The sequence below is a fragment of the Sorex fumeus genome, unplaced genomic scaffold, assembly GCF_029834395.1.
Source record: "Sorex fumeus unplaced genomic scaffold, SorFum_2.1 ptg000128l, whole genome shotgun sequence".
NCBI lineage: Eukaryota > Metazoa > Chordata > Mammalia > Eulipotyphla > Soricidae > Sorex > Sorex fumeus.
Genome location: NW_026606185.1, coordinates 19962798 through 20034886, shown reverse-complemented (window position 1 = coordinate 20034886; position 72089 = coordinate 19962798).

Genomic DNA, 72089 nt, shown 5'->3' with positions numbered 1-72089 from the left:
GTGCATGGGGATGTGATCACTAATTTTCCCCAGGAGTAGAATGCTGTTTTGAGAATCAAGTATACTCAAAAAGAAAATATGAATAGGAATGTGTTATGCTCAAACTGGAAAAAAAATTTTTAATTATAAGCAAAATTTAAGTTTTTTTTAAAAAGAAAAAGTTGAAGAGTAATTTCTCTATAGTTTCCAAATCATGCAACAAATTTAATCAAAAACTTTCATATTACATTTTAAGAAACATTAAGATCCTGAGGAGAAGCAAGAGAGAGAATTGCAGCTAGGTTGCATGCTTTGCATGGGGCTGGCTCTGGTTTGATCATTGCCAAGGAGTCCCAGAGGCTCCCAAACTGTGATGGCCTGAGAAATACCCTGTGATACAATGGCCAGTCCTTGGGGTGCTCACATTGAACCTTGAGCCTAGATGGCTGAGAATCATCCTGAAGAGGCCTTCAGGGCCCCTGAGCACCACTTAGGAGGCTTCTCTACCCCCACAAAAAGTAAAAGCCAAAAACATCAATTAATTAATTAATTTGATGCCATCAAGTTTCGCATAGAGACAAAAATGGTGAGGAATAAAACATAGAACTGAGTTGTCAGACTTCTGAGTCCTTCATTTCAGACCTGACTGAAGAGATAAAATTTTATAACTTTTACTATTTGAGAACAAAACTATGCTTGGGGTGTTCTCAGTATATGTATTGCAAACCATAATGCCCCAAAGTCTTCCAGAGAAGCAGGGGATGGGGTAGAGTGGGAGTGATGGGAGGGATACTTGGGACATTGGTGGTAGAAAATGTACACTGGTGGAGGGATGGGTGTTTGATCATTGTATGACTCAAACTCAATAGTGAAATCTTTTTAACTGTATCTCATGGTGAATAAATAAATTAAAATTGATTAATCATAAATATCTGACTTTCCAGAATGGGATTAAAAAAAGAATCTTTGGTTTTAAAAAATATTTTAATGTTAAAATAACAGTCCACTCTTTCCATTTCTATCATACTGCCACAAAATATTTAGTTATGTTTTAGGTAATGCTCTAAATAATGATTTCCATTTAGTCTATATAATGGTATTTTATTGGCACCATTTAGTCTATACAGCTGTACTTTATCGGTGATTCACTGTTAATTTCAGATAATGTAATTTCTATTAGAGAATAACACTTTGTGGAAAAGGTCTTTTTAAATAAAGTGGGATCAGTGTCGCAATATTGTATTCAACTTCAGAATAAATAACAAAACAAACATGAAAATTAGTACATACAAAAGAAATGAACCAATGTGTGTAAGGTAATATTCTTTATATGGTATCTTGCACAAAGTAAGTAATCACACCCATTAGGGGAATAACAATAAATGGTTAATTACTAATTAGAAATCAGAAAATGTATGATAATCATTAAACCAAGTACAGGGTTACAAGAGTAGATGTAGGGGTGGAAGGAATATGTGAAAGCCTATGAAATAAACCAAACATTCACAAATCTAATTTCAAGAAAGTCCAACTCAAGTAAATATTATTAGAAATAAAATTAACCAAAGTGATATAAAACATAGTTAGAATTAGCCCCATGTAAAAACAAAGTGTAAATTCTAAAACAATTAAGAAACTTCACAGAAAATTGGAGATTAAATGTTTTCAGAGCTCCAGTCATTTATGAGGAGGAGGAGAGAAAAACGATTTCTAAAGAAATGTGAGTAGTTTTACAAAGCCAAAGATTCTCTGTTATTTTCAGGCAAGATGGTAGAACTTCCCTCATTAGGAAAAGTGTTAGATCTTAATTCACAGGTATAGAGGGGTCTAGAAATTCTAGGTATTTGAGTGCATCAACAAAAATATCTAAATCTTTACTATAATCTATTCCTGCAAAATCAGTATTGGCTTAACAGACTGGCTAAGGTCAAATTTAAAACTTTTCCTAGACTTCTGTAACTCTTATAATTAAAATACATGCATATACACATGCAAATGAAGATATATATAGTGTGCATATAATAAACAAAATATAATCAATGTTACTATATTTAATAAAAGAAATAAGTTTAAAATTTAAATGAGCCTGGAACAATAAAGTATATGACCATTTTTATTCTTGTTTACATAGAGTACTTCCAGGATCAGTACATGAATAAATGAATAAGTAACTGTTTCTTCTTTGAATCTGAAGAAAAGCTAGCCAAACATCAATCCTGCTCTATGTCAACAATTTTTTTAATCTATCAGAGTTGATCTTGCATATTCTAATGTCTGAAGTGCTAGAATATTTTTCTTTATAGTCTTTCAATATATAATCTTCTCAGCTACATAATTATGTTATTAGGAAAATTATTAATAGTTAACGTGGATATTTCAAATTATTGTGTGAACAGTAATTTCCACATAATTATTTAAAATACAAATGAAAATATATTTTTTCCAATAGGTACTTCTGTTCCTATGTTTTCTACATTTTTAAGGCAGGCTCTGCCAATAGTCAGTCCTTGCTCTTCACTCTCCTTCTTTAACCTTCAGATTAGAAGTATGTTCTTTTTGTAAGAATCATTTGATGTTCAGAAAACTCAAAAAGCCTATGAAGTGTCTTTGAAAACCTCTTGAGGTCTTTTATATCACTTTAAGACAGTTCTTCCTATCAATAAGAATTTGAAATCTCTCTCCTGCAAATAATCTTTTTCCGTAGCTCACAAATCCAACCTGCAAGATTAAAATATGGTTGGGAATTTAAAAAATTCAGAGTAAAATGTCCCCAACAGAAAGCAGTGTGCTAAACTACAGAGATTCAAGCTTCTAAGTATCTTTTCTTTTTCTTTTCTTTTCTATTCTTTCTTTTCTTTCTTTTCTTTTCTTCTCTTTTCTTCTCTTTTCTTTTCTTTGATGGCTGACAGCCACATGCAAGGCAAGAGTCTTATTTCCTGTACTATCTCTGGCTCCCTCTATGCTATTTTAGTCATATATAAGTGTCTTTTCTTGCCTGAATGGATCATGACCTTGAGCAACTTACTTAACTCTTTGACAACTTCATTGTACAAAGCAAAGAAAAAACAATTATTTAGATCTGCCAACTTTGCAGAAAAAAAAGATTGCTAGAAACATGTCTGCTGAAAATTAATGCAAACTCCCAAAATTTGACTGCATGACCTCAAATGCAGTATGATTTATTGGCCCATCTATATTCCCCACAGGAACATATTCTATTTAAAAAACTACTAAACTAAGATTTGATGGGGCTGGAGTGATAGCACAGCAGGTAGGGAGTTTGCCTGGCACGTCGCTGACCCAGGTTCAATTCCCAGTATCCCATATGGTCCCCCAAGCACCGCCAGGAGTGATTCCTGAGTGCAGAGCCAGGAGTAACCCCTAAGCATAACTGGGTGTGACCCCAAAAGCAAAGAAAAAATAATAAAATAAAAAAAATAAAAACTACTAATGGGGCTGGAGCCAAGTAAGCACACCACCATTTATTTATGGGCCATCTCACTGGAGGTGTAGCTTTTATCTCAACTGGAGTCATTCAGACTTACCTGGAAATGGTAACTTATTTTTTCATAACTAATTTCATACCCAAAAACATCAGTTCCTGTCTACTCAGGAATATTTTTAAAAGGAGAAAATGACCAAATAAGGGGAAATCCTTAGGCAGTTTCTTACTAACAAAGGAAAAGATGAGTCATATTTCTGCTTCTAGGACCCAGGATCTTCCTCACTCTATTTCACTAAAAATCCTTCTAATCAAGGAAACAACTAAAAATTATTCTCTCTATATAAGTGATATCTCCAAGATTTATCCACTTCATAGCAAAGTTCTTCATCTGGAGTCTTGCCCAGTGGGTAAGTCTGTTTAGATACAAAAAGACATAGTGAAATAGAATCAGTCACACCAAAAGGCAGAACAACTACCGATCAAAGGTGAGAGATAGTGAAGTTGCAGGGCCAATATCTTTTTTAAGTAGGCTCCAGAGAGACAACAAAAAACACAGTAATGTGAGGGTGACTATTTAAACAGAGTAATATAAAAGATGACCAAAAAACTTTATTTTCATGAAGTTGTAATAATGGAGAACTGATTGCTAAGAATGTAGAAACAATTGTTAATAAAGAATGTAAAAGTAAGGGGGGCTGGAGCAATAGCACAGTGGATAGGGCATTTGCCTTGCGCACGGCCGACCCGGGTTCAATTCCCAGCATCCCATATGGTCCCCTAAGCACCGCCAGGGGTGATTCCTGAGTGCAGAACCAGGAGTAACCCCTGTGCGTCACCAGGTGTGACCCAAAAAGCAAAAAAAAAAAAAATGTAAAAGTGATTCGTAAGAATGTTTTTATTACTCAAGACAGAAAGGCAGGTCCAGCCTTTTTGGAAAACAATATGGATGTTTCTCAAAACCCTAGAAACTGAGCTCTCATTTGACACAGCAATAACACTTCTGGGAATACATCCTGGAGATGCAAAAAAGTACAGTAGAAATGACACCTGCACGTGTGTGTTTATTGCAGCACTATTTACAATAGCCAGAATCTGGGGGAAAAAAAAACGAATGCCCGAGAACAGATGACTGGTTAAAAAAACTTTGGTATATCTACACAATGGAATATTACATAGCTGTTAGGAAAAAGATGAAACCGTGAAATTTGTATATAAGAGGATCAATATGGAGAGTATCATGCTAAGTGAAATGAGTCAGAAAGAGAGAGACAGACATAAGATGACTGGCTCATTTGTGGAATATGAAGTAACAAAATAAGAGAATAATACCTAAGGATAGTAGAGATAAGGGCCAGGAGGATCGCTTCATGGCTTGAAAGCCAATCTCATGTGCTGGGGGAAAAGGCAGGAGGGATGGAGAAGAGACCACTAAGTAAATGATGGTTGGAACTTATCACTCGAGATGGTAGATACATGCTTAAAAGTAGACTATGGACCAAACATGATGGCTGCTTAGTAACCTATATTGCAAACCATAACACCCAAAATGAGAGAGAAAGAGGGAATGTGTCTGCCACAGAGGCAGAGGGTGAAAGGGGTGGCAGTGGTAGAAGGGACACTGAAAACAATGGAGGTGGAGAATGGGCACTGGTGGAGGGATGGGTATTGGAACATTGTTTGATTGAAACATAATCACAAAAGCTTGTAAGTCTGTAACTGTATCTCTCGGTGATATACTAAAAATTTTTTTTAAAGACAGAAGAACATTCTTTCAAAAGAACATGTGCATGCCATTATTCATTGCAACACTAGCTAAGATTTTGAATCAACCTAGATGTCGAACAGATCATGAGGATGTGTTACATATACACAATGGAATATTACACAGCTGTAAAGAATGATAAAATCATGCAAATTTTGGCAAAATGGGTGAAACTGGAAGACATCATGTTAAATGAAATAAGTCATAAGAGGGATAAACACCATATGATATTACTAAGTGATATTTAGAATAACTGGACAGACAATGCAATGTTTTAAAGGTGGAGACTCAGATCAAACTTGGCCCCAAAGTATAGGATGGAGAAGGAAAGAAACAGTGGCCAAGAGGAAGAAGAAAGACAGTTAAATAGTGGGGCCAAGTTGGGAAATAAGGTACAAAGGTGGTGTTAAGGAATGATAAAACTAAATATCCAGACCACAGAGTCAACAACACTGAAATCAAGAGATCCAAACCTTTACAACCAAGCTTAGAAAAGAGCCTGTCAAGTGAGTAGGCTGGAGTGGGCGTATGGGAGGTAACCTGGGAACATTGGTAGAGGGAAGTTTTCACTAGTGATGATATCAATATTGCAATATTGTATGGTTAAAACTCAACTATGAATAACTTTGTAAATCATGGTGCTTTAATAAAAAAAATTAAAGAACATTTTAAAAAATTCCAAAAACCCAAAGTAGAAGTAAGCATCAGGAGCAACCAGCACTTCCTGTGGCTGAAACAGGCACTTCTCTCTGGGATGAAATCCAGTCCTTGGCAATGTCAAACCTAAGGTTCTCTCTACTCTATGAATGCTGCTATAGTGCCTCATCAGTGGAACGTGCTGAAAACCTGTCCTCTAGAAAGTCAAGGATACCTATCTGTTTGCCTCTGCCCTACTGGAATTAGGAACTAGAAGAAGCCTTACCTGTAAGAAACTCCTTCAATAAAATATCATGACTCTATAGGATTCCAGACCTAACGAAAACTGTGCCACTGCAAACACTGAGTACTAAAGAAAACATATCCTGAAGAAGGGCAGGGCTAGAGAAAATCAGGCTGTTTCAGACAGTGAACAGTGTTGAAAATAATCTGTAGGAGTCCAGAATTGGAGTTAATTGCACAGTTTGGGCAATGACTGAGGCCAGTAGACAATTAAGCGAAATGCCATAATGAAAAATGTCTACTTACCTATAGAGCGTTTGGAGGCCTTGGGTTCACAATGTCCATGTAAGGTTGCTACCAGGCCAGAGTCTGGACTGGAACTTTATAAAATTAGTGTGCTGTGAGCATACAGGCAGCGTAGTGTGCCACTGAACGCTCCCACCTCCAGCCAGCACACACATACATACCACTGACATATCCCAGAACTGGGAACTAGCCCAAGGCAACAACAGAAATAGAAAGTCGAGGCCTCTTACAATGTCTCTCTACCTCCCTCTACTGGCAAAACTCAGTACCGTGCTTGCTGCAAAGGATTACTGCTCCATAGCTCGATTATGCTGGAGAAGTTAATGAAGGGCGAATGTACGACTGATAACAACAACAACAAAAAAATGGTAACTGGCATAACACCTAGAAAAAACATCTTCAAATACATGAACTTAAGATAATAAAGAAGGTAGGACATTTGCCTTTCGCACAGCCGAACCAGATTTGATCCCTGCACTCCATGAGATCCTCCTAGCACACCAGAAGTAATCCTTAAGGGCAGAGCCAGAAGTAGGCCCTGAGCACTGCTGGCAGTGCCCCAAAGCAAACAAACAAAAAATGCAATGAAACGTACTCTAAAATAATAACGCCAATATAATTGCATAGTCTTGAGATAATTTGGAACACCCCAACTAACACATAACCTGGAGGATATAATAAATATCCTGGGGTTATAATAAGCTCTGCTTTATTAATTTCAAAATACCCATTACTCACCCAATTCACCAACTGCATTTAGCAAATAAAAATAGTAAAACTGAAGACTGGTAATTACAAAGACTAATGTATTTGGAACAGTAAAAGACTTGAAGTAGTAAAAATAATCCTAAAGGAGAAAACAAAAATGAAGGTATTATGCTCCTGGACTTTTGACAATATTATAAAGCAATAATGATTAAAACAACATCTGTCACTGTCACTGTCCTCCCATTGTTCATCGATTTGCTCGAGCGGGCCCAGTAACGTCTCCATTGTGACAATTGTTACTGTGTTTGGCATATCGAATACGTCACAGGTAGCTTGCCAGGCTTTGCCATGCAGGCAAGATGCTCTCGGTAGTTTGCCAGGTTCTCCGAGAGGGGTGGAGGAATCAAACTCGGGTCGGCCATATTGGATGCTTGCAAGGCAAACGCCCTACCCCCTGTGCTATTGCTCCAGACAGACACAGAGATTTATGAAAAAAGTTGAGATTCCAGAAATAATATCAGACCTATTTGAACTGAATTTTTACAATTGATAATCCATGACCTAACAATGAAGCACAGAAATTCTCTTCAATAAATGTTTTTTTTAAAAGTGTACATTTGTATGGAGAAAAAACCTAAACAACTACCTAATACACAAAAATTAATTTAAACTGGATTTAAGACTTAGATATTAGACCATAAAATACACTAAAGAAAATAGAGGTAATATGTGTCTTGAAATATATCAGGACACTTAACTCCAATGACAGGGAACAAAATCAAGAATAAGCAAATAAAGAGCATATCACTATCACAGCAAGAGAAACTTGCACCAAAATGAAAACAACCAGGAGCCAGGACTGGGGTACACTGGTAGAGCTTATGCTTCCAAGTGTTCAATCCATGGCATGGGGTGGGGGGCAGAAGGAATGGGGGAAAATATTCTCTGGAATGAATAAAACATATTTGCAGCTCATATGGCCAACAAAATCCTTATGTTCAAAACATCCAAAGCAAAAAAGCAACCTGTTGTAAAAATCTGAATAGTCACCTCCCCCAAAGACATACACATAGGTAATAGACAAATGAAAAGATGTTTATCATCTCTCTTAGGGAAATCACAATGGAAGTAACCTTGAGATATCACCCTAAGTCTATTAACATGGCTACCATCTCAAAGATTTTAAAAAATTATTACAAAGAATGTGAAGAGAGGGGAAACTTACACAGTGCTGATGAGAATAGAATTAGTGCAGGCAATATGAAAAGTAGTACGGGTTTTTTTTAAAATATTAAAAATATAAATTTGATATAGTTAGTCCACTTTTGGATATTTTCTCCAAAATACCAAGCACTAAATTGGCAAGATATATGAATTCCCATGTACACTGTAAGTCACTGTCACTGTCACTGTCACTGTCCTCCCGTTGTTCATCGTTTTGCTCGAGCGGGCCCAGTAACGTCTCCATTGTGACAATTGTTACTGTGTTTGGCATATCGAATACATCATGGGTAGCTTGCCAGGCTCTGCCGTGCGGGCAAGATACTCTTGGCAGCTTGCCGGGCTCTCCGAGAGGGGCAAAGGAACCAAACTCGGGTCGGCCATATTGGCCACTTGCAAGGCAAATGCCCTACCCGCTGTGCTATCGCTCCAGCTCATACTGTAAGTATTATGCCAAAAACTAGTACCTATCTATTGACTAATGTAAATTGAAAAGATTTAGTATATATAAACATACTGGAATAGCATTCAGCTATAAATAAAGATAAAATCCTGCTATGTAACAACCCGGATGAGCATATAGGGCATAATGCTTAATAAATATGCCAGAGATAGACAAATCCCATGTGATTCACTCAGGTGTGGTTTATAGAGAAAACAAAATATTCAAATAAAGCAATAATAGATTTCTGAACAATTAAGCAAAGTAAATGGTAAGGTGAAGAGAAAGAGGAATCTCAGGGAATGGCTGGGAAGCATAAATCAGAATCAAAGTGATACACAAGTGCATTATCAATGATACACAATCTAAAAAATGTTTCAATACAATTATACTTCAATTAAAAGCTCATTAATTTCTACTTTTAAAAACAAATATTTTATATATGTAACCATGAAATTTAAGGAAAATAAATGCGCTGCACCTGGTAGTGGCCAGGCACTATATTCACAGCACCTTGCTTGGGGTTTGTTCCCGGCTTCAATCAGAAAGCATGTCCTGTTGGGCTTGGAGTCTCCAACTGTTGTATGCAAAGCAGGCATACTAACTAGACTTTGGGGCTATCTCCCAGACTCCAGATTAAGAATTGTCTAGTTTTAAATCTATGGGACAGGGGCTGGAGCAATAGCACAGAGGGTAGAGCATTTGCCTTGCTTGCGGATGACCTAGGTTCAATTCCCAGCATCCAATATGGTCCCCCGAGCACTGCCAGGAGTAATTCCTGAGTGCAGAGCCAGGAGTAACCCCTGAGCATCGCGGGGTATGACCCCAAAAAAAAGCAAAGGAAAAAAATCTATGGGACAGTATTAAAAGGACAAGTATTTGCATCACCCAAGTTTTTTTGAAGGAGAGGAATGATAGAAAGGAGAAGAACTAATAGAAGAAATATTAGCTAATAAGTTCCCCATCTAAGGAGGGACACATACACTTTGGTGAAGGAAGCTCAAAGATCTGCAAACAACAGAAATTCGAACAGAAGAAAACTAAAACACATTGTAATTAAAGTGGTAAGAACCAAAGAGAGAGATCGGCTATTAAAAGCAGCAAGAAAAAACAAAGACAAAAAGAAACTTTTGTTTTACATTTTTAGGTTTTGCCTATTTCAAGGAAACTCTCAGATATAGCAACAGAATTTTTAAAGCCTTTTCCCCCCCCTAAATATCAGAAAACCACTCAGACTGCAATTTTTTCCTCCCTCTCTCTCCAAGGGTTTTTTTTTAATAACAGGGAAGACATGATAATGATCACAATGAGATACAAGTACAAAATAAAATTTAATGCAAAATATTTTATATTTTCAAGTCAGAGTTGAAAACTTAGTTAAGTAAATGGGAATAGGCAGTAGATTATATTGAATTAAATGATTTGAATTTATGTAGATTAAAAATATACTGTAATCAATCATCACAAATTGACCTTTATTATTTTCTGATAATTCCATGTTTCATTTATTTAAGTTTTGTCGGAAGAGTAATATAAAATAACTTTGTGATATGTCTGCCACAGGGTCTGGTTTGTGGGGTCGGGGTTGAGAGGGAACTTGGAGACATTGCTGGAGAAAGATAACACCGGTGGTGGGATTATTTTTGGAACACTGTATGCCTGAAGCAACTCTATTGTGTACAACTTTGTAAGTCACAATGTCATAATAAAACTTAAAAGAAAAAAAGGAATTTCCAAAACATGCACATCAGTTTTCACAAATGAAACTCTACAGGCCATAACGGAATTAGTATGATATATCTAATGTCTTGAATTAAAAGAATCTTCTACCAAAAAAACTCCTCTATTCTGCCAGATAGTCATTCAGATTTGAAAGAGTGAAAAAAAAACTTATTTATTTTCAGACTAACAATAGTTAACAGCATTCATTACTTCTAAACCAGCTACTCAAGAAATAATAAATTAGTTTTCTATAAAAGGCAAACAAAACCCACTCTGAAGCAGAAGATACATGAAAGTCATAAAAAAGGGAAGAGGTAATGAACAGTAAAGGGAACTCCTAGGATGAACTTGAGACTTACTTGCTTTAAACATAAAAGAGGAAACAAGCCTGGAACTTCAGCTATAAACTACATAGTAACCTCAAAAGAATACACAGAGGAAATAAAGAGGAAAATTTGAGCAGATCACTTTATAAAAAGGTTGATACCAAAGTGCAAGTGAAGAAAATAAGAGAAAGTCAAAAGTAAATGGTAAAAACACCCAAAATTCTCACAGAAAAATGCAATAAATTCCTTCAGATCAGTAATTTCTCTAAATGACAATGGACCAAACTTCCCAACCAAAAGGCATGAAGCTGTGGGTGAATCAGAACATAAAATCAAATCTTTTGCTGTTTTCTAGAGATACACTTGACTTTCACAATAGACATAGACTCCAAGTAAAAGTCTAGAAAACAATCACCAGGTAAGTGGTAGACTACAAAGATAGGGGCAACCATACAGGTTGTCATACAAAAATGCCATATATGTTGTCACACGAAATACCATTCAAACTAAGTAATAAGGGCACAGAGAGATTGTACAGGGATTAAGATATTTGTTTCATACACTTCCCACCCCAATTTGATCCCTGGCACTCTTGTGCAACACAAGGAATAATCCATGAGCAGAGGCAGGAATAAATCTTGAACACCACTTAGGCAACAATATATTAAGAAGACTAAACTCTAGCTAAGATATATGAATCAAATAGAGAGACAGCACTTTTCCTTTGAAAAAAAAAAACTAGTAATAAGGGGCCGGAGAGATAGTACTGTGGATAGTGTGCTTGCCTTGCATGTGACCGACCAGGGTTCAATCCCCGGCATCCTATATGTTCCCCCAAGTATCATCACAAGTGATTACTGAGTGCAGAGTGAGGAGTGACCCCTAAGCACAGGAAAGGGTGGTCCCCAAACAAAAACAAAAAAACTACTAATAGCTCTAATGACATATTGGCAGCAATACAGTAGTGTAGGGGAGTTTAAACCCACCTTCTTCATTAGACAGATTAAAGACAGATTATGTTCAATCATAATAATTATCCTAGAAAATGATGAATCATAATGAAAAATTAGAAGCCCTAGGATTAGTAGACAGGCTTCCCTACTCCCAAAAGTCAATATACATTATTTTCTGGTGCACATGGAATGTTTTCTAGGATAATTATTATGCTTGAACACAAGTGTTCATAAAATCCAAAAAATAGAAATAATATAAAGTCTCGCCTCAGATTACAGTGCTATGAAAGTAGAAGCTAACCATAATAAGAAAACTGAGAAAAATACAAATATTAGGAGACTAAAGGACATACTATTAAGCAAACATTGAGTCCAAAAAGTAATCCAAGAAGAAATAAAAAGATTCTGAGAACAAACAAGAAGGAAGACACAAGTTATCAAAACCTATGAAAAACAGCAAAAATAGGAAAGGTCACAATAGTATAGGCTTACATCAGGAAAAAGGCTAAAGCTCAAATAAATAGCCACACATCTCGAGAAACTAGAAAAAGAACAAGAAACAAATATAAATGAAAGGTAGAAAATACAATCAACTAGAGCAGAAACCAAATGATCTAGAAAATCAAAAATACAATATAAATGCTCAGCAAAACCAAGGAGCTGGTCTTTCTAAAGAACAAAAGTGACCAACCATTAGCTAGATTTGCAACAAATAAGGGAGAAAACTCTAATAAAATGAAAGGGGAGAAGTTACAATGGGCACCACAGAAGTACAAATTAAAATTATAAGAGATTAATATGAAGAACTTTATGCCACTATGCTAGAGAACATAGAATAATTGGGTGAATTTTTATGTTCAGACACCCTTTCAATATTGAAAAAGGGGGAACCTGAAAACCTGAAGAGACTACTAGTGAGGACACTGAAACAGTAGCACTGTAGCACTGTCTTCCAGTTCTTCATAGATATGCTCAATCAGGCACATCTCCATTGTGAGACTTGTTGTTACTGTTTTTGGCATATCGAATATGCCACGGGAAGCTTGCCAGGCTCTGCTGTGCAGGTGCGATACTCTCGGTAGCTTGCCAGTCTCTCCAAGAGGGACGGGGGAATCGAACCAGGATTGGCCGTGTGCAAGGCAAACACCCTACCCTCTGTGCTATCACTCCAGCCCACTGAAACAGTACTCAAATATTTCTTTAAGATAAAGGCTCAGATTCAGATGGTTTGCTAAAATTACCCAACCTTCCTTATATCAGTTCCAAAGACACAAGCTGTAGAGTTACATGATTTTTCTCATTCCATAGTCTTTCTGCTTCTAAAATTTATGAATACCCCACAGTTGTTTGCTTTAACATCTACTGCTAACAACTCTGGAAGTTACTACCTAAAATTGTGATCTTTATAATAGCTCTGGTTCATGTTTCTTTCTATCTTACCATTCATACTACTTTAAATATATTGGTGAAGAATTGTCATTCTTTGTAAATATTTTATATCTCTTTCAAAAAGTAAATTAACATATACTACTTGATGAAATTAAACTTCCCTAGACTTCCATAAAATGTTCTATACCCAATTTCTCTAAAATGACTTTTTTGAGCTATTTTATTGAGTAGCCTTTCTGCTCTCTGTAAGAAAGAAAATCTGTCTATAAGGTAATGCTTTTCCACTGCTTCTAGCATTTCCACTCTTTTCCATAATGCAAGAAATCGTTTTACTCCCCTACATGAGAATGGTCTCAATGAACTCTCTCATTTATCTTTTGGCACAACTGAGAATAGAAACTGAGAACACTTGGTTCAATACTCTCTGGATACTCCTTTTGAAAAAAATGTGCCCTCAGGATGTATATAATCTCTGCTTTTCCTGGCAGTAAGTTTATAGAGGTATAAATTCACTCTTCTGGTGAATGGATAATGTACCAAGCAGAGAAGCATTATAATAAAGTGTTAGGAAGTACATTTGGCTGCAGATCTAAGCTGCATTCTCCAATCCAACTTTTATAAAACTGGAATATTTTTTAAATTGAAATTTGGTCACCATCTGTTTTACTCACATATATTACTTTTGTATGATTTCAAATTCTGGAAAGGAAGAATAATATTACTCAGTCCTCTCCCTAAGCTCCACTCCTGTGCATGGCCTGGAACCACACTCAGAAATCACACCACAGCAGAAGTAAAAACCTTGGTGCCAAAGAGGTTGGAATAACTTAATTATATCTAGCCAGTGACAAAACAACTTATAAGGTCCATGATTCATAAGCCCAAACTTCATATTACTGGTAATAAGCCATGGTTATTTCTATTTGGGGAGACATTTTGGTCCCTTTGAGACTCTGGTAAAATTAAATCACCTTCTCTTCCAGAAAATATATAGAATTATGAATATTCACAGACATTTCAGAAGCACACAGATATCCTCAAACTTGAAAATAGCTTTTAAAGTTTTCATGAGTCTGGGATAAGAACTCAAACTTATTGTTATTATGTTTATTTCTTTTCAATTTGTACTTTCACTTAGACTCTTACTCTAATTTTATCTTCCTTCTTAAAAATCTAATCTTTTTACAATGTCCATGTTTTATGTAATTTTATTTAAGTTTTTAAATTATTAGTTAGCATGTTTCCCAGGTTCTCAATTTTAGTTTTAAATTATATTATCTCTAGAAATGACTAATATCCTTTCTAAGACAGCATGTCATAACTATTATAATATGAATAAAATGCTACTTCCAAACAAAAACTCCTGAAACTTGATTTTGACATAATTGTGCTAAATTGGATTTTGAAACTTGAAATTATATCTTTAAATCATGCAAATATGTGCTCAAATTTGAAAATGGGCTTGATTAGTCAGTTTGGATTGTTTAAGTTTGGTCAGTACCATTAAGATGCCTAGAATGATCAAAGCACCTTAGAGTGATAACACACAAAAAACTAATAATAAGTTATTTGCGTGGTTCTAATATTCAATGATTCCCAGGTCATGCCAATTTCTTGTATAGAATTAGACATACAGATCACAATTATTCATATTATACAGTTTGAACATAGCTTCAGTTATCCTATTCATGTAACAGGAGGTTAAATGCAAGCTTCACCAAAAGACGTTAAGGAACTACTGATTATGCTTTCCATAGGAAATACTAGAAGAAATGCAGATTTCTTCAAACAATGTTTAAAAACATTTTATAACTTTCATCACCCACTTACATTAATTGTACACAAAATTAGTTTTGAGTATGTAAGAATGATTTTGTGATGGGGGATGATCACTAAAAAGAGTTCTCTCATAAGAGAATGAAGAGAAGTGTTTAATTTTTACTTTAAGTCATGAGAAAGGGGGTTTTGTTTCTCCAACATTGGAGGATATAGTTAGTTGGTGTCTTTTCTTCTGGAATGTCCAACGTATAAAAAAGGAATTTTGATGGCAGTCAAAGGAAAATTATTGGATTTTGGATGCCCCACATTAAATGAATTTTTTATGCAACAAATAAATGTTTGGAGTCATCAAATATGAGCACTGAGTACTAGTTTTGTCTATGGGGGACTATCTGGCTCAGTTTTCAACTTCTGCCTGGTGCATAGAGTACTGATGCCAGATAGGAACCTTATTTGACCCCTTTTCCTATAGTCTATCTTGGCCTGACATTTGGTACAGCAGCACTGTCCTCCCATTGTTCATTGATTTGCTCAAGCGGGCACTAGTAACGTCTCCATTGTGAGACGTGTTGTTACTGTTTTTGGCATATTGAATACGCCACGGGGAGTTTGCCAGGCTCTGCTGTGCAGGTGGGATACTCGGTAGCTTGCCAGGCTATCCGAGAAGGATGGAGGAATTGAACCTGGGTTGGCCATGTGCAAGGCAAATGCCCTATCCACTAGGATCAGAAATAAGGAAAAAAAGTATCAATCAAGTCCCCTACAACCAGAGACTCCAGTATATAATATGTACAGGGGAGGAAAGTAAATCTAAACTTTCAATGATAAATACAGCTGTATATATTAGGCAATACTGGACATTTTAGTGATTAAAGTAAAGCTACTTATATTTATTTGCTGAGAAAAAAAAAACAGAAAAAAAAGAAAATGGGTTTACATTTAATCTTGAGCAGATGACGGAGGGAGAACAGGAATAGCACAAAATCAAAGATGTTTACATTAATCCTCTCAAGAAATGCTTATTTCACATTTAGTAAATATTATGAAACCAACAGACAAAAATATGATTTCTGAAAAAAGCATGAAGATCAAATTAAGATATTAATCTCATCTCATGTTTTTTTAGAAACATATAAACAGAAATAGAGATAAGCTGCTATCTGGAAAGGAGGATATAAAGGGGAATATCTTAATAGTGGAAGAAAGTCTGATGGGTTTATGTCACTGATATCAGACAGATGTAATTATCTTGTGTTTGTATGATTTCAAGCATGTCTGCATAATACAGCATGCATTAACTTGAAAGACAATAACTAGTACATGGTTATCACCAAGGAAAGCTTGCCAATGCACCAAACAAAACAGGCTGAGATACAAAGCCAAACCCCATGCTTAATTGCATTATAATAAAAGAAAAAAATTCTGAATCTGTAAATGATATCACAAGACAACCCTGAGGGCAGAATTTGGCAGGATAAGGTAAAGAAATACAGGAAGAAAAGGCACTTTGGTTTTTTGCATATGAAAATGTCAGTGGGGGCATGGTGCCGCCAGCAGGTCAATCTGTACCTGTGAGGTAAGTGCATCAGCAGTCTGATGGCATTGTTAGACTTTCAGATACCCCAAAATTGCTGCTGTGCCTTTGGCTAGACCCCAAAAATTTGGGGCAAAGTTTACCAAGAAAGTAACCGGCCAAAAGTTAGGTATGTGGGAGACACACCCACAAACCACCTCCAGCTCAGCTATATAATTTGAGGCATGGCCTCTCTGGTTCCTGATCAAACTGCTTAACTGCCATGATCCCAGGGACTCATAAATGAATCTCAGAACTCAAAGACTTTTGGCAGAAATGCGTCCTGTTCCTGCAGTAGGTTACAGGCACTAGGCCACTCCAGGTGGGAATAGATTTTGTACCCTGACCTGTTCCCCCTGGTGGCCTGGTGACTGCCATCCTCCAGAGGCCACTGGACAGTCAGGTTTGGGCCTGCAGTGATGAGACACGCGGGGCCTCATGGGATGGGGTGGAACTGGCCCTTTCCTCCCCATCCCAATGAGACCCCAAGTGGCCGCCTACAGGCAGCCTCTCTGGCTCCTGATCAAGCTGATTAATGGCCATGATCCCAGAGACTCAGAAACAAATCTCGAAACCCAGCGGCTTTTGGCAAAAATGCATCTGGACAGCATACAAGGTGGTCGCTGCCTCAGAGCTTATTGGAAAGCCAGGTATGAGCCGGTGGTGATGGGGCAACTGCAGTCCATGCGAAGGGGGGCGGTACCAGCTCGTCCTTCACACTTTACTGAGGTCACGAGTTGCCCCCAGGAGCAGCTCTCCAGCGTGGCCATAACACCAGACGCACAGAAACTAATCTCATAATTATCTGGCTCTTTGTAGAAATCCAAAATTGCGTGGCCGCTATTGTGGCCACATAGCATTACATGATTCTCATAACCAGCTAAAGAAAACAAAGTATTTAACAATGCCTTTTCAGCAATTCTGATTGTGGGGGGGTTCTAAACAATAATGGTGCATCTTTTGTTGAAATAATGAATGCAATCAATGTAGAGAAGAGTTGAGTAAAAATCATCTGCCTCCCAGGCATTGGGAAGGCTGGGAGAGGGGGTATATTGGGGTTCTTGGTGGTTAAAGATGAGTACTGGTGAAGGGAGAGGTGTTTGATCATTGTATGACCAAGACTGAAAGCTGTGTAACTTTTCCCACAGTGATTTAATAAATACATATAAGAAAAAAAAAAAAGAAAATGTCAGTGAGTCTTTGGTTTTTGTTGGGTTTCATTTTAGGTATTTTTGTTGTTGTTATTCTTGTTGTTGCTGCTTGAAAACCTATTTCCCAGTATACCCTATATTTTTCTGTTTAATGTGTTATAACAGTTCTCCGGGAAAGGAAAAGGACCCTGGTTTGTAGCTTTTTCTGATTTCCATGGTGTAAATGCTCCTACCATGGTTGATTTAAAACCACCAATATGAAGTAACTGAGTGCCAAATGGAAAAAGAGGCACAACATTTCAGTCCACATTTTTACCTTACATCCAATGGCAGTGAATTACCCCAAAGGCCTAAATAATACTAAGAGTGGTAAAACAATTAGAAAGTCATATACCTTTGTGTATGTAGTGCCTTTGTTTTTAATATTTATTTAATTATGCTTATATAGTCTTATTTGAACAATAGCTGGTTTTAACAACCAATAGAGTTTCTGAATTTTTCAAAATTCAGAAAGGTAGGGAAGGGCAGGGTAGGCAGGGCAAGAGAAGGCAAGGGAAGGGAAGGCAAGGGAAGGGAAGGGAAGGGAAGGGAAGGGAAGGGAAGGGAAGGGAAGGGAAGGGAAGGGAAGGGAAGGGAGAGGGGAGATAAGGGAGGGGAGAGGGGGAGGGAAGGGGAAGAGGGGAGGGAAGGGAAGGGGGAATTAATGGGAAGGGGGAAGTAATGGAAGGGAAGGGATGAGAAGGGAAGGGAAGGGATGGGAAGGGAAGGGAAGGGAAGGGAAGGGAAGGGAAGGGAAGGGAAGGGAAGGGAAGGGAAGGGAAGGGAAGGGAAAGGAAGGGAGAAGAGAGTGTGGGAAGGGAAGGAAATGGAAGGTAATGGAAGAGTAGAGGGGAAGGGAAGAGAGAGAAAGGGAAAGGACGTGGAAAGGATGGGAAGGGAAGAGAAATTAAAGATCCAAAGGTCTGCCAAAAATTCAGAACTGGATAATAGTCACTCTAAATTAGGTTAGAGGGAAACTGATCTTCTTAGAGGTTGGTTAGGAGAATGTGAAGTGGTGTGTCCTCAATGAAGGGAGTTGTTTAGCAACACATAACATTCATAATCAGTTATTCGTCCTTCACCCCATAAATTACATTTTTAGCCATCTTCCCTGAATAAATGGTATCGTAAGAAAGAAAATTATGAATGTATATTCACTGAATCATTAGCTAACATAGCAAAACATTGGAAACAACCTAATTTTTATCAGTAGGGAATTAGGTAGTCATAAATACAATAAAGTTCTAATTAAACTAAGTCAACTAACCTCCAAGTTAAAGTTTTTTTCAGGTGATATGCATAAAAGTATAAATAGTACAAGGCTTATATTACTATTTTTTTTTATTTCCTTATTACCATCCCTGGTCAGTGCAATATTTCTTCACACTGATGCATGGCTTCTGCTGCAGCTGCAGGTCAGGGTAAAGTCAGTCACAATGCACAGTCAGACCAGAGACCAAACAAATCCTAATCTCCCCACCACCACCCCCTACCCAATTTAGCTTATAGGAACAAGGCACTAAACTGAGACCCCACCCCACAGCTAGATTAAGAACGAGAAAGCCAGGCAGCTCTAAATCCCACTGCAAGATGTATATGAAGTTCCCATATTTGCTGACCTCAACTTCAGCTTCTTCCACTCTAAGCTTTCCTCTTAGATTGGAGAATTAAACAGCTTTTGTTAAGTCCCAACCTCACTGCTGATTCATTCTTCCAAGCTGAGGCTCAGTGGCCCAACCAGTCACATGAATTATCCTATTAACACTCTTTGTATAATAAAGAGGGAAAATAAGAATGTATGTATTTCTTCCAGAGAGGAACACGGAAAGAATAAATTAAAATTATATGCAGGGATCTTAGGTTATGCTATAATAGGATGAAAAGAATAAGAATAGAAATGGGGTCTGAATTAAACTTTTATTTTAATTTGAAGGGCAGATAATTTGGAGCTTTGGGGCACCATACCTGTTCTGGAGCTTTACCAAGTTATGTTGTCAAGTGACCATATGTGTGGTGTCCAGGATCAAATCAAGGGCAGCTATGTGCAAAGAAAGTACCTTAAATCCTGTACTCTCTTTCCTGCCCCTCAGTTAAATTTTAAAAGACTTTGAACTGTGAATGCAGTTTAATATTAAAATATCATTTCAAAGATACTCAAAATGCTAAAACTGAAACACCTGAACCTCATTGAGAATGTTGCAGCTGATTTTCAAACCCTGTACTCTGACTATACATAGTTTACCAGATTAACAAAGAATATAACCCACTTTGAGGTTAAATCTGTCTAAAGTACAACAGAAACAATAGTTCAAAAGATATATGTTCATTGAAGTATGATTTGCATAGCCGAGAGATGGAAATAGTCCAAGTACCCATTTGTAGATGAGTAGAGAGAGAACATATGATATAAATACACAATGGAATACTATGTAGTTATAGGAAAAGATAAAATCTCACTGTTTGTGGCAACTTGGACAGAACTGGATAGGGTCATTGTAAGTGAAATAATTCAGAAGGAAAAAGAAAAATAATGGAGGACACCGCTCATTTGAAATATATAAAAAAGCAAAGCAAACAGCTATGGTGGGAAGCATGGCCTCCTCACTTGTATCCAAGTGAGCAGGTAGCCACAGAGATCTTGAAACTCTTGGGCTCTGGCACCTACATGAGCACCTAGGCCAGGGGGACCCCTGAAGTTTTACAAGTGTGCCACAAATAGAACTCTAATCCTGCATCTGTACCAACATGGCCCCTTCCCCATAGGGCATGGTCTCCAAGGCAGTGGCTGCTCACATGGTTGCAATTATTTTCCCCTTTCATAGCACTTTGGACTCATATTTAAACCGGCATTACCTAATTCTTACGAGAACAATCTGGCTATACCAAATACATTATGCCAATAGTACACTAGCATATTCCAATCAAAATACTTCCCAAACTCACCAAAATAATGGTGAACGCAAGAATCTGAACAAGCCTGATATAAAAGAACACATACCCAAAAGCTACACTAGAGGCCTCACATAAGTCACAGAGGAGCAACAAAGAGGAAGTTAATATTTTTGAAGGAGAAAAAAGTGACCACCATCAACCGAGATCATCCAGAATCCTCCTTCACAGTGAGAAGGGGACACTGATAGTGAGCTGAAGGGATCCACCTTCATACTACAACAGGAACATGAAGAAACAGATCCCCACCATGAGGAATGGATGAAGAAAGGAGGCCAGAAGCCTAAACAGGGAATACCCACAAATAAAATCTCTCTGATAAAGAATTAAGAGATGAAATGTTGAGAATGTTCAATGAGCTCAAAGAAATGGTGGATCAGGCATCCTAACAAATTAAAGGAGAATATGAAAGAAGCAGTGCAAAATACAGCCAATAAAATACAGGAAAAAATTAAAGGAGAAATAAAAAGTTACAAACAGAAGTATAACTAGGTGCCCAGTCTTCTTCCTCCCTGAGTCATTATTCGAACCTGGGACTTGGCTTTGCCTGCGTACGCACCCCAGGTGTCCTCTAGGACCCTGGGACGCTCACCATTTCTAAGCCTCTCCCTATTCATCTCCAATGCTGTGCCCGATCTTCTTCCCCCAGATTGGACCCCACACACACACCAGGTACCCATAGGGAGCATGGCCTCTTCAGAAGTGGGCGTGACCTCTGTAGAAGTGGGCGTGGCCTAGTTTTGGGCCAGCAGATACTCACCCGGCTGCAGGTAATTTACTAATACCCAGCAATCTCCTGTAACATCTCAGTCTCCATACCTCCACACCAACATGAAGAAACATTGCAAATCCCCACCATGAGAGGAGGACGATGAAAAGAGTCCAGAAGCCTCATTAGGTGCTACTCACCTAAGGAATCTCTCTGAGAAAGAGTTCAGATATGAAGTAATGAAGATGTTCAGTGAACTCAATGAAACAGTGAAACAGATATCCAATAAATAAAAGGAGGACATAACAGGAACAATTGAGAAAATACGGGAAGAAATGAGAGCAGAAATTGGAAAGCTACCCACAGAAATGTCATGAATAAAACATTCTGTAGATGAAATAAAAAAAACTTAGTCTGTTCCCTCAATAGTAGAATGACCACAGCTGAAGACAGAATCAGTGAACTGGAATATCAGCTGCACCAAGCCAACAGGCTAAAACAAACAATGGCAGAGACCTCAAAACAGCTCTAGAGTGAATCAGAGTCCTAGGAGATGATTCCAAGAGGAACAACATTAGAATCATTGGAGTACCAGAAGGTCAGGGAAACAAACCCAATGAGAAAGCCACGGTTAAACAAATCATTGCTGAAAAGTTCTCAGAACTGGAAAAAGCAGCCATTCAGATTCAAGGAGCCCAAAGGGTGCCAGCTAAAAGAGATCCTAACAAAAACACTCCAAGACATATCATAGTTAGAATGATGGATGCCACGGATAGAGAACACAATACTGCAAGCAGCAAGTTCAAAGAAGGAAATCACATACAAAGGAGCACCCTTTAGATTCACAGCAGACCTATCAGAGGAAACCCTCCAAGCCTGAAAGCAATGGTGCAATATAGTGAAAAAAAACTCACTGAAATGAAGGCTTCACCAAGAATACTCTATCCAGCTAAACTCACACTCAAACTCAAAAGAATGATACACTATTTTGTGGATAAACAGCAGCTCAGGAACTTCACAGACTCAAAACCAAACCTAAAAGAAGGACTAAAGGGGCTACTATAAGACAAGACAAACCTTACAAGCACAACAAACCCTTACAGAAAGATGACACAAAACCCCATAACAATAATCTCACTCAACGTCAATGACCTAAATTCACCAATTAAGAGACACAGAGTGGCAAAATGGTTTCAGAGACAGAACCCAACATTCTGCTGCCTACAAGAAACTCATATCAACATTCAGAGCAAACACAGACTCAAAGTTAAAGGATGGAAAACAGCTAATGAGTTAACAGCTAAATCTTTTTTTAATTTTATTGAATCACCGTGAGATAGTTATAAGTTTTCATGTTTGGGTTACAATCACACAATGATCAAACACCCATCCCTCCATCAGTGCACATTCCCCACGCCAAATATCCCTGGTATAACCCCCATTTCCCACCCTCCCTCTGCCTCCATAGCAGATATGATTCCCCATAATCTCTTTCTACTTTTGGGCATTATGGTTTGCAATACAGACCCTGAGACGTTATCATGCTTTGTCCTTTACCTACTTTATGCACACATCTCCCATCCCAAAGATTCCTCCAGCCATCTTTTTCTTAGTGATTCCTTATCTAATTCAGCTGTCTTCTCCCCTTTGCTTGTGAGGAAGGCTTCCAGAGATGGAGCAATCTATCTATCCCATGTATACTGTCCTTAGGAGTCAGCCTCGTGTTATGTTGTTTTATACTCCACAAATGAGTGCAGTTCCTCTATGTCTGCCCCTCACTTTCTGACTCATTTCACTTAGAACAGCTAAATATTTAAAACAACTGCTAACAGATTTTAAGGAGGATATTGCTAGCAACACAATAGTAGCTGGAGACTTCAACATCACCTTATCACCTTTGGATAAATCAACAAGAGCAAAACTCAGCAAGGAAACATTGGATTTGAAGGAAAAAATAGAACTGAGAGGGCTTATAGACCTATACAGGGCTTCTAAAAAGAAAGAATACACATTCTTCTCCAGTGCACATGGAACATTTTCCAAAATAGACCATGTGCTAGGCCACAAAACATACCTCAATAGAATCAGGAAGATAGAAATAGTACCAACAATCATTTCAGACCACGATGCACTGAGAACAGAAGTGAATCACACACAGACATGGAGAAACAAATCAAACACCTTGAAATTAAACAAATCAGTGTTGAACAACAAGAGGGTCAGGAAGGAAGTCAAGGACAAAATAAAAAGATACCTGGAAAAAATGAGAATGAAGAAACGAGCTACCAGAAAGTATGGGATGCAGCTAAAGCCGTGTTAAGGGGAAAATTTATAGCTCTGCAAGTATTTCTCAGAAAGAAAGAAAGAAAGAAAGAAAGAAAGAAAGAAAGAAAGAAAGAAAGAGCGAGCCCACAAAAACAACCTGACTTCACATCTCAAGATCTTAGAAAAGGGCCAACAAAAAGATCCCAAACCAGGTAGAAGGAAAGATCATAAAACTTAGAGCGGAAATCAACGACATGGAAACCCAAAAAACAATCCAAAAGATCAATGAAACCAAGAGCTGGTTCTTCAAGAAAATAAATCCCTTAATCACTTAACTTCCCGTAAATCATCGATTTGCTCCAGCGGGCGCCAGTAACGTTGCCATTTGTCCCTGTCTCTTGCTAGTGTAGCCCAGTGGTGTCTCTTCACTCTAGAAACATGAAGAGCCTCAAACCGATCATTCAGGGTCTTGACAAAGAAGTCTGACCACTACCATCTTGTAGGTGGGCGTCCACGCGATCTTTTGACGTACCATGGAATCCAGTCGGTAACAGCTATAGTCCAGCGGTCGTCTTTAAATCTCATTACGTGACCAGCCCATCTGATTTTTGACACCTTGGCAAACGAGACAGCGTCCCTGATTCTTGATCGTGATGGATGTTGGAACTCCGGATTCTTTCTCCCATTTGAGTGAAACGTGATATTCCAAGCATAGCTCTTTCTATTCTTCTTTGGGAGACCTGAATAGCGTTCTCATCCTGTTTGTGTAGGGCCCAGGTCTCTGAGGCATATGTTAATGCAGGAAGAACAGTGGAATCAAAAAGATGTGCCCGGAGCCAGAGGTTCTTCGTCCTCTTAGCTATTTCTTCAACGCTCTTGAAGGCGTTCCAAGCCGCTCTCTTCCTCCTGCGCAGCTCGGGTGCCAGGTTATTTGTCATGTTGACCTCTCGACCTAGGTACACATAGCTGTTGCATTCAGAGATGGTCGTTCCGTTGAGAGCGAATGGGGCGTCAGGAATGAGGCTGTTTCTCATAAACATTGTCTTCTTAAGATTCAGCTGTAGTCCTACCTTTCCACACTCACAGTCAAAGTCGGCCAGCATTTGTGCCACTTGGCTGATGTTTGGTGTTATTAAAACAATGTCATCAGCAAAGCGGAGGTGGTGTAGTTGCCGACCATCTATCTTCACTCCCATTCCTTCCCATTCCAGTCGTTGCATGATGTTCTCGAGGGTGGCACTGAAGAGTTTCAGTGAAATGGTATCACCCTGCCGAACCCCTCTCTTGACATCAATGATTACTTCTTTGTAGAATGGTGAGATCCTGGTAGTGAATCCACAATACAGCTCACGGAGGATCTTGATGTATTGGGCTTGAATGCTCTGATTGGCTAGGGTTTCAATGACCGCTTCCATCTCAACAGAATCAAAGGCCTTCTTTAAATCAATGAACGTTAAACAGAGCAGCATCTTGAACTCCCGAGAAACCTCAATGAGCTTGGTTATCGTGTGGATATGGTCGATGGTGCTGAATCCTCTGCGGAACCTGGCTTGCTCACATGGTTGTCCTTCATCTAGTGTTCTACCAATCCTATTTAGGATAACTTGAGTGAACAACTTGTAGATGACAGACTATATGCAGATCAGGCGATAGTTGCCAATGTCAAGGATGTCTCCCTTCTTGAACAGTAGTATGGTCCTGCTGGTTTTCCATTGGAACGAAACCTTGCATTCAAACAGGTAGCATGTGAAGAGTCGAGCCAGTGTATTGATGAGTACTGACAGCAGGTTCTTCAGGTTTTCAGGTCTGACCTTGTCGGGGCTGGGTGCTGTTTGTTTCTTTACTGACGAAATGGCATGTCGGATTTCGGAAGGGGAAACGTTGGGAACGACATATCTATCCTGTGGAATTTGGTATGTCGGCAAGTGGACATGACTATTGAAGAGATTTGAGTAGAAGTCATGGATAATCTTCTCCATTGCCGTTCTGGAGGATGTGATAGATCCATCAGTACATTGGAGGGCAGTCATCTTGGTCTTGTAGTTGGCGAAGCACAGGCGGGCGTTACGAATACTTTTCCCGGCTTCTGCCGCATCTACCAGCACTTCTGCTCTTCTCTCTTTGAGGTCTTCCTTGATCGCATCTCTGCACTGCTTTGCGAGCTCGGACGTTAGCTTGTGGTTGCCTGAGGCATGCGCCAAATCACATTGGTGAATAAGCTCAAGAGTTTTCAAAGACAGGCGTTATTTTGTGGCTATCTCTCTCTTGGCGTTCCTGGCACAATCATGGAGGTGCTGAACCAGTCGATCGTATTCCTCGTCAATGTTGTCAACAATGGGATCTTCCCATGTTGCTGCAATAGTGCCAAAGAGCTCCCAGTTGGTGGTTGTTCTGGGAGTTCTCTTTTTAAACTTTGCAGCCCTTTCTCCCCGTTGTGTGAAGTAGAATTTTGCACATAGGAGACGGTGGTATGATCCCATTCGGAATTTTGGGACAACAGCGACATTGGTCAGGCAAAACTGTAGATTGAATATAATGTGGTCTATTTCGTGTGGAATCGTCCACCGGGAGACTCCCATGTCCAACGTTTAGATTCAGCCTTCTGGAACTGTGAGTTACCATGGATGGTCTTGGTCGACATGATGAACTCAGACAGTCTCTCACCCTGTTCGTTCCATTCTAGGCCATTGGTCCCGATGTGAAGTTCTTCAGCTGATCTTCTCGGTCCTATCTTGGCATTAAAATCACCCTCAGTGATCTTGTAGAAGGTGTGGTCTTCTTTATAGAACGTCTCCAGCTCCGTGTAGAACTTCTCAATTTCTCTTTCATCATAATGAGATGTTGGTGCATAGACAACGAAGATAGAAACTGCTGGCAGTGAGCCACATCTATTCAAATGTAAACGTCCGATTCGGGTTGTTAGGCATTCCAATGAATCAATGCTCATGGCCAAGTTTGTGTTGACAAGGACACCGACGCCTCCAACACCTCTTTTATCGCATGTTCCAGGAACAATTCTTCTCCAGTGTCGAAAATGGCACAGTGAAATTCATGCCTTCTTGTCTTGGTCAGACCAATGATGTCATATTTGATCTTTCGCGCTTGTATCATCAGGTCCTTGATGGATGCATCTGATGCTAGCATACGTGCATTGAAAGTACAGATGATCATTTTTGTCTTCCTTCGTTATGGGAGCCTAGTTTGGCCTTGAGATTTTATTGGCCTCTCCTTTCTCATCCTTCTCAGTGCTGCCATGTTGGTGAAGCCTTCAGGGTCAGGTGAATGAGACCCATTGTAATTACTGGTTTTGGCATATTGAATACACAACGGATAGCTTGCCAGGCTCTGCTGTGCGGGCGGAATACTCTCGGTAGCTTGCCAGTCTTACCGAGAGGGATAGAGGCTTTTGGGGTGACCTCTAATCGCCCACGTAGGTGTTGCCATATTTGAACCCTATCATATATGGTACGGCAATTCCGGAAGATGGGAATTTAGTGTCTTATGATGTGCCACACGGCCGCGAACCACGTGGGTCCAGAAAGCGTCCTGGAGTGTGGCAGCGGCTGGGTAGCGGAGGTAGAAAATAAATAAGAAAGATAAACCACTAGCAAGACTCACAAAGAAAGAGTGAGAACCCTAATAAACTGAATCAGAAATGCGAAGGGAGCTATCACAACAGAAACCAAAGAAATACAAAAGATCATCAGAGACTACTTTGAATGTATGTATGCCACAAAACAAGAGAACCTAGAAAAAATGCATAAATTCCTGAATTCCTAAAATCTTCTAAGGCTGAATCAAGAAGATCTAGACTACCTGAATAGTCCTATTAATATCAAGGAAATTGAAACTGTAATCAAAAGTCTTCCCAAGAATAAAAGCCCAGGTCCAGATGGATTCACTAGCGATTTTTTCCAAACATTTCAAGAGGACCTATTGCCAGTTCTTCTCAAGATTTTCCAGGAAATTGAAGAAACAGAAACTCTCCCAAACAGTTTCTATGAAGCCCATATCTCTCTAATACCAAAAGAAAACAAAGACACCGCAAGAAAAGAAAACTATAGGCCGATATCCCTGATGAACAGGGATGCGAAGATTCTCAACAAAATACTAGCAAATAGAATTCAACAACTCATCAAAAAGATCATACACCATGACCAAGTGGGATTCATCCCGGGGATGCAAGAATGGTTGAACATTCAGATTCAAACAACATAATCTATCATATCAACAAAAGAAAAGATAAAAACCATCTGATCATATCAGTAGACACAGAGAAAGCATATGACAAGATCCAGCACGCATTTATGATGAAAACCCTCACCAAAATGGGGATAGAAGGGACTTTCCTCAATATAGTTAAAGCCATCTACCACAGGCCTATGGCAAGCATTATCCTCAATATGGAAGAACTGAGAGCATTCCCTCTGAAATCAGGGACAAAACAAGTATGCCCACTATCTCCACTGCTGTTCAATATAGTACTGGAAGTACTTGCAATAGCGACTAAGCAAGAAAAAGATATTAAGGGCATTCAGGTAGAAAAGGAAAAAAATCAAGCACTCACTATTCGAAGATTATATGATACTAGACTTAGAGAATCCTAAAACCCCCACCAAGAAACTCCTAAAAATAATAGACTTTTATAGTAAAGTAGCAGGCTATAAAATCAATATCCAAAAGTTCATGGCCTTCCTGTATGCAAATAATGAGAAAGGAGAAAGTGACATGAAAAAAGCACGCATTCATAATTGTGCCCCAGAAAATCAAGTACCTAGGAATAAGCTTAACTAAGGAAGTAAAAGACCTGTACAAAGAAAACTACAAAATGCTACTTCAAGAAATAAGAGGACACAAGAAAATTGGAAAAATATCCCCTACTAATGGATGGGGAGAATTAACATTGTCAAAATGGTAATACTCCACAAAACATTGTACAAATTCAATGCAATCCCTATAACAATAACCATGACATTCTTCAAAGAAATGAAGCAAACACTCCTGAAATTTATATGGAACATTAAGCCCCCACAAATAGCTAAAGCAATTCTTGGGAAAAAGAAAATGGGAGGAATCAACCTCCCTAACTTCAAGCTCTACTACAAAGCAGTAATAATTAAAACAGCATGGTATTGGAACAAAGGCAGAGCTGCAGACCAATGGAACAGGGTTGAATATACTGACATCTCCCCTCAAACATATGATCATGTAATCTTTGACAAGGGAGCAAGAAATGTGAAGTGGAGCAAGGAAAGCCTCTTAAACAAATTGTGCTGCCAAAACTGTACAGCTACGTGCAAAAAAATGGGCTCAGATTTCTGCTTAACACCATGTACAGAAGTAAGATCAAAATGGATTAAATACTTGAACATCAGACTGAATCCATAATGTACATTGAAGACAAGATTGGAAAAACCCTCCACAACATTGAAACTTATGGTATCTTCAAAGATGACATGCCACTGGCCAAGCAAGTGAAAACAGAGATAGACAAATGGGACTATATTAAATAAGAAGCTTCTGCACCTCAAAAGAACCAATAACACAATATACAAAGACAGTCTACAGAACGGGAAAGGATATTCACCCAATACCTATCTAACAAGGGGTTGATAACAAGGATATACAAAATACTGGTTGAACTCCACAAGAAGAAAACATCTAACCCCATCAAAAAATGGTGCGACAAAATGAACAGAAAATTTTTCAAAGAAAAAATCCGAATGGCAAAAAGGCACATGAGAAAATGCTCTACATCACTAATCATCAGAGAGATGCAGATCAAAGCAACAATAAGATATCATCTCACACCACAGAGACTGGCCCACATCCAAAAGAACAAAAGCAACTGGTGTTGGCACAGATGTGGTGAGAAAGGGACCCTCCTTCACTGCTGCTGGGAATGCCGACTGGTTCAGCCCATTTGGAAAACAGTATGAACGATTCTCAAAAAATTAGAAATTGAGCTCCCATTTGACCCAGATATACCACTCCTGGGAATATATCCTGGAGAGGCAAAAAAAAAAAAACATAGTCGAAATGACATCTGCACTTCTATGTTCATTGCTGCACTGTTCACTATATCCAAAATCTGGAAAAAACCCGAGTGCCTGAGAACATATGACTGGTTAAAGAAACTTTGGTACATCTATACAATGGAGTACTGTGCAGCTGTTAGAAAAAGATGAAGTTGAAGTTTAGATACAAGTGGTACTACATGGAAAGTATCATGCTAAGTAAAATGAGTCAGAAAGAAAGGGACAGACATAGAAAGATGGCATTCATCTTCGGCATATAAAGTAACAAAATAGGAGACTAACATCCAAGAATAGTCAAGATAAGTACCAGGAGGTTCACTACATTGCTTGAAAGACAGCAGCACATGCTAGGAGAAAGGGCAGCTCATATAGAGACAGGAGCATCAAGTAAAGGGTACTGGGAGATGATGGCAGATGCATGCTTAAAGTAGACTATAGACAGAACATGATGGCCACTCAAAACTTCTATTTCAAACTACAATACCCTAAGGGAAAGAGTGAGCAAAAGGGAATGCTCTGCCACAGAGGCGGGGTAGGGTGGGGGGGTGTGGGGGTGGGAGGGCTACTAGGATCGTTGGTGGTGGAGAATGGGCACTGGTGGAGGGATGTCTACTCGATCATTGTATAACTGAAGCCCAAGCACGAAAGTTTGTAAGTCTACAACTGTACCTCATGGTGTTTCACTAATTATAAAAAAGAAGTGTCACTAATAAAGGATCATTAGATGACATTAAAAACTCAGTGGATGCCCTTAACAGTATTATGGCAACAGTGGAAGACAGAATCAGTGAGCTTCAGAAAGCATACAGACAACAACAAACATACATACAAACAACGGGAAAAAACTTCAAAATGGTTCAAGTAAGGCTCAAATAAGAGACTTAGGGGGTGAATTCAAAAGGAACAACAGAAGAATCATCAAGGTACCAGAAAGACAGGGAGGCAACTCCAATAAAGTAGTAACAGTTAAAGATATTGCTGAGAAATTGCCAGAGCTGGAGAATGTAGGCATCTACATACAAGCCTTATGGAAACAGCTAAAAGAGAACCTAATAAAAAGACTCCAAGACACATCATAATCATAATGACAAATACCACAGACAGAGACACACTACTGCAAGCAGCAAGGTCAAAGAAGGAAATCACATACAAAGGAACATCTCTTAGATTTATAGCAGATGTATCAGAGAAAAGCATCCAAACCCAAAGACAGTGGTGAGATATAGTGAAAAAACTCAATGAAATGAATGCCTGACGTTTCTCTGGCTAGATTCTCACTCAGATTCAAAGGAATGATACACTGTTTCATGGATAAGCAACATATCAGGAACTTCATAGATTCAAAATCCACCTTAAAAGAGGGACTGAAAGGGCTCTTATAAGAAAAGACAAACCCCACAAGCACAACAAAACTCTACAGAAAGATGGCACAAAACCCCATCACAATATTCTCTCTCAATGTTAATGGCACCTATTAAGAGACACAGAATAGCAAAATGGATTTAAAAAACTGAACCCAACATTCTTCTGTGTACAAGAAACACATCTGAACAGTCAGAGCAAACACAGACTCAAACTCAAAGAATTAAAAACAATCCTTCAAACAAACACTTCCCTCGAAAATGCCGGGGTGGACATACTAGTACCCGACAACATAGATTTCAGACTGAGAAAGATTAGAAGGGACAGAGAAGGTCATTTTTTAATAATCAAGATATATGTACATCAGGAAGAAATCATATTCCTAAACATATATGCACCCACTGAGGGGCCAGAAAAATACTTAAAACAACTGCTAATAGACTTCAAGGAGGATATTGGTAGCAACACAATAGTAGTCGGAGACCACAGCCTTATCACCTCTTGATAGATCAACAAGACTAAAACTCACAAGGAAGTACTGGCTCTGAAGGAAGAAATGGAAAAGAGATGGCTAATAGACAGGGCTTTTCACCCCCCAAAACCAAAAACGCATTCTTTTCCAGTGCACTGGAGCATGATCAAAAGATCATCAGAGATTACTTTGAAAATCTGTATGCCACAAAACAAGAGAACCTGGAAGAAATTGATACATTCCTGGTTTCCAATAACTTCCCAAGGCTGAACCAAAAAGATTTGGGATACCTGAATAGAATTATCACTATCAAGGAAATTGAAATGGTAATCAAAAGTCTTCCCAAAAACAAAAGCCAAGGTCCAGATGGATTCACTAGTGAATTCTTTCAAACATTTAAAGAGGATCTACTGCCAATCCTTTTCAAGCTTTTCCAGGAAACGAAGAAATTAAAAAAAAAAACTCCCGAACAGTTTCTATGAGTAACATCTCACCCTAATACCAAAAGCAGAGACACCACAGAAAGAAAGAAAGAAAGAAAGAAAGAAAGAAAGAAAGAAAGAAAGAAAGAAAGAGAGGAAGAAAGAAAGAAGAAGAAGAAGAAGAAAGAAAGAAAGAAAGAAAGAAAGAAAGAAAGAAAGAAAGAAAGAAAGAAAGAAAATTACAGGCCAATATCCCTCACAAACACAGATGCAAAAATAGAATTCAACGATTCATCAAAAAGATTATACATCATGACCAAGTGGGATTCATCCTGGAGATGCAAGTGTGGTTTAACATTCACAAGTCAATCAACATAATCCATCATACCAAAAAAGAAAAGATTTTTTTAAACCATATGAATAGACACAGAAAAAGCATTTGAAAAGATCTAGTATCCATTTACAATGAAAACTCTCAGAAAAAATGAGAATTGAAGGACCTTTCCTCAATATAGTCAAAGCCATCTACCACAAGCCCATGGCAAGCATTATTCTCAACAGGAAAAATTAAAAGCCTTCCCTCTAAGGTCAGGGACAAGACAAGTATGCCCACTTTCAACTCTTCTATTCAGTATAGTACTGAAAGTACTTGACATAGAAGTTAGGGAAGAAAAAGATTGTAAGGGCATCTAGATAGGAAAGAAAGAAATCAAACTCTCTATATCTACAGATGACATGAGAACTTAGAGATGACTTAGAGAACCCTAAAGCCTCTACCAAGAAGTTCCTATAAACAATAGACTTGTATAGTAAAGTCGCAAGCTATAAAATCAATACTCAAAACTCCAGGGCTTTCCTATATGCAAATAATGAGAGAGAAGATAGTGATATAAAAAAAACTCGTTCACAATCATACCTCAAAAAGCAATAAAACGCTACTTCAAGATATAAAAGAGGGCACAAGGAAATGGAAACACATGCCCTGCTCATGGATTGGGAGCATTAACTTTGTCAACATGGCAATACTCCCCAAAGCATTTTATGCAGATTATCCCTGTAAGGACACCCATGAAATTTTTCAAAGAAATTTATCAAACACTCCTGAAATTCTTATAGAAAAATAGGTCTCCTAAAACAGCTAAAGCAATTCTTGAGAGGGGAAAGATGGGAGTCATCACGTTCCTCAACTTCAAACTGTACAACAAAGCAGTAATAATTAAAACAGCATGGTATTGGAATAAAGACAGATCCACAGACCAATGGAATAGAGTTGAATATCCTTACACACACCCTCAAATGTATGATCATTTAATCTTTGATAAAGGAGCAAGAAATATGAAGTGAAGCAAGGAAATCCTCTTTAACAAATGGTGCTTGCAAAACTGGAGACAGTTGTGTGAAAAAGGAAAAAGGGCTCAGACCTCTACTTAACACCATGCACAAAAGTCAGAACAAAATAGATTAAAGACTTCAACATCAGACCAGAATCCATCAGAAGAAAAGGTCAGCAAAATCCTCCACGATATTGAAGCTAAAGGTATTATCTAAAGGAAGCTAAAGGTATTGAGCTAAATATGAAACGTCACTGACCAAGCAAGTGGAAGCAAAGATAAACAAGTGGGACTATCTCAAACTAAGAAGCTTCTGCACCTCAAAAGAAAGAGTTACCAGGATACAAAGACAGTCTATAGAATGGTAAAGGTTATTCACCCAATACCCTTCTCATTCTCCTAAAGAGCCTTGAATATAATCTCAGGGCTAGGATGAAAGAGACGTTACTGGGGCCTGCTCGAGGCAATCGACGAATAACAGGATGATGAATGAATGAATGAATGAACCCTTCTGATAAGGGGCTAATATCAAATATATACAAAGCACTGGTTGAACTCTCCAAGGAGGAAACATCCAATTCCATCAGAAAATGTGGTGATGAAATGAACAGAAACTTTCACAAAGAAGAAATCCAAATAGCCAAAAGGCACATGAAAAACTGCTCCACATCACTAATCATCAGGGAGATGCAGATCAAGACAATTGAGAAATCACATCACACCACAGAGAATGGCACACATCCAGAAGAACAAAATCAACCAGTGTTGGCATGGATGTGGGGAGAAAGGAACTCTCCTTCATTGTTGGTGGGAATGCCTACTGCCCCAGCCTTTTCAGAAAACATTATGAATATATCTCAAAAAACTAGAAATTGAATTCCCATTTGACCCAGCAATACCACTTCTGCGAATATAAACTTGGGGCCCAAAAACACACAGCAGAAACACTATCTGCACTCCTATGTTTATTACAGCACTATTCACCATAGCCAGAATCTGGAAACAAACTGGGTGCCCAAGAACAGATGAATAAATAAAGAAACTATGGCAAATATACACAATGGAAAACTATGTAGCTATTAGGAGAAATGAAGCCATGAAATTTTCTTATAAATGGATGGCCATGAAGAGTATCATGCTGAGTGAAGTGAGTCATGGAAGAGGGACAGATATAGAATTGCTGCATTGATTTATGGTATATAAAAAAATCTATAGTAGAAAACTAATATGCATGGACAGGGAAAATAGGGGTTAAGAGGACTGGTCACTGGTTGAAAATAGCCACAAGTGTTTGTGGGACTGAGGGTAGGTAAGAGATACCACTGTGACAATAATAGCTGGGAATGATCATGCTGGAAAAGAACTGAGTGTTAAAAGTAGGACTTTGATGTTGTTGTTGGAATATTATATGACTAAAATCATGAACAACTTTGTAACTGTATATGTCATTGTGATCCAATTAAAAAATAAATAATTTTTAGAAAGAGTAGAAGATGAATGAATTATGCATGTTTACAAGAAGTAGAAAATGCATTATATCCATGCATATATTTGCTAAGAAATAAAATTATCAAAATAAAAATAAATAAATAAATAAAAGTAGGTAAAGGGATATTCTTGATAATCTTTCAGTATTAATATGGCAAATCTCAATGCTCAAAAGGAGAGAGAAAGAAAGAGAGAGATTGAGAGAAAGAGAAGAAAAGTGCCTGCCCTAGAGGCGGGCCTGGGTCGAGGTGGGAGATGATGAAAGGGAACCTGGGGACTGGGAAATGTACACTGGTGGACGATGTGTGTTGGAATACTATATGACTGAAATCCTATCACGAACAGCTTTGTAAAGGTCTATCTCACAGTGATACAATTAAAAAAAAAGGTGAAGCAGAGAAACGAAGGCAAAAGAAATAAACCAATGAACCCAGGCTACAGAGCTGAAGTTACGAAATGGAAAAGGAGAGACCATGGAAAGGGGAAGGAATACTAATAGTTGAATAATGGATGTGGTAAGATATATTTTGAAGAAGCATGAAAGTGTATCTATAAAACATTCAGAAGATAATTTTACTTCAATGTAAAAAAAAGGGGGAAAGAAAAAAGAAAGCCTAACCTTCACCCAGCCATAGTAAAACTAATATTAAAACACAGTTTTCCAGGCCACAAGGGATAGGGGATAGGGCCTGTCCTTCTCATCACCCCATGCCCATAGGATCCTGGGGGTCACACCCACAAACTGCCTCCTTAAGCTCCTTAACATCCATGACCCAGAGACACACAAAAGAATCTCCTAACCGAGCAGCTTGCTGCAGAGATGCCTCCAGACTTTAAGCCAGACCGACTTCACCAGGGTGCCTCAGACAGGGGCAAGTGTTGTCCCTCTATAAACCCTGGGGGGCTGCCAATTTCCAGAACCCAATGAGAAGTGCAGGTATGCAGGTTCAGTGACAGCAAACTCCAGGCATCAAGGGATAGGGGATGTGCTGGTCCTTCTCATCCCCCTTCCCCATGGGACCCTGGAAGGTCACGCTCACAAAATGTCTCCAGCTGCTACTTGAGCTCCTTAATGAGCCATGAACCAGAGACACACAAAGGAATATCCAAACCTAGCAGCTCACTGCAGAGATTTCTCCAGACACTAATTATCTAAAATTTTAGAATTCCAGGAGCTCGTGGTCACTCTTGCAGCTGTGTGACATCTTATGCTATTCATAATAAGCAATACAAAAGAGAGCATGGGGGAGACTGTCTGCCAGAGGCAGGGGGAGGAGAGGGATAGGGGTGTTAGTGGGGACATGATGGTGGAAGATGTGCACTGGTGAAGGGTTGGGTGATTGATCATTGTATGACTGAAACTCAAACAGGAAACCTTTGTAACTGCATATTATAGTGATTAAAAATATTAATAATAAAATAAAAAACATATTTTTCAAGTATTTAATCTATATTCTAGAGTAAGGCATGTAATAAAATCATTTAATGCACTGATAATTAAATTTGAGTTAAAATAAAAATATCAATATAAATTAATGACTTTAGAAGCAGATTTCCTTGGTCAACATAAGAACTCAATCCTCTAAACTATATACTTTTAAAATAGTTAAAATGGTAATCTTTGTCTTATATAAACTTTGTCAGTTTCTTAAATGATTTTTAGAGCCTAGAGCATAGAATTTCTTTTCCATATGTGGCTACAATCAGAAGTCTCTCTGGACTCGGCTATTTTGATTTAAAGGCTATAAGTAAAGTAAGTAAAGTAAAGGCCCTCCCGTTGATCATCGATTTGCTCGAGCGGGCCCAGTAACGTCTCCATTGGAGACTTTGTTGTTACTGTGTCTGGCATATCAAATATGACATGGGGAGCTTGCCAGGCTCTGCCGTGTGGGTGAGATACTCTCGGTAGTTTGCCGGGCTCTCCAAGAGGGGCGGAGGAATCGAACTCAGGTCGGCCATGTTGGCTGCGTGCGAGGCAAATGCCCTACCGCTGTGCTATAGTGGAAAAATATCAAAAATGTGTACGTGTGGTTAAAAAACGTTGGTACATCTACCAATGGAATACTATATAGCTGTTAGAAAAGATGAAGTTATGAAATTTACATACAAGTGGTACTACGTGGAAAGCATCATGCTAAGCGAAATGAGTGAGAAAGAGAGGGACAGACATAGAAAGATTGCATTCATCTGGGGAACATAAAATAACATTAGGAGACTAATACTCAAGAATAGCTGAGATAAGCACCAGGAGGTTCACTCCATGGCTTGGAGGCCAGCTGCACATGCTAGGGGAAAGGGCAGCTCAGATAGAGAAGGAAGCACCAAATAAAGCGTGTTGGGAGGATCCTCCCAGGATGAGAGATGCATGCTGAAAGTAGACTATAGACTGAACATGATTGCCATTCCATGCCTCTTTTGCAAACCACAGCACCCAAAAGGAGAGAGAGAACAAAAGGGAATGCCCTGCCAGAGAGGCAGGGTGGGATGGAGGGGTTGATGGGGGGTGAGAGGGATACTGGGATCACTGGTGATGGAAAATGGGCACTGGTGGACGAATGGATACTCGAACATTGTATAATTGAAACCCAAGCACAAACATTTATAAGTCTACAACTGTACCTCATCGATTTGCTCGAGCAGGCCCAGTAACGTCTCCATTGGAGACTTTGTTGTTACTGTGTTTGGCATATCGAATACGTCACGGGGAGCTTGCCAGGCTCTGCCGTGTGGGCAAGATACTCTCGGTAGCTTGCCGGGCTCTCCGAGAGGGGCGGAGGAATCGAACTCGAATCGGCCATGCTGGCTGCGTGCAAGGCAAATGCCCTACCACTGTGCTATCGCTCCAGCCTGTACCTCATAGCATTTCACTCATAAAAATTTTTTTAGAAAAAGAAAAAATGTGTATGTGACAAAATGAGTGCTAGAATTTAAGAACAAGTCAGCTCCCCTCAGCCCCACACCTCAGTGATGTCTCTCCCCATAAAAACTTTGCCACAAAAACTCTCAGAAATGAGTATACATACACAGAGAGAAAGCGACAGAGAGTGAGAGACTCCAGTTCTATGCTCAGGGATCACTCCTGGCAGTCCTCAGGGGACCATATGCAGTGCCAGGGATCAAACTGTGGCAGGGGTCTGCGGTGAGCAAGGCAAGTACTATTTTTCTGACCCAAGCTTTCAATGTTTTAAACAACCACTAGCAGTATAAAACTAATTCTTAAAAACAGAAAAAGAATCTAGCAATCCTTTTAGCATTAAAAATTTTAGACTTTAGCCACATGAACAGTTCTCTCTTCTGATGCTTGGTCAGATTTAATTTAATGACTAGCATAGTGGGCACGGCATCAAACCTGAATATTTTCATTAGCATCTATGAATAGCAACAAATACTCAGCTTAATTTTTCTATTTTTTAAATGTGTGTGAGTACATGAGTACCTATCTCCCCTGCACACACCTATGTGTGACCTAACAAACACACATAAATAGAGGTTTACTAGCTGTAAACTCAGATAAAGCAGGAATCAATGAACTATAAGAATCATCTTTCCAATCGCCTGCTAGTGAAAAGCATATTCTAGGGGACAAATCAATACTCTCATAGCAATTTTAATTATTAGCTATATGTTGAATTCACATTACTTTAAAGGAGAAAGGATGTATTGATATCTAGTGAAGTAGAATTTGGGAGGTTGATGATTCAGTCAAATAAATTATTCAATCTCCCACTCTCAGCATAATTCCCTTGTTTTCTATTCTTTGCACCTGCCAAAGAATGAATTCCTCTAAAATAAAGGAAGTTGCATAAAATATAAAACTCTCATTTTAAAAAGTTTAATGTTTTGAGGTTTTCCTGTAATTTCTGTTTTTGTTTTATTAGTGAAACACCATGAGGTACAGTTGTAGACTTACAAGTTGTTGTGTTTGGGTTTCAGTTATACAATTATTGAGTACCTATCCGACCACCAGTGCCCATTCTCCACCCCCCAAAATCCCAATATCCCTCCCACCCCCCATCCCCCATCCTACCCTGCCTCTCTGGCAGGGCACTCCCTTTTGTTCTATCTCTCCTTTTGAGTGCTGTGGTCTGCAGAAGAGACATTGGGTGGCAATCATGTTCGGTCTATAGACTACTTTCAGCATGCATCTCCCATCCTGGGCAGATCTTCCCAGCACCCTTTATTTGGTGCTCCCTTCTCTATCTGAGCTGCCTTTATCCCTAGACTGTGCGGCTGGCCTCTAAGCCATGGAGTGAACAACCTGGTATTTATCACAAATGTTCTCGGGTGTTAGTCTCTTATTTTGTTACTTTACGTTACCCAGATGAATGCAATCTTTCTGTGTCTGTCCCTCTATTTCTAACACATTTCGCTTAGCATAATATTTTCCACGCAGTACCACTTGTATGTAAATTTCATGACTTCCTTTTTTCTAACTGCTACATAGTACTCCATTGTGTAGATGTACCAAAGTTTCTTTAACCAGTCATCTGTTCTTGGGCACTGAGGTTTTATCAAGATTCTGGCTATTGTAAAGAGTGTTGCAATGAACAAACAAGTGCATATGTCACTTCGACTATACTTTTTTGCCTCTCTGGGATATATTTCCAGGAGGAGTGGTATTGCTGGGTCAAATGGGAGTTCAATTTCTAATTTTTTAAGAATCGTCTATACTGTTTTCCAAAAGGGTTGAACCAGTCAGCATTCCCAGCAGCAGTGAAGGAGGGTCCCTTTCTCCCCACATCCGCGCCAACAGTTTGCTTTTGTTCTTTTGAATGTGGGCCAGTCTCTGTGTTGTGAAATGATATCTCATTGTTGTTTTGATCTACCTCTCCCTGATGATTAATGATGTAGAGCATTTCTTCATGTGCCTCTTAGCCATTCGGATTTCTTCTTTGAGAAAGTCTCTGTTAATTTCGTTGCCCCACTTTTTGGTGGGGTTTTCTTCTTGTGGAGTTCAAAGAGGACGCGAGGAAATGGAAACATATCCCATGTTCATGGATCGGGAAAATTAATACTGTCAAAATGGCAATACTTCCCAAAGCACTGTACAAATTCAATGCGATCCCTATTAGGATACCATGACATCCTTCAAAGAAATGGAGCAAACACTCCTGAAATTTATATGGAACAAAAAGCCCCCACAAATATCTAAAGCAGTTCTTGGGAAAAAGAAAATGGTAGGAATTAACCTCCCAAACCTCAAACTCTACTACAAAGCAGTGATAATCAAAACAGCATGGTACCTGAACAAAGGCAGAGCTGCAGACCTATGGAACAGGCTTGAATATACTGACATCTCCCCTCAAACATATGATCATCTAATCTTTGATAAAGGGGCAAGAAATGAGAAGTGGAGTAAGGAAAGCCTTTTTAACAAATGGTACTGACAAAACTGGACGACTACATGCAAAAAACTGGGTTTAGATCTCTGCCTAACACCATGTACAAAAGTAAGATCAAAGGCCTCAACATCAGACCAAAATCCATAAGGTATATTGAAGACAAAGTTGGCAAAATCCTCCATGACATTGAAGCTAATGGTATCTTCAAAGATGTCATGCCACTGGCCAAGCAAGTAAAAACAGAGATAGACAAATGGGACTATCTTAAACTAACAAGCTTCAAAAACCTCAAAAGAAACAGTGACCAAAATACAAAGACAGTTTACAGAATGGGAAAGGATATTCTCCAAGTACACATCTGACAAGGGGTAGATATCAAGGATATACAAAGTACTGGTTGATTTCCTGTAATTTTTAAGAACTAAGTTATGCTAAACATTAACAGTTTGGTTGTCCTTGAAGCAGATTTGCACAGCTGAAGTCAAACTGATAGTAGATTGTATAAACTCTTTAGGGTCGGCCAGGGGTGCCTTGACGGCTCTGCCCCTCACCGCCCGCGTTCGGAGGGGCCCCAGGCCGCTCACCCAGCTGGGGCATCCCGGGCCATGGGACAGAAGGTGGATGAATAGAGGGTCAGGCTGGTTGATTGATCACTTAATCACTTAATCACTTAATCCCCATTATTCATCGATTTATTCGAGCGGGTGCCAGTAACGTCTCCATTCATCCCGGTTGCGTGCTAGCATAGCCCAATGGTATCTGTTCGTTTTAGGAACATGTAGAACCTCAAACCGATCATTTAGGGTCTTGACGAAGAAGTCTGACCATCTTATAGGTGGGCGTCCACGTGATCTTTTGATGTCTCGTGGAATCCAATCAGTAATGGCTCTAGTCCAGCGGTTGTCTGTAAACCTCATTACGTGTCCAGCCCATCTGATTTTTGATGTCTTGGCAAATGAGACAGCGTCCCTGATTTTTGAGCGTTGACGAAGATCAGAACTCCGGATTCTATCTCTCATTTGAGTGAATCATGATATTCCAAGCATAGTTCTTTCGATTCCTCTTTGAGAGACCCGAATAGTGTTCTCATCCTGTTTTCGTAGGGTCCAGGTCTCTGAGGCATATGTTAATGCAGGAAGAATAGTGGAATCAAAGAGATGTGCTCGTAGCTGGAGGTTCTTTGTCCTTTTAGTTATTTCTTCAATGCTCTTGAAGGCATTCCAAGCCACTCTCTTCCTCCTGCGCAACTCAGGTGCCAGGTCATTCATCATGTTGATTTCTCGACCTAGGTATATATAAATGTTGCATTCGGAGATGGTGGTTCCGTTGAGAGCGAATGGAGCGTCAGGAACAAGGCTGTTTCTCATAAACATTGTCTTCGTAAGATTCAGCTGTAGTCCGACCTTTCCACATTCATGGTCAAAGTCGTTCAGCATTTGTGCCGCTTGGTTGATGTTTGGTGTTATTAGAACGATGTCATCAGCAAAGCGGAGGTGGTGTAGTTGCCGACCATCTATCTTCACTCCCATGTTTTCCCATTCCAGCCGTCGCATGATGTTCTCGAGGGTGGCACTGAAGAGTTTTGGTGAAATGGTATCACCCTGCCGAACCCCTCTCTTGATATGGATGATTACTTCTTTGTAGAATGGTGAGATCTTGGTAGTGAATCCGCAATAGAGCTCAGGAAGGATCCTGATGTATTGAGTTTGTACGCCCTGATTGGCTAGGGCTTCCATGACCGCTTCCGTCTCAACAGAATCAAAGGCCTTCTTTAAATCAATGAACGTTAGACAGAGCGGCATCTTGAACTCCCGAGATACCTCAATGAGCTTGGTTATTGTGTGGATATGGTCAATGGTACTGAATCCTGTTCGGAATCCAGCTTGTTCACATGGTTGTCCTTCATCTAGTGTTCTGCTAATCCTATTCAGGATGACTCGAGTGAATAGTTTGTAGATGACAGACAATAGGCAGTTTGGGCGATAGTTGCCAATGTCGTGGATGTCTCCTTTCTTGTATAGTAGTACAGTCCTGCTGGTTTTCCATTGGGATGGAACCTTGCATTCAGACAGGTAGCGTGTGAAGAGTCGAGCCAATGTATTGATGAGTACTGATGGTAAGTTCTTCAGGTGTTCAGGTCTGATCTTGTCTGGGCCAGGTGCTCTTTGTTTCTTTACCGACAAGATGGCATGTTGGATTTCGGAAGGGAGAACATTGGGAACGACATATCCATCATGTGGTATGTGGTATGTGGGCAAGTGGATGTGGCTATTAAAGCGATCTGAGTAGAAGTCATGAATAATCTTCTCCATTGCCCTTCTGGAAGATGTGATAGATCCATCATGATGTCGGAGGGCAGTCACCTTGGTTTTGTAGTTGGTGAAGGACAGGCGGGCATTACGAATGTTTTTCCCAGCTTCTGCTGCATCTACCAGTACTGCTGCTCTCCTGTTTTTGAGGTCATCCTTGATGGCTTTTCTGCACTGTTTTGCCAGTTCGGACGTTTGCTTGTGGTTGCCTGAGGCACGTGCCAAGCCACGTTGGCGAATAAGGTCAAGAGTGTTCGAAGAAAGACGGTTTTTTGTGGTTATCTCTCTCTTGGCATTCCTTGCACAATCATGGAGGTGCTGAATCATTCGATCGTATTCCTCATCAATGTTGTCAATGACGGCATCTTCCCATGTTGCCGCAACAGAGCCAAAGAGCTCCCAGTTGGTGGTTGTTCTGGGAGTCCTCTTCTTAAACCTTGCATTTTTTTCTCCTCGTTCTGTGAGGTAGAATTTTGCACGAAGAAGACGGTGGTCTGATCCCGTTTGGAATTTTGGGACAACAGCAACATCGGTTAGGCAAAGCCGCCGATTGAATATGATGTGGTCTATTTCATTGTGGAACCGTCCATCGGGAGACTCCCATGTCCAACGTTTAGATTCAGCCTTTTGGAATTGTGAGTTACCGTGGAAGGTTTTGGTTGACATGATGAACTCAGATAGTCTGTCACCCTGTTCGTTCCATTCCAGGCCATAGGTTCTGATGTGGAGTTCATCGACTGATCTTCTTGGTCCTATCTTGGCATTAAAATCACCGACAATGATCTTGTAGAAGGTGTGATCTTCTTTATAGAATTTCTCCAGCTCCATGTAGAATTTCTCAGTTTCTTTTTCACCATAACTGGATGTTGGTGCATAGACAACAAAGATAGAAACTGCCGGTAGTGAGCCACATTTATTCAAGTGTAATCGTCCGATTCGGGTTGTTAGGCATTCAAATGAATCAATGCTCGTGACTAAGTTTGTGTTGACAAGGATACCGACACCACCGACGCCTCTTTTATCACATGTTCCAAGGAACAGTTCTTCTCCAGTGTCGAAAACAGCATGATGGGATTGATGTCTTCTCGTTTTGGTCAGACCAATGATGTTGTACTTGATCTTTCGTGCTTGTACCATAAGGTCTTCAATGGATGCAGCAGATGCCAGCGTACGAGCATTAAAAGTACAGACAATCATTTTTGTTTTTCTGCGTTTTTGGCAGCCTATGTCTGCCTTGGTGTTTTATCAGCCTCTCCTTCCATATCCTTCTCGACTCTGTATATTCAGGGTTAGGGAAATGAGATCCATTTATTACTGGATTTGGCATATCAATTTGGTCTATTTGGCATAGACCACGGATAGCTTGCCAGGCTCTGCCGTGCGGGTTGGATATTTAAGGATATTTAAGGTACCCTGAAAATTTAGAGAAAATTAAATAAATAGTCGCGCGGCCACGAATGCGGCCGCGCGCTCCCGGGAGCTTGTTGTGATAATCTCTGGATCCTGGCCTTTGTTGGAGTTACACGGCAGTTGGAGGGTGTAACTGTCTAGCTACTGACAGGTCCAGTCTCAAACCGTGCAGGCTTGGAGATCTCAGCCCCGGGTCCCACACACCTGGGTTCCTCTGCCAGTTCTGTTATGTCTGAGGCTTATCCAAGTGTGTGGAGAGTGGCTCCAGTAAGGCCTTGGTTGGGGCCTGCAGGTCTTCAGCTGTTGGGCCCTGGCGAGGATAGTCAGACACAGGGTAGGAGATTCTGCCTTGTGCTCTCCCGGGAGCTTGTTGATTGATCAGATGCCATTTATTCATTCTCCCCCACGCGCCTGCCCCAGTCTCTCTGAGTCTCCCATTCTAGTATCACACTGCTCCTCTTTCCCATCTCCTTCTGTCTCTCCCTCTCATTCTCTCCATGCTTCATCTCACAGCCTAGGCTCTCTCTCTCTTTCTCTTTCTCTCTCTCTTTCTCCACGTGCCTGCTCCTGTATTCTTCTACATTCTTCTCTTTCTGTCCTGCTTGCTAGTCTCTCCACGGTCCATCATGCTGCCCTGCTCTCTCTCTCTCTCCAGCTTTCTTGTCTCTCCAACTCCCCAGCACTCTGGGCTGACACTGCACCTAGTCAGGTAGCAAAATCAACATAAGAAAGCCCTTTCTGAGGGCCCACCAAATTCAAAGGGAACACCACCTGAAAGGTGTTCCAAAGTCCTTTCTGACTACCCCAGGCAAAATACCTCCTAAGGTGTCTTTCTCCTTTCCTCAGCCCAATAACTATCAATGTCTTAATACTAGTTATTTTTGTATGAACACAGTAAGAGATTGAGGCTTGTAGGGCAACTCTCCTGGGAACATCCTGCCACAGACTCAGACTACAGTGCTCAGGCCAGATTAATCATTCCTAACCCTAGTAGGGTCTGAATCTAATTATTACTTTGTGGATCATGACCGCATTTGTCCATGACCAAGCTCTTAACTTATAGTTAAGCATTATGGCACTTTGGCTAGGCCCATCTTGATGACAGGGTAGCACATAGCTTACCATTTGCCCTGGTTCCATCCAGTCCCTCGTCGGGACCCTGATTTGGGGGCGCTAGGAAGGGCAGCTGAGGCTTAGGTGAGAGAACAGATTCCCAGGAGGAAAATATCACTGAGAGTCACATTACAAAAGCATAGCATATACTGTCTTCTTGTATCCATACAAAAAAGACACTACTCTGAATAATCTATGCAAGGGACTTAGGGAGAAGATAAAAACAATATTTACAAGTCAACAGAGCACAAAGAAAGAAGTTACAAATAAACATAGAGGAATGGGAACACTGTGATGGGAGCAACCCAATAAACCTAAACTACGTGAGGCATGCAGAAAAGACAAGACAATGTTATCCTACAGCAGATAAAGAATTTATACAGCTAAGCATATTTATCATCTTCCTATTTGAATCTGTAACTTCACAGGAACTCTTGGTAATATATCTTCAGTCATAATAATGTGCAATTAAGAATGGTAGTTTCTAGCAATAGGATGTTAACTATGCCAGGAAGTTATTTGGTTTGTGGCCTATGGTGGTGCTAGAGACAGGCATGTCATAAGCCACAACTGTCAGACCTGCCACCACATTGTTTTATCTCTATAGTCTACAGTTTCCTTCAAGTTCTGTGCTCACCAGCTCAGCTGAGTAGGTCTAGCTCAGTGCTTAAAATGAGACCATCTACCTAGAATTATAGGTGACAAAATATCTCCATCACCAATCTTCCTCACAATCCTAATTTACTTGGCCCAGTCCATCAAGCGTGAAATGCTTAACAGGGGGGATCTACTGCTATGTGTTTGTGTGGAATTGCAGAGTGCATAAACTTCAGACCTTGATTGGACCAGGGATGATTTTATCCTTGTGAGCAAATGAAGATGCATTTACAAAGAGTTAGAAGGGACTTTAGAGTTGCTGCCATCACTCATTGCTTGCTACTTAATTTTGCAGGAATAAATTCTGAAATTGGGAATGTGTATTGGGAATGAGTAGAAATAAAAGGCATTTCTAAAATTTCATCCAAAAAACTTCAAATGTACAGAAAAAAATACAATGCAGTCACACACACACACACACACACACACTCAAACACACACATGAAACCTAGATTGCAAATTGATATTATTTTTCTTTTATATGCACTATCATATACAGTGTGTACATGCAGCCAACATGGCCAACCCGAGTTCGATTCCTCCACCCCTCTCGGAGAGCCCGGCAAGCTACCAAGAGTATCTCGCCCACACGGCAGAGCCTGGCAAGCTACCCGTGATGTATTCGATATGCCAAACACAGTAACAACAAAAGTCGCCAATGGAGACGTTACTGGGCCCCCTCAAGCAAATCGATGAACAACGGAAGGAGCTTTACCTTTACCTTACCTTACTACTGCTATTAATATATAAAACTAATTATGGATAAAAAATACTAATTATGAGTTGCTGGCAATATGTTTCTCCCCTTATAATTCCTAACTAGCTAGCAGTCATCTCCTAAGAAAAGAATCTTACAGGGTTATGATAAAATTATAAATATCAGACCCTTTTAATAAAGATGGCACTGAAAGCCAGGAAGGAGGCCCCAGTCCCCTCAAAGCTGAAGCCAAAGCCCTGAAGACCAAGGAAGCCATGCTGAAAAGCGTCCATAGCCACAGAAGATCACCACATCACCCACCTTCCAAAGACCCAAAACTCTGTGGCTGAGAAGGCAGTACAAATACCCACGGAAGAGCCCTCAGAAGAAACAAGCTGGACTGCTGTGCCATCAAGTTCCCTCTGACCACTGAGTCAGTCATGGAGAAGACAGGAAATGACAACTCTCAAGGCCAGCAGACACCAGGTAAAACAGGCCATGAAGAAGCTCTTGTACACTGAAGTGGCCACGGTCAGTACCCTTACTAGGCCTGATGGAGAGAAGACAGCATGTGTTTGGCTGGTTCCTGACTATGATGCTTTGGATGTTGCCAACAAAATTGGGATTGTCTAACTGTTCCAGCTGGCTAATTCTAAATACAATTTTAAAATCATTTAAAAAATCGTCAATTTCAAAAATCAACATAGAATAATAACATCATCAGTCATGTTCCAATTAGATCAGCAATGTCCTTTACAGCATCAATCCTGCAACATCTGGTTGAGGATCACTTTGCATTTGGTGGGCATGTCTCTCTCTTGGTCTTTGTCACTACCTACTGAACAGAATGCTCTGCAACCCCTTTGAGTTGGTTTTATGTTTCCATTTGGCTATCCTTGGCTTAATTCTTTTGGACATTTCCTCAGTGCTTTACTGCTGCAGTCCAGGTGACAAAGGTTCAGCACCCCTGAAGGTGGGCTAGTGGAGTCGGTGAAAGAACATGAACAAACTTTTTCAGGTGTTAAAGGAGATCTCTGCTTTATCTATGCTTTATTCCATGTTTTGTCTACATTTATATTCATTTTCCATATATGCATCTAACTTATGACTTCATTACAGTAGAAGATTAGGCAAGAAGCTTTCTGTCTCATTTGTGGTTGCACAGAATTAAAAATAAGTTGCTCAAGCATAGCATGCAAGGTTCACAAATACAACTCATAAATTGCATTAAATTAGCACAAGAGTTCACTAGACATTGATTTAAACCTAACTATATTTTAAAGACCTCCAGTTCCAGCCACAGCCATGCTTAAGACCACTCTCCACACCTTCGGATGAGCCTCACGCATGAGGGATCAGGACTAGGCCTCCTCCACCCAGATCCCCCATCTTCCAGTATGTAGGTGTTACACCCACCAACTTCCCCCGCGCCCTGTAATCCCATCAACGGCCAAGACCCAGAGACTATAAAACCCAGCTCCCGGAAGCGCCCGCGGCCATGGCCACGCAACATCTTATTATCTAGTTCTTACTCTGGAGAACCTGAAAAGCTACTGAAAGTGTCCTGCCTGCATGGCAGAATCTGACAAACTCCCCATGCGTATTCAATATGCCAAAAACCAGTAACAATGATGGGTCTCATTCTCCTGACTCTGAAAGAGTCTCGAATATGGCACTTTCTAAAATCTCTGGGCTAGGACAAAGGAGACGTTACTGGTGCCTGCTCAAAAAAATCGATAAACAACAGGATGACAGTGATACAGTGAGTGATATTTTGAATAATATTTTTTCTTCCATATCCTAGGACACTTTTTAAGGCTTTTGGGATATCCAGGTCCCTTCGTTCTTTCTCATTAAACTTTAATCAACTCTTTCCCCACCAATGATTCCAGGTTGTAATTTGCCTTATAAGTTCAACCTTTTGTTTTATATTTAACAAACAACAGTGGCCTGCTGCGATTTATTTTTTGCCAAAGGTTCAATGTGTCACATGTTAGTCATTATGGTGGGCACTACACACTTCCTAATTCGGGGCCTATAGGGGGCTTTTTAGTTTCTATTTTATCTTCCACTTTCTGATTGCCTAACACATTGTTATATGTTTGTGTAAATGTTAATATATCTGTAAGTCATTCATAAATTTCACAAACAGACCCATCTAGTTTATATCCTGTCACATATTTTGCAAGGGCTGAAAATCGTCATTTTTCTGGAACCTCATGACTAAACATACAGATTAACCACAATGCACATGCTATGAGTATACTCATTTCGAGAATTGGGGGGACAGGAGGCCATTGTCTTGTTCTAGGAAGAAACATTCCTTGAATGTCCTTCCCCATGCATGGACCTTGTCACACTGCAGGGTTATTATTAGATTTTACAATAGGCTGGTGGCACTTTAGAATAGGAGATAACATTGTCAAGTTTGCCAAATCATTGATGGTATTTACTTTCTTCACTTTTAAAGTGGCATCTGTAAGTTTCTCTGGGTAAGTTTTCCATTTAACCATTGTAAATTAATAATTAATATCTGAGGAGATATTTTGAGATGTTATAAATATTCTATTTCCCATTAAAATTTTATTCAAGGAATTGGAAAGACAATATAGGGATTGTGGACATGGCTGGCATGTGATCAATCACCAACACCACATGGTTTCCAGAGCATTGCTGGGTTCAGCCCAACAGCCCCAAACACTGCTGGGACAGTCCCAGTAACCTTGGCACCACACAGAGCCTGAGCAGCACAACCTAACTGGGCCCTTGAATCAAAACTGCTGACCTAATGGCCAAGATTTACTGATGGAACCATCAGATCCACTGATTACCACTTGGAAGCTCACCCCAACCTACCCCCCGAAAACAAAAAACCCTTTTATTCAACTGTTTTAATACCCATTAATTATATTTTTGGATTAATTGTTAACTATGGTGTTTTCAAATGATAGGTTTATTTTGGATGCATTCTACTCTAATAAAGAGTTTTCCTTAATATTAAAATTATACATTTCTTATTTATAAAAATTTATTGTGGGGGGAGCTTGGGGCCCAACCCCAGTGGTCAGGGACTATTCCTGTCTCTATACTCAAAAGTGGCCACTGGTGATGCTTGAGAGAACATATGCAGTGCCAGGGATTGAACTAGGGTCAGCCACATGCAAAGAGGCACCTTAAGCCCTGAACTTTCTCTCCTGATTCCTTAAGTGTTGTATTATCATGTATATTCTGCAAATTCCTATTCTGGAATAGGATGCTCTACTTTGGCATTCAAAAAGCACTGAGTTCAAAACTTTTTAAACTTGCTTCTGTGTTCTCTTGAAATCTCCCATCATTATTTGAGCATTTTTCTTTTTTTCTTTTTTGGTTTATGGACCACATTCAGTGGTGCTCAGGGTTTTCTCCTGGTTCTGCACTTAGGGATCGCTGTTGGTGGGACTCAATAAGATTATTTGGGGTGCTGGTAATCCAACCAAGTAGACCGAGTGCAAGGCAAGCACCCCACCTATTGTACTATCACTCCGGCTCTATTTTCATTCTTTTCCTACTCCACAAATCCTTGTTTTATTTTTGAAATGGTAACTGAAATTAAGGTCTCAGTATTTGTACAAGTTTTGACAGCACAACAGAAAGAGCTGGTTGTGCACAGAAGCATTTACTCCCAGGGAAGAATGTGCCCCAGACCCCACCCCAAACCGTACGCAGTGAGTGTCAGAAGTAGCTGGTTACATCTTAAAACCCACACTATACTTGTCAGTCTTGAAAGCCATACAAATATTGAGCTGGTTGGAATGCTCAGCTGCTTTCATGCAGAGAAGAATAATTACATTATTTGACTGGAACTAACTTCAACTCACAGAGAAACACAGGGCCCAATCCTGAGAGAAAAATTTGACAAATTCTTTTTTGATTATGGAAAAATACACATGCACACACATAGGCCAGGGAAATAGCTCAGCAGAATTGACTTAAAATGCCAACAAATTCATTCTCCCTTCCCTCCCCCCAACCCAAACACCTCTGAGTACAGAACTGGAAGTCCATGAGCATTGCTGGGGACAGTCCTGGTGGTTGAATGGACCTGAGAGCCAGAGCAGCCCCTGTGTCCTTGGGCTCTAGCTTGGAACTCTCTGGCTTTGTTTACCAAGTATTGCTTTGGACCACCTGAGCACTGCTTAGGAGTCAACCAAAATTAATCAATAAAATAATCATAACATAAAATTTTATGTTATGTATATTTTTAACATACACAATTCAGTACATTTTAAGCATTTACTATGTTATCCAGTCATCATCAACCTATCTAGCTTTGGAACATTTTCCTGTAAGTATACATTTGCATACAGAAATCCCACAAGCATTAGTACTTACTTCTTCCTACCCGTCAAGCCCCAGCCATTACTAATGTGCTTCTTGTATCCATGGGCTTACTTCTGAGTAACTCCTGAGTGCAGAGCCAGGAGTAAAGCCTGAGCATGCCAGGTGTGACTCAAAAAGAAAGAGAAAAAAAGAATTAAATCAAACAATTTCCCAGCACTGCTAAAAAATTTTACACATATACCAGTAAAATGTAAGATTTACAATTTCTCCTTATATTCACCAACTCTTACTTCTTTTTGCAGAGTTATGATTATCCGAGGTTTAGAGTTGAATCTTATTGTTGTTTTCATTTGCTTTTTTCTCTTTATTAGTGATGCATAGCATTGATTTTATGCTTATTGCACATTGTGTAGCCTTGCAAAAATTTCTATTCTGTTTTCTCCTATGTTTAATTGGATTGTCTACCTCGAGTTGAATTGTAGAATTCCTGCATTAAACCCTTATCAGATATACTATTTTATTTATATATATTAAAATATATTATAAAATGTTTTTCTCATTTAGTGAGTTGTCTTTTTATTTTTACTAGTGTCTTGAAACAAAAATATGTTATTTTTTATAGAGTCCAACTAATTTTTAACTTGCTGCTGATCTAAAAAATTGCTTCAAATCAAATTACAGGTTATGAAGTTACTAATTTTTTTCTTTGAGCTGTAAGTTTTAGCTTTTGAACTTAAATTTTTGAATCATTTTGAGTTTATTTTTCTTTGTGATAACTTTGTAGTCCAACTTTATTCTTTTTTGAATGTGTATATTGAATTTCCTGAAAACAATTTGTGCTGAAAGAATAATTATTTCCCTATTAAATTATCTAAGAGGAGAAGGAAGAGTGATAGTTCAGTGGGTAAGGACTTGCCTTGCACACAGCTAACCTGTTTTTGATCTGAGGCATGCCATATGGTCCCCAGAGCCTGCCAGGAGTGATCCCTGAGCTCAGAGCCGGAAGTAAGCTCTGAACACCAGTAGGTGTGGTCCCAAAACAAAAAACAAACAAAAACATAGAATCTCACCAAAAATCTAGAACCTCAGGATCAATCACAGTCCTAAATTAGTATATTCATTTTAATAAAACCCTCTGATTTTTGTATATACATAAAAATTTTAGTAGTACTGTCCTACAAGTATTCCATCTTAGGGACTAAATATCTACTCATTTTCTCTCTCCCTCTCTTTCTCTCTCTGTCTCTTTCAAATACACACTGTCTTATTCTATTTAATTAATATTTTAAGCTAAAAATCTTTATAAATCAGGAAGAATTAGAGGAACCAGAATAGGAATGATAATTATAGATTTAAGAAGTTTCCTGACTGCAATTGTTACCAGGTTATCTGCAAGTGATGTAGAGCTGGCATGCCTCGTGTTCACACATATACAGAGAAAGACTACTGGGTAAAGAGCTCTTAGCACGCTACAGAACACTGTGGAGGACTGAATGATGTAATGTTAGGGTTCAGAGTGGTAAGAAGCCAAGCTTGAAATCATGCCTGAAGATGGAAAATCAAAAGAATAACTCCATCATAAATTGAGTCAAAATATGAAGCAAGTGGGGCTGGAGTGATAGCACAGCGGGTAGGGCGTTTGCCTTGCAAGCAGCTGACCCGGGTTCAATTCCCAGCATCCCATATGGTCACCTGAGGACTGCCAGGAGTAATTCCTGAATGCATGAGCCAGGAGTAACCCCTGTGCATCACCGGGTGTGACCCCCCCAAAAAATATGAAGCAAGTGCCTCAGTACTTTTCAGAAAAAACAGGCTCTTGTTAAATGACCCTGGGAAGAACTCAAGCAAGTGTATCATGAACTGAAAGTGATTAATGAGAATTAAACCATCAATTCTACTGAAGATGGTAACAAACCATCTTTATTTTCAGCTTTTAAATTTGTACTTCTTAATGCAAACAAAAGATTACATGCTCATTAGACAGTACCCTACACCAGGATTCCTAAAACCTGTATTTACTCTCATTTCTCCCTCTCACTGACTATATAATTTCTCATATTTATTTTATTATTTCGTACAGAATTCTTTCTTATTATTCCCTACAGAATCTGCTATTTACAGTGCTATTGTTTTCATGATTAGCTTAAGCTAATGTGTGAATGTGCGTATATAAAAAAAATCACATTATCTGTGTTTTTTGTATATATAGCAGAAAAGTCCCACGTGTGCACTTTGATATAACCACAGTAGCTTAATTTAGAGATTTAAAAACTCAGCTTGTTTTTTCATTTATTTGGGGAGTCACATCCAGATGTTCTTTTGGCTTACTCCTAATTTTGTGCTTATGTATCACTCCTGGCAGAGCTCAGGGTGCCAGTGATCAAACCTGAGGTAGGTGAGTGCAAGGTAAGTGCCTCACCTGGGGTATTATCTCTCTGGCAACCAGAATTGGTTTTGAAATGAAATAGAACCATGACTCACATTCATGAGTGACCTGTTTCTTCAAGTTTCTTCAAAAGACTGGCAAGTTCTTTGAAATAAAACCACCTATATTTCTTAGTGAATTTGGAAGAGCCGCATAAAAGGAACTGTGGAAAAGTAAAGCATCTGTACCTCACAGGTTCTTGTTCCAATGTTTCTTGAAGATATATTGGAGTAGAGGACATTTACAGTATGAGGAATCATGTCAATCCCACGGCAGCTGAAAAATCTGATTGTAAGGAGGCAGATCGTCTCCAGAGTTCTGTGAACCAAAATTATTATAGAAAAAAGCACCAGCTATCTCAGTAAGTTCAAGTTTCCATAACAAAAACACCATAGACTGAGCAGTTTACAAAAAGAAAACATTTCTTACTGGAGGCTGGGAAATCCATGATTAGGAACCCAAGATCAAGTACTGGTCCATTTGATTCCTGGTAAAGGTCTCTTTTTGGTTTTCAAATGGACTATTGCCCTGCTGTGTCTACACATGATTTACATGGCAGACACACACATGCACACACACACACACACACACACACACACACACACACACTCAAGTTTCTTCTTAGAACTTCATTGCTTCCAAAGGCATCACTTCATCAAGATTTAGGCTTCAATATATGAATAGGAGGAGGAGAAAACACAGATTTTTAGCCTATAAAATATGGATCATCCTCCACAGTGGTGTTGGCTTATGTTTCCTAAGTGACACTTCCATCCCTGGTGGACTCTGAAAGATAACTGTGGATAGTCTTTCTGAGAAAGAGTGGTAAAGAGCATGGAACCGGAGTTCGATATGCTATATCGCCAGCCAATTATCATAATGTTCTCTAAATAAGTTATTGTATTTATAAATTTACTGATAATATATAACTTCATCACTCCAGCCCGCCCTCACGGCAGAGCCTGGCAAGCTCCCCGTGATGTATTTGATATGCCAGACACAGTAACAACAAAATCTCCAATGGAGACGTTACTGGGCCCGCTCGAGAAAATCGATGATCAACGGGAGGGCCTTTACTTTGTGGCTGGAGCGATAGCACAGTGGGTAGGGCATCTGCCTTGCACGCAGCCAACATGGCCGACCCGAGTTCGATTCCTCCGCCCCTCTCAGAGAGCCCGGCAAGCTACCGAGAGTATTCGATATGCCAGACACAGTAACAACAAAGTCTCCAATGGAGACGTTACTGGGCCCGCTCGAGCAAATCGATGATCAACGGGAGGGCCTTTACTTTACTTTACTTTATATAACTTCATACTGATATTATATAACTTTCAGTCCAATCTGTGGGTTCATTCTTCCAAGACCTCAGATGAAAAGGAAAACAATGAATAGAAAACACTTCATTAATCATGGTTTCAGTAGCAAAAACACACATTCACTTGAACAGGAAGCAATAATCTCATCAAATAATAACTGTTTGCTAATCATCAGAAAATCTGTAACTATTAGTACTGCCACATGGAAATTAAAAATTGTACAAAGGCCAAATTATAAAAATGAGCCATTCTCTTATTACTTCATCAGAAATAGGTCTATTCCTTAACCTAATCTTAGAACAAGAATATAAATCTAATCTTTAGAATTCTATAGATTATCATATTTTAACCAAACATGATCAATTCACACATAACTGTGACTTTTTAAAACATATGATGGTGTGTTGAATACTTTTGTCTCCTTCCCATCTGATTACTCTTTCACAAATATTTTCTGTTGTTTCACTCAAATTTTGCACAATTCCAATGTCACCTCTTTGAATGCAATAAAATGTTTTGAATGCACTAATTTTCTGCAAAGTGTCTGAATTTTTTATTGTAAGCCTTTTTGATGGTCCAGAGCACCCAACAATATCATTGGTGTAATTAAAAGCACAGTGAGCTGACTAAATTGTACAATCAACAAGCGGGAGGATTTTCCAAGAATACCACAAAGAGTAGCTCTGTGAAGAATCTGCAACTGTTAGCTGGACATCTGTTTCACAATGCACCCAGTGTTTTATGGTATATTCAGGATTTCCAGGGGAAATACTAGAGTTTTTATCAAGGCATGTTTGAGTGATCCAGGGTCTAAGGATTCTTCATCATCAAAACACCAGTAAGACACCACCTAGGTCTCAGGTGATAGGTTTTCACACCTATCATCTCAATTAAAAGCAGGTGGAGTTGGGAGTGCATAGTTTATGGTCAAATTTGTATAATATTTTATAGATATAGAAACATTATAGATACAGTCACAAGAAACATTCAAGAGATCAAAAAGCCCAATCTGATTTTATCTTTTATCTTAGATTTAAAAAAAAAAACCTCTTGTATAGCTTTGGTGTGCTTTAGACAAAGAAGTCTACAGCAGGCTGAGGCTGGAAGCTATGGTTAGTTACTTCATTCTTAATATATCTTGTTTTTTTGTTCCTCTTACCAACTACTGGGCTGGAGCAATAGCACAGCGGGTAAGGTGTTAGCCTTGCATGCAGCCAACATGGCCGACCTGAGTTCGATTCCTCTGCCCCTCTCGGAGAGCCTGCCAAGCTACCGAGAGTATCTCGCCGCAAGGCAAAGCCTGGCAAGCTACCCATGAGTATTCGATATGCCAAACACTGTAACAATTGTCACAATGGAGATGTTACTGGGCCCGCTCGAGCAAATCAATGAACAATGGGAGGACAGTGGCAGTGACAGTGACCAACTACTAGCCTTCTTCTATCTCCTCTGTTACGGTAGGAGTAGGAAATTGAGAAGGGAAGCTGCAGAGGCAGACACAATTGGCATTTACTATACTGTTTCTTCTGCCTTAACATATTGGGTGGTCACAATTCCCGAGTTCCTTTGCAGTTATTGGGAACCATATGGCAAGCATTTTAGCTAATAAAGTGGTACTTACAGACCAAGGCAAATAGAAGTTTGTGTGGCTCGTCCATTTCGCTCAAAGTCCTGGGTGCCACAGGTCAGAATCCCGAGGAGTTGAAGCACAACACCAAGACCACCTCCATCTTCAACTGAGCAAGAAAGGAGTTTCCAGTGTACTAATCTGATATAATTTTAGCACAAACAGTAGTAAGAATGCCAGGAACACAGAAATATTTTTTATCACTGACTCTTTCTAAACTTTCAATGGGTTCCATAAAAACCAATAATGATTAACTATTCATATTCCCTATTATATAGGAGTTCCTGATCCTTCTCTCTGGAATAAATGTTTACTGAATTAGCAGGCAAAAGTCACTTACAAATTCAGATTTTGAAGGGATCAGAATATAATATGCATAACAAGGCCTTTATTGATTTCTACTTTAAAGAGGAATATTGCTAAAATTTTTTATATCATTTCAAACTTCTGTTATCTTATTGAATAATATTATGTCCCTTTATATCAATCATTTAAAAAATAAACTCAATTATTTCTGAATAAATATATTTTATTTTCTAAATAGATTTCATTTCTCAATCTCATTCAGAAATTAGAGGCTGGATGACTCCCATTTTGATGCCAAGATACTTAGTTCTATCCTAGTTTTGGCAGATAGAAAGAACAAATTCTGACCTTAGGCTAATAACTCTAAGCTTCATAGAAATTTTAATATATAAGTAAATTCTCAAATGTGTGAAGTTAATAGAATAAATCACTTCAAAATTAAATATAGTTTTCAAAAAATGCATAAATTCACTGATTTTATTCATTCATTCATTCATCATCATCCTGTTATTCGTCGATTGCCTCGAGCAGGCCCCAGTAACGTCTCTTTCATCCTAGCCCTGAGATTATATTCAAGGCTCTTTAGGAGAATGAGACCCATCATTGTTACTGGTATTTGGCATATTTGGTGCGCCACGGGGAGTTTGCCAGACTCTGCCCTGTGGGCAGGCTACATTCGATAGCCTGCAAGTTTGTCCAAAGTAGGAATGAGATAATAAGATACCATAAAAAGATGTCCTGATAAGATGTCGCGCAGCCGCAAATGCGGCCGCGCGGTTCCGGGAGCTGGATTTTATAGTCTTTGAGTCTTGGCCGTTGATGGGATTACATGGCGCCAGGGGGCCAGGTGGTGGGTGTGACCCCCGCCTACTGGAATTTGGAGGATATGGGTGGAGGATGCTCGACTCCAATTCGATTTTATTAGAATTTATAATACTATACAACATAACTTCTAGATATGTATTCTAGAAAGACTTGTTCAAATATACTAAGCTACATGGAGAAGATACTTGTACACTGACACACTTAGTCTCTCTACTTGGAATTTTCTCTATCACATTTCTTCCTGGTTTCCTCCCTTATGTTCAGTTCACTGTATCAGCTATACTGTCAGAAAATCTTCTCCAAATACCTGGTTTTAAAGTATAAGTATTGCATTCTAATTTTTTAATCTGTTTATAGTTATAGCATTTATCCCTGTCTACCGTTATAATACCTACAGCTTTGTCTTCTGTACTGAATGACCATACCACTGACATCCATGCATGAAATGGCACAAGTCCTAGGCTCACTGTGGAGACGTGTGGAAAAAACAAAGTAACAGAGTAAAGATTTTGAGACTAGAACATTGTTATCAACCACAAGTTAAAAGATTAAAATTGGTATATCAAATACCAATATTCTTTGATAAATTTTTCTTCAAAAAGTACCCATATTCTTTGAAAAAAATGCAATAGCCACAATATAGAAACAACCTAAATTTTCTGACAGGTAAATGAAGAAACTGAGGGTTGTATATATGTGAAATAAAAAAATTAAAATAGATGTGAACAAGTTAACAAATAAACCACCATCCAATGCCAGTCTACACCTTTCATGAGCCAATATTTATTAAAAAGATTAGAAGACTAAAGTGACATTGGAGCTGTCGACCACAGGTGAGAAAGGACACACAATGTGGCCCTTACCATGTTGAGAAATTCAACATCTCTCATGGAGGATAATGGAACTCAGGGTTTTATATCAAAGTACTCCAAAAAAGGCCCAGGATACAATCCCAAATCACTCAACAGATAAAAGGCTGAGGAAGTGGAACTACTTCACATTCACATGTAAAAAGATAGTTGATGGTAACCCTGATGTTAGCCTTTGCAAATAAGTCGTTAAAGCAAATATATCATAAGTATGCACTGTGAAGTAAACTATCTTGATGAAAGATGTTCTCAAAGGAAAACAGAAACAATAAAAGTAAATGAAATGGAAAATTTCAACTAAAGCATGTCATCTCCTGTCCCAATTTTCTGAAGCAACTCTAATTCCAAAGCATCCCTCGGGGCTCTGTGAGTCCTCAGCTGTGGCTACACTGCAGTCCGCCTTCTCCTGGGGCTTGATCTTGCTTCCCGCTCTTCTTAGCCACAGCAGGTGATCTCTAGAGCAGTAGTATAGTCCGCAGAATCCGCACCTCAGTCATTTTAGCCCATCCCCCGCCCCGCACCTGCACAAATAGCCTCAATGTCAGTGCCAGACCCACATTACACATTCTCCGTGCAGGGGGCGTGATCAAGCTGGTGTCAGTCCCAGGGTGCAGACTGTTCTGTGAGGTATGAGCTTGGTGATCTCACTCATGGGAGACTTTGAAAAGAGGAGGGGCTGAGCTGCAGGACCACTCTCCTCTTACTCTCTCCTACTGCACCACAAAACTCCAGAGTCCAAAACTTCCACCCAAGAACTTGACTCCTAGTCACTTTGAAAGTCCAATTATTGTTAAAGAAAAAGGCACAGATATAAATATTTTATTTGAAAGAAAGCTTAATCTATAACTTGTAAATATTCTGACATACAATGTGTTGGGGCTGGAGCAATAGCACACAGCAGGCTGGAGTTCGATCTCTCCACCCATCTCAGAGAGCCCGCAAGCTACTGAGAGTATCCCGCCTGCACAGCAAAGCCTGGCAAGCTACCCGTGATGTATTCGATATGCCAAAACAGTAACAACAATTCTCACAGTAGACACATTACTGGTGCCTACTCCAACAAATCGATGAACAATGGGAGGACAGTGCTACAGTGCTATGATGTGTTGGGCGTATAAATTGGGGGAAAAGGAAGACAACTACTTGTACTTAGTGCCTCAGAAGACGCATGACTGAGTTCTGACATGTTTAAGCACTTCTCATGATCAATGTGACTGCACAGCTATGTTTCCCATGAATATCTCATTCCACTAGCTTTCATGAGAACAAAAATATTTAGGGGTTATAAAATAGCAGCAGGATTTCAAGTGACTCATAACCAATGTCAGATGAGTGTGCCCTTCAGGTGATGACAAGACAACCACCTTGAACAAATATCACAGGTTGAATAGAAAATAATTCCCAAGATTTGGACCCTTCTCTACAATTTAGTAGATTGTTAATATTAAATATTAGATTAGGTGTAATATTAGATTAAAACTATTATAGTAGCACTGTAGCCTGTCCTCCCGTTGTTCATCGATTTGCTCGAGCAGGCACCTGTTCAATAATACTAGAATAGTGAATAATATTAGATTTAAAACAAACCCTAAAAGTACACATGAGCAAAGCAAACATATAGGCAGTTTTTCACTATTCTGTAAACACCATAATTATTGCTTTAGGTTATCAAACCACAGATAAGGTAGGTGCCAGATATTCTACAAAGTTTTGTGTTAACCTCACAACACCAGGCTGCCTAACTCTTTCTGGCATCAAGAATAAGGTCCTGTACAAAGAAAACTACAAAACGCTACTTCAGGAAATAAAAGAGGACATGAGGAAATGGAAAGATATCCCCTGCTCATGGGTCGGGAGACTTAACATTGTCAAAATGGCAATACTACCGAAAGCATTATATAAATTCAAAGCAATCCCTATAAGAATACCCATGACATTCTTCAAAGAAATGGAGCAAGCACTCCTGAAATTTATGTGGAACAATAAGCCCCCACGAATAGCTAAAGCAATTCTTGGGAAAAAGAAAATGGGAGGAATCAATCTCTCTAACTTCAAACTTTACTACAAAGCAGTAATAATCAAAAGAGCATGGTACTGGAACAAAGGCAGAACTGCAGACCAATGGAACAGGGTTGAATACACTGACATCTCCCCTCAATCATATGATCATCTAATCTTTGATAAAGGTGCAAGTAATGTGAAGTGGAATAAGGAAAGCCTCTTTAACAAATTGTGCTGGCATCACTGGACGGCTACATGCAAAAAAAATGGGCTCAGAACTCTGCCTAACACCATGTACAAAAGTAAGATCAAAATCGATTAAAGACCTCAAAATCAGACCAGAAACCATAAGGTACATTGAAGACAAAGTTGGAAAAACCCTCCATGACATTGAGGCTAATGGTATTTTCAAAGATGCTACACCACTGGCCAAGAAAGTGAAAACAAAGATAGATAAATGGGACTATCTTAAACTAAGAAGCTTCTGCACCTCAAAAGAAACAGTGACCAAAATACAAAGACAGTCTACAGAATGGGAAAGGATATTTGCCGAATACACATATGACAAGGGGTTGATATCAAGGATATACAAAGTACTGGTTGAACTCCACAAGAAGAAAACATCTAACCCCATCAAAAAATGGTGCAATGACCTAATGAGAGACCAGCAAAGTACTTAAAACAACTACTCATAGATTTGGAAAAAGACATCAATAGCAACACAATACTAGTGGGAGATTTCAACACTGCTTTGTCACCTCTTGATAGATCAACCACACTCAAGCTTAGCAAGGACATACTTCATTTGAGGGAAACAATGGAAGAAAGGGACTTAGTAGATATATACAGGACACTTCATCCACAAAAAGCTGAATACACATTCTTCTCAAGCATACATGGAACATTCTCCAAGATAGACCACATGTTGAGCCACAAAACATGCCTCCATAAAATTAAGAAGGTAGAGATTGTATCAACAATCTTCTCAGACCATAATGCGCTGAAATTAGAAGTAAATCACACACAAAAACAGAAAACTAAATCAAACACCTGGAAATTAAACAGTGCACTATTGAACAACGAGTGTATTAGTCAGGAAATCAAAGAGGAAATCAAAAGATTCCTAGAAACGAATGAAAATGAGAACACGAGTTGCCAAAACTTATGGGACACAGCAAAGGCTGTGTTAAGAGGAAAGTTTATAGCTCTACAAGCATTCCTCAGGAAGGAGGAGCGAGCACACATAAGTAACCTAACCTCACAGCTTACGAGCTTGGAGAAGGACCAAAAAAAGGAGCACAACCCGAACAGGAGAAAGGAAATAATAAAACTCAGAGCAGAGATTAACGAGATGGAAACCCAAAAAACAATACGAAAGATCAATGAAACCAAAAGCTGGTTCTTTGAGAAAATTAACAAGATTGATAAGCCTCTAGCAAAACTCACAAAGAAAGGGAGAGAGAAAACCCTAATAAACCAAATCAGAAATGAAAAGGGGGTCATTACAACAGAAACCACAGAAATTCAGAGGATCCTCAGGGAGTACTTTGAGAAGCTTTATGCCACAGAACATCAAAACCTCGAGGAAATGGATAAATTCCTAGACTCCTACAGACTCCCAAGGCTGAACCAAGAAGACCTGGAATACCTGAACCGACCTATCACCATCAAGGAAATTGAAATGGTAATAAAAAGTCTCCCCAAGCACAAAAGTCCTGGCCCGGATGGATTCACTAGTGAATTCTTCCAAATCTTTAAAGAGGACTTACTCCCAATGCTCTTTAAGCTTTTCCACGAAATTGAAATATCAAAAACACTTCCGAACAGTTTCTACGAAGCAAATATCACACTGATACCAAAAGCAGACAGAGATTCCACAAAGAAAGAGAATTACAGGCCGATATCCCTGATGAACACAGATGCAAAGATCCTCAACAAACTACTAGCAAATAGAATCCAACTACTCATCAAAAAGATCATACACCATGACCAAGTAGGATTCATCCCAGGGATGCAAGGATGGTTTAACATTCGGAAATCAATCAACATAATCCACCATATGAACAAAAGAAAAGATAAAAAGCATATGATCATATCAATAGATGCAGAGAAAGCATTTGATAAGATCCAGCACCCCTTTAAGATGAAAACCCTAGCCAAAATGGGTATAGAGGGGACCTTCCTCAACATAATTAAAGCCATCTACCACAAGCCTACAGCAAGCATCATCCTCAATGGGGAAAAACTGAGAACCTTCCCTCTAAGATCAGGGACGAGACAGGGATGCCCACTCTCTCCACTGCTGTTCAATATAGTACTGGAAGTACTCGCAATAGCGATTAGGCAGGAAAAAGATATTAAGGGCATTCAGGTAGGAAAGGAAGAAATCAAGCTCTCACTATTCGCAGATGATATGATACTCTACTTAGAGAACCCAATAACCTCCACCAAAAAACTCCTAGAAACAATAGACTCGTATAATAAAGTTGCAGGTTATAAAATCAATACCCAAAAGTCCATGGCTTTCCTATACACAAACAGTGAGAGAGAAGAAAGCAACATGAAAAAAACAATCCCGTTCACAATTGTGCCCCAGAAAATCAAGTACCTAGGAATCAGCTTAACTAAGGAAGTAAAGGACCTGTACAAAGAAAACTACAAAACGCTACTTCAGGAAATAAAAGAGGACATGAGGAAATGGAAAGATATCCCCTGCTCATGGGTCGGGAGACTTAACATTGTCAAAATGACAATACTACCGAAAGCATTGTATAAATTCAAAGCAATCCCTATAAGGATACCCATGACATTCTTCAAAGAAATGGATCAAACACTCCTGAAATTTATATGGAACAATAAGCCCCCACGAATAGCTAAAGCAATTCTTGGGAAAAAGAAAATGGGAGGAATCAACCTCCCGAACTTCAAACTTTACTACAAAGCAGTAATAATTAAAACAGCATGGTACTGGAACAAAGGCAGAACTGCAGACCAATGGAACAGGGTTGAATACACTGACATCTCCCCTCAATCATATGCTCATCTAATCTTTGATAAAGGTGCAAGTAATGTGAAGTGAAGTAAGGAAAGCCTCTTTAATAAATTGTGTTGGCATCACTGGATGGCTACATGCAAAAAAATAGGCTCAGAACTCTGCCTAACACCATGTACAAAAGTAAGATCAAAATCGATTAAAGACCTCAACATCAGACCAGAAACCATAAGGTACATTGAAGATAAAGTTGGCAAAACCCTCCATGACATTGAAGCTAATGGTATCTTCAAAGATGACACGCCACTGGCCGAGCAAGTGAAAACAGAGATAGATAAATGGGACTATCTTAAACTAAGAAGCTTCTGCACCTCCAAAGAAACAGTGACCAAAATACAAAGACAGTCTACAGAATGGGAAAGGATATTCGCCGTATACACATCTGACAAGGGGTTGATATCCAGGATATACAAAATACTGGTTAAACTCCACAGGAAGAAAACATCCAACCCCATCCAAAAATGGGGCAATGAAATGAACAGAAACTTTCTCAAAGAAGAAATCCGAATGGCAAAAAAGCACATGAGAAAATGCTCTACATCATTAATCATCAGGGAGATGCAGATCAAAACCACAATGAGATACCATCTCACACCTCAGAGACTGGCCCACATTCAAAAGAACAAAAGCAACCAATGCTGGCGTGGATGTGGCGAGAAAGGGACACTCCTTCACTGTTGGTGGGAATGTCCACTGGTTCAGCCCTTCTGGAAAACAGTATGGACGATTCTCAAAAAATTAGAAATTGAGCTCCCATTTGACCCAGCAATACCACTTCTGGGAATATATCCCAGAGAGGCAAAAATGTATAGTCGAAGTGACATCTGCACTTGTTTGTTCATTGCAGCACTCTTTACAATAGCCAGAAACTGGAAAAAACCCAAGTGCCCAAGAACAGATGACTGGTTAAAGAAACTTTGGTACATCTACACAATGGAGTACTATGTAGCTCTTAGAAAAGATGAAGTCATGAAATTTACATACAAGTGGTACAATATAGAAAGTATCATGCTAAGCGAAATGAGTCAGAAAGAGAGGGATAGACATAGAAAGATTACATTCATCTGGGTGATATAAAATAACAAAATATGAGATTAATACCCAAGAATAGCTGAGATCAGCACCAGGAGGATTACTCCATAGCTTAGAGGCCAGCCGGGTATTCTAGGGGAAAGGGCAGCTCAGATAGAGAAGGGAGCACCAAATAAAGGGTGTTTGGAGGATCCTCCCAGGAGGGGAGATGCATGTTGAAAGTAGACTATGGACTGAACATGTTTGCCACTCAATGCCTCATTTGCAGACCACAAGACCCAAAAGGAGAGAGAGAACACAAGGTATTGCCCTGCCACAGAAGCAGGGTGGGATGGGGGGGATGGGAGGGGAGGGATATTATCCATGGTGGTGGAAAATGGGCACTGGTGGAGGGGTGGGTATTTGATCTTGGTATAACTGAAACCCAAGGACAAAATTTAAAGATCTACAACTGTATCTCATGGTGTTTCACTAATAAAAAAAAAAGAATAAGGTCCAAAACACTTGAATACAGCCACACATATATATGCTCAAGCTCGAGCGGGCCCAGTAACGTCTCCATTGGAGACTTTGTTGTTACTGTGTTTGGCATATCGAATACGTCACGGGGAGCTTGCCAGGCTCTGTCGTGCGGGCGAGATACTCTCGGTAGCTTGCTGGGCTCTTCGAGAAGGGTGGAGGAATCGAACTCGGGTCGGCCATGTTGGCTGTGTGCAAGGCAAACGCCCTACCGCTGTGCTATCGCTCCAGCCCGCATATATATATATGCATATGTATGTAAATTATGCATATCATCTACATATTTTATACATATATAAATCTTATAAATATTAACATTTCTATATGTTTAACTGTAATAGTATAAAGATGTGTATACACAACTGCAATGTTTATCCCAATTATAATAATGAAAAACATTTAGAATATCTAGGATTTTTATATGTGTCACTGTCACTGTCCTCCCATTCATCGATTTGCTCAAGCAGGCCCAGTAACGTCTCCATTGTGACAATTTTTACTGTGTTTGGCATATCGAATATGTCACGGGTAGCTTTCCAGGCTTTGCTGTGTGTGCAAGATAGTCTCAGTAGCTTACCAGGCTCTCAGAGAGGGGCGGAGGAATCAAACTCAGGTCAGCCACGTTGGCAGCTTTGCAAAGCAAACGCCCTACCGCTGTGCTATCATCCCAGCCCTTTATATGTGTAAAATATGTATACTATATGCATAATTTATACATGCATACATATGTGCGACTGTATTCATATAGATTTATATTAGAAACACGCTTCATAGTTTCTCTGATAACCCCTCTCCTTCCTGTGCACATCATCACCTAGACTCTCCAAACCAAGCCTTCCAAAAGTAAAAAAATGGTGGCATTTAATCCTGTACAGGATCACTGGAAAGCATTATTTTGTATCACAGACAGCATAATTAAATGCTGATTTCATCTCTTCATGATTATATTTCGTACTTCAGTTTCTATAGTGCATTCAACATCTAGCTCAGGACATATGCAGGTTCCTAAGTGAGGGCAAATGAGTTCTAAGTAAACTCAGTCTAACATCTAAATAACCATCTCAGCACAGCGGGTAGGGCGTTCGCCTTACAAGCGGCCAACATGGCCGACCCAAGTTCGATTTCTCCGCCCCTCTCGGAGAGCCCAGCAAGCTACCGAGGGTATTCGATATGCCAGACACAGTAACAACAAAGTCTAATGGAGATGTTACTGGGCCCGCTCGAGCAAAGTAAAAAGCAGAAGAAATTCCCTAAAATAACAAACCAAGTCACAGGAACTCTCCTAATCCCCTTGAGTAAAATATCAAGAGGAGACAGTATCACTGTAAAAGTTGATTTGTTATCTGGTTAATTTTATTTCACATAATCACATTTAAGCAATATTTCTCGGTCTGAGTTTTATTCATGGAAATTGCCAAGAACTCCACATCATCCCAGATCAACCGTCATGTGCACACCTTACAAGCATTTTGTCCTAGCCTTATCGTCATTGACAAGTGATTGAAAACACAATTGTACTCTCAGCCATTACCTTCTTGTTGATAACCTTGATGCAGTCCTGCCAATGTTTATCGCAAAGCAGTTATTAGAGATTAGAATGTCCCAATAGAATTAGGTAGATTAAAAATAATAAGAACATAAACATTTCACCACTTATACAAGAGATGACGGATTGTACATGTCAGGTAGGGCCACATAGCTCCAGATATTTTGGTGAAATATTATTATGGATGTTTCCATGAAGATATCTTTTACGAGATTTTATAATGATCTGAGGGGACTTTGAGTTAAGCACTCTGCCTTTTGTAGTGTGAGTGAACCTTATCTAATTAATTGTAGGCATGAATAGAACTAAGATTGATGTCCCCCAATAAGAAGACACTTAAGCATCTGGAGTCAAACCAAAATCAGCTCTTCCTTGATCTCTAGCCTGTCAGCCTGCCCTGCAAATCCTGAACACATACCTCAACAATAAGGTAAAGGTAAAGGCCCTCCCGTTGATCGTCGATTTGCTCGAGCGGGCCCAGTAACGTCTCCATTGGAGACTTTGTTGTTACTGTGTCTGGCATATCAAATACTCTCGGTAGCTTGCCGGGCTCTCCAAGAGGGGCGGAGGAATCGAACTCGGGTCGGCCATGTTGGCTGCGTGTAAGGCGAACGCCCTACCCGCTGTGCTATCGCTCCAGCCCTCACAATAGTGAAATAATTTTTTTAAGTATATACATAAATAATAGTAGCATATTATACTAAAAGATTGCTACAAGTGTGTGGTCATTTTGTAAACAAAATCATGACTCTGTAAACATAACCATAGGTATAATTTTTTATCAGCAATGTTAGAAAAGTCAACATTCGAAGAAAACTGGCTGGTGGGCTCCACAACTCCCGGGGAATTCTCCAGACCCCATACTGAGCCGATATCACCGGGAGGTCCCAGATTGGGTAGGTGCTGTCTCCCTGCCTTCTCCAGGTAGAATCACGGTAACCATGAGCTTCTACAAGCATGGCTCCGGTATGCGGGTACCAGAACTATTCTTCCAAACCATGCAGCAGCTTAAGTGGCCGCGTGATATTTCCTGATATGCAAAGTGACCAATGGAAAGTAAATGATCTAACGTATGTCCCTGAAAGACAGGCTTCAATGGTGGTGGGAAAATCTGAGCAAAATATAACACACAACCAAAATGTATCTGGACTGTGCATTTAACTACAGTGCTATGCTGCCCTGGGAGGGGAATGGTGTCTGTCCCTCCGCCTGTCCCCCTCTGCAGGGGTGGCATGGTGGCCTCCATCTTTTAAAGCCTAATGAACAGCCAGGTATGAGACTGCATTAACGAGGCACATGGGGCATTGTGGCATGTGGGATGGAATCGGCCTTGCTCCCTGCCATGACAATGCTCTGGTTGCCACCCTCAAACACCTCCTGCAGCTCCTGAATGACCATGATCCCGGAGGCACACAACCCAATCTCAGAACCCAGAAGCTTTTGGCAGTAATCCCTTTAGGCTTACTACTAAAATATCAGAAATCTAAATTCACATGGCCGCTATTGCAGCCACACGACATCATATGCTCTTCATAATCAGCAATAGAAAACAAATTAGTTAATGATGCCTTTTTGGCATGTCTGAATGTTGGGGAAAATTCCAAATAATAATGTTGGGTCTTTTGTCATAATATTGAATGTGATCAATGTAGAGAGAGAGAGAGTAAAATGGAAATCTGCCACACAGGGGGGTGGGGTTGGAGGGAGGATATACTGAGGTTCTTTGTGGTGAAAAATGTGCACTGGTGAAGGGATGGGTGTTTGATCATTGTATGATTGACCGAGAATTAAACTGAAAGGCTTTGTGACTGTTCTCACAGTGATTCAATAAATAAAAATAAATAAATAAACTTGAGAAAAGCCAACATTCATTGACCTTATCTCTTCTTGAATATAGTAAGTGTCCATTCCATATTTTAAATCCTGTTGATCATACTATAGCACAGCACCAAAAATTATGAATGAAAAACTTTTATCATTCATCTGAGAATAGTGACTATGGTCACTCCAGGACTTTCTCTCCTGGCCCCAGCAAACTAAGTTCTGTGGATCAGTTCTCCCATTCTTTTGCCTACTACATTGCTATGTGTATATAAGACAGAACATTCTGTGTCTTTCTCTTTCCTACTGAATGATTTTGCTCAGCATGATATCTTCTAGTTTCATCCATGTAATAAAAAACTGCACAATTTTTTCCCTTTTTTATAGGTGCAGTAAACAAATACCTCTGAAACTAGATAACCTGGGCTTGACTTAGAACAGCAGCATGAAATGTACTGGTTTAACAAAACTGGGAGCCAGCCAGGAAGACTGTTTGCCTTGCTTCTGCTCTCAAGGCATAAGTGTCTACACAGGAAATTTCTACATGACTCATCACAGTCATTTAGGCAAAGGTTTTTTTTTTCAGGTATTTCTTTTTAAAGCAAAAATGACAATTTTTCTGAAAGGTGGAATTTTCTAATTTTCTAAATATAAGCTGAAAATGATAGAAGTGAGAAACATGCCGTTATATCGGGAAACTTAAAAATAAAAAATCATATTTTAGTATCAATTTTTCCATGAGGTAATATTGGTTTATAGAGTATAAAGGGTTACATGCTTTAAGAGTATAAACGTTACCACACCACTTGCCAACACAAAACCCTACCACAACCCACTTGAAAATTCACCCAATCTCTTTTCCATCTTGGTAACACCAGCTCTGTGATGAGAACCTAAAGGTTTGTTTTCTCTGGACAATGTTTATTCACTTGTTTTGTTTCTTTATAAATCAGATATGAATGAGAACATTAGGTACTTATCTTTCTCTTTCTGACTAATTTCTCCTGGTTTGACAATTTCAAGTTCCATCCATGCTGTAACAAAAGGTAGGGTTTCATATTTTGTTGTTACTGAGTAGTACTCCATTATATAAATATACATATGTCCATTACATATATATATATAAAATCACTATATATACTCTTTTTTTCCTTCTCCCAAAAATGCGTTTTCTCTGCTGATATAGATATTAGTAGCTTCCCAGGGACCTGTATCTTTTTTTTAATCACCGTAAGATACAGTCACAAAGCTTTCCTGTTTGATTTTCTGTCATACAGTGATCAAACATTTAACCTTCCACCAGTGCACATCTTCCACCACCAAGAATCCCAGTTTCCCCCACATCCCACCCCTCCCCTCCACATGCCTCTATTTCAGACAATCGCCCCCATACTCTATTTGGTATTGCTTGTTATCAACAGCACAACAGTTGGTATGGTGCTGCCAGCAGGTCAATCTGTACCTGTGAGGCGAGTGCATCAGCAGCCTGATGTCGCCTTCAGAATTCCAGATACCCCAAAATTGCTGCTGTGCCTTCGGCCAGACCCCAAAAACTTGGGGCAAAGTTTACCAAGAAAGTAAACGGCCAAAAGTTAGGTATGAGGGAGACAGACCCACAAACCACCTCCGGCTCAGCTATATAATTGGAGGAATGGCCTCTCTGGTTCCTGATCAAACTGCTTTACGGCCATGATCCCAGACACTCAGAAACAAATCTTGAAACCCAACGGCTTTTGGCAGAACTGCATCCAGTCCCTGCAGTAGGTTACTGGCTCTGGACCACCCCAGGTGAGAATAGGTTTCGTGCCTTGACCTGTTCCCCCTAGTGGCCCAATGACCGCCATCCTCCAGAGGCCACTGAACATTCAGGTTTGGACCCACAGTGATGAGATACGTAGGGCCTCACGGGATGGGGATGGAGCCAGCCCTTTCCTCCCCGTCCCAACGAGACCCCAAGTCGCTGCCCATGAACAGCCTCTCTGGCTCCTAATCAAGCTGCTTAATGGCCATGATCCCAGAGACTCAGAAACAAATCTCAAAACCCAGAGGATTTTGGCAGAAATGCGTCTGGACCACACAGTAGGTTACTGTCACTGGGTCACCCCAGGGGGGAAAGCGTGCTATCCCTCAGCCTGCTCCACCTTGGCAGCTCTGTGGCTGCCATCCGCCAGAGGCCATTGGATAGTCAGGTTTGGGCCTGTAGTGACGAGACCCGTGGGGTCTCACAGGATGGGGGGTGGAGCAGGCTCTTTCCCATCCACCCCATGAGACCTTGAGTTGCCGCCAACAAACAGCCTCTCTGACTCCTGATCAAGCTGTTTAACAGCCGTGATCCCAGAGACTCAGAAACAAATTGCAGAATCCAACGGCTTTTGGCAGTAATGCATCTGGACCCCACAGTAGATTACTACTGCCAGGCCATTCCAGGGGGGGAAGAGTACTGTGTCCTTCCGTCTGCTCCCTCTATGTGGCTCAGTGGCCACCATCCTCCAGAGGTCATTGGACAGTCAGGTTTGGGCCCTCAGTGACAAGACATGCGGGGCCTCACAGGATGGGGGTAGAGCCGTTTTTTTCCTTCCCACCCTAGCAAGACACTGAGTCACTGCCCACGAACAGCCTTTCTGACTCCTGATCAAGCCCCTTAATGGCCATTATCCAAGAGACTCAGAAACAAATCTCGGAACCCAGCAGGTTTTGGTAGAAATCCCTCCAGATTCAATTGTTAAAATTTCGGAATTTCAAAATCACGCAGCCACTACTGCTGTCGTGTGACATCATATGTTATTCATAACCAGCAATAGAAAACAAATTGTCTACTGTTGCCTTTTCAGTAGATCTGAGTGTTGAGGTAAAATCTCAAACAATAATGGTGGGTCTGGTGTCAAAATATTGAATGTAATCAAAGTAGAGAGAGAGTAATGTGGAAATCATCTGCCCCACAGGTAGTGGGAGGGTGTAGGATGGGAGTATACTGGGGTTTTTGGAGGTGGAGAATGGGTGCTGGTGAAGGTATGCGTGTTTCATTGTATGACCAAGACTTAAACCTGAAAGCTTTATAACTGCTCTTACGGTGATTCTATAAATAAAATTATAAAAAACGAAAAAAAAAGTAAGGTGGAGTTCATGCCCAATTCAATCAGCTAATCAGTGGCTGAATAAATAGCATTACTCGTACATTAAAAAAAAAATACAGCACAAGATGTCATGCGGCCATGAAGGTGGCTGTGTACTCCTGGAACTCCAAAATTCCAGAAAATTGGGGTCTGGAAAAATCTCTGTTGTGAGCTGCTCAGTTAGGAGAATCTTTTGTGTATCTCTGGATCATGGCCATTAATGAGCTTACATAGCAGACAGAGGCAGTTTGTGGGTGTGACCTCCAGGGACCCATGGGTACACGGACAGGGGAGGGCTGTGAAGGGGGTGGGGGAAGGGGAGGAAGAGAGGAACTGGCCAATCCCCTATTCATTGAGGCTTGGACTTTGCTGTCACTAAACCCGCATACCTGCACTTCTCATTGAGTTCTGGAAGTTGGAGACCACCGGGTTTTTACAGGACAGGTGAAGGGACAACCCCTGCCCCTGACTGAAGCACTGCAGTGAAGTCGGCCTGGCTTAAAGTCCAGAGGCATCTCTGCGGCGAGCTGCTCAGTTCAGAGATACTTTTGTGTGTCTCTGGATCATGGCCCTTGTTTCCATCTTTTCCAGAGAAATAAACCATTAGCATATGCCCTGCAGGGCACACCCACTTGCCCGCAGTGTGCTGCATTGCTCAGTCAAACTGCGACTTTTGATCTCTTTTGATATTTATGGGTCTCTGAAATGAGGCCAATAAATGAGCTTATATAGCTGAGCCTGAAGTGGTTGTGAGCGTGGCTCTCACATACCTAACTTTCAGCTGTTTAATTTCTTGCTAAACTTGGCCCCAAGTTGTTGGGTCTGGCCAAAGGCACAGCAGCAATTCCGGGGTATCAGGAAATCTGAAGGCACCATCAGTCTGCTGATGTATTCGCCCAGCAGGTACAGGTTGACCTGCTGGAAGCACCCTACCCAGGCCCCTGAGGACCTGTATCTAAGGAATTTCATTCTGCTGAATCTCAATAAACTTAAGACCCCAGGAAGCTAGCACTTCATGTCACAATCTCTGAGCACTGATCAATGTTCTTCTTAATCCTGTAGAACTTCTCCACATAAGA